General features: G+C 37.6%; 1 protein-coding gene across 5 annotated transcripts; it reads left to right on the top strand.

The window, feature by feature from the left end:
• Positions 1-12,065: 12,065 nt before the first annotated feature.
• Positions 12,066-53,979, top strand: arhgef28 (Rho guanine nucleotide exchange factor 28). 5 transcript variants are annotated; one of them, XM_015388387.1, is made up of 29 exons: positions 12,066-12,312; positions 13,910-13,982; positions 23,073-23,188; positions 23,280-23,545; positions 23,976-24,150; positions 24,244-24,349; positions 24,736-24,831; positions 25,179-25,221; positions 26,236-26,337; positions 26,923-27,055; positions 29,179-29,314; positions 29,385-29,440; positions 29,525-29,585; positions 29,677-29,812; positions 29,895-30,010; positions 31,461-31,607; positions 32,785-33,035; positions 33,115-33,240; positions 33,325-33,442; positions 33,538-33,792; positions 33,893-33,969; positions 34,055-34,233; positions 35,747-35,838; positions 35,924-36,109; positions 37,196-37,398; positions 38,056-38,103; positions 39,152-39,670; positions 42,346-42,589; positions 53,730-53,979. In XM_015388387.1, exons 1-29 carry the CDS (start codon positions 12,223-12,225, stop codon positions 53,885-53,887), a joined length of 4,308 nt encoding a protein of 1,435 aa, XP_015243873.1. In that variant the 5' UTR covers positions 12,066-12,222; the 3' UTR covers positions 53,888-53,979. The 5 variants fall into 5 exon arrangements, with proteins under 5 accessions (XP_015243873.1, XP_015243874.1, XP_015243875.1 ...); XM_015388388.1 differs by lacking the exon at positions 24,736-24,831 and having other exon boundaries at positions 53,730-53,887; XM_015388389.1 differs by lacking the exon at positions 26,236-26,337 and having other exon boundaries at positions 53,730-53,887.
• Positions 53,980-72,089: the final 18,110 nt, after the last annotated feature.

Genomic DNA, 72,089 nt, shown 5'->3' with positions numbered 1-72,089 from the left:
AGTTTCACAGAAATGCACAACATATACAAAATAAAACTCCATATGATTTTTTTTATTACTACAAGAGGAAAGAAAGCCCATTATTGTTTGAGGAAAGGATGTTTGCTGTCATCCTCAGAGATCCTGAAGTTTATTTCAGGTCAGGATGAATTCTCAGAATTATCACTGAGAGAAAGTTTATGCCCTTTAATTTGACAAAACAAAAAATAAAGAGGTCTTGGGTAATATCACCTAAATTTAAGTTGGTGATCTTGTAGTACAGTGTTTCAGAGCAAACTTAAAGCAGGGACAGAATGTTTTTTTCTTTAATTGTTATCTGTTTTGGTGTGATCATTTTATTTTGATTTTCCTCATTCTTCTTGATATTTAATAAGCAAGTTGTAAGAAACTCAGCCTTTCTCTATGAGACAAAACACCATTTGTGTCATTTTTCTGAGGTGTAATACTATACGAAGAAAAACTGACGTCTGGTTGCTTCCTACTAAGAAAAATTGCTTGTTATCTGAGCTGTTTTTGTTGTTGCGCCGCCACTGATCTCTCTCCCCTGACGTCACGTACGTGTTGCACTCAGGGGATCATAGCAAAGAGCTCTACTGAATAACTGCTGGTTTCCTGGAGACCAACAGATCTGATGTTTTTCTCTCCTGAATGGACAACAACACATCAAGATTCAAAGAACTTGTCATCAGCATGTGTGGATGCAGCGTTAGGATTAAAACAATGTAATTATTATTCGATTACAGCGAGGCTTTGGTCGTGTATCTTGCTCTGATGCTTTTATACTGAGCTTATGCTTATTATTATAAAATGATGCCTAACCTTAAAGCTAGAGCATATGGAGAGCTGTGGCTAAAGCCACAATGTGTTGAATAATTCACTGCTCCTGGATCAGGTTATGTCATGATAACAGAGTGGAGAAAACTCCATAGATCACATCAGTAGTCTGGAGTCTTATTAACACCTCCTGGGGCACACTGCTTTATTCTTCCTCAAGGCACAGGAGTTACAATCCAGATGCTGGATATTAGAAAAGTGCTCATGTTTCATTTCTGATCTTTTATGCATGGTTATTGCTGAAATAAGATTTATAGCACAAAAAAATATAAATTTTATTTTATGATAGGCATACAAACACACCACCAAAGAATATAAAACCATTAGGTTGGCATAAAAGAACAATTATAGCTTAAAGTTTAATAACCAAGCTACTATAGAATATGCTTTACACAGCCAGAGAAAAAAAATCCCAAAATATTTGTTGACTAGACTCAAGTAAAAACTCTTAAATGCAACTTTGTGTTGAAACTATTATTTGAAAGAATATAGTATAAATAGCACCTTATAGAGGCTCCAGGATCTCTTCACTGCTCAGACTCCTCAGGACTGTGGCAAATATTATCTTTTTTTGTGTTTTTTCCCTTATGGTCATCTTATCACAATGTCACGTTTCCTCTTAAGCCATGAGAGGCCTTGTCTACATGGAGACGAGATTGGATGTACCCACAGAGGTATTTTGGCGTTTACGCTGCGCGTCCTCATGGTTTTGGCCTTTTGGGAGAAGGGAAAGAGTGTTTAAATCAAAACGCTGTTTTTTCCATGTGTCCCTGTAAGCCACGTCTTCTGGTTTTATAAAGGCTTTTGTAGTGTCCTTAGATTCTTCTTTTCAAACAATCCGGCTCTACACCTGCTCTATGTTTGTGTCTGACAATCCCTCCCAGTGATCTTTGTCTTCTCCTGTGACAAAGTCAAAACAAATCCAATGGATCCAGCATGTCTACTACGGTTTTATTAGTATTGCTGCGTCCTCTCTTGTGAACACGTTTTTCTTAATTTTTTCTTAATTTCTACAATTATTTTTCTTTCCCAAAAAGCATATTTTAGGCTATTAAAAATGTTTCTTTCCAAGGCACAAATGAGGCAAAAAAAATAACCCTGAGAATTGATTCTTAAGAAACAATGATATGCTGTGACAGCTGCTGTATATTTGTATAAGTTGAGAGTTGTGCTCCCATTGGACATGTCCGTCAGGCTTTGGTTATATATGTCCATGAAAGTTACAGTTTTCTTATTCCTAAGGGAATTTTAATGCAGTTTTGCAGTATATATGTCAGTGTATATATCTTCTCTTACCCACCTAAAGCAACAGAGCCTGTGTCAGCAAAATTCCTGTGAGGTTCTTTATACTTTTTTGTGGAATATGTAGAGAACCAATCGTAGTTGTAAAATTGAGTTACAGAATCATAGTGAATATTTTATCTTTTTTTGAAAATCACAGCTTTTAAGTCTCTTCCAAGCTCAGAGGGAAACCTGCTGTTGTAGGAGGAGTTGCTGCTTTGTGTCGTCTGATGTTATGGCCCCACTATAAAATGTAAACTAAAAAAAATTCAAAAAACAGATGGGCTAAATTAAAGATGATTAATTTCTGGGTAAAAACTAGGTTCAGATGAGACATGTTTAAAAGGTATGTACATAAAAGCAAAGTTTTTGTATTTTTCACAGATAACTCTGAAGCTGTAGGTTTATTTTTTCTTTATGTCTTACTGAAACTGCTGATAAATTATACTATAAATCCCTTTTTTTTTTTTTTTTTTTATTTGGCCTGCTACTTGTGTATCTCCTAATAGGGTGCTGTTGCACTTTTATCACATTTGACACGAATACATTTTGCATTATTGATGCAACCTGATCAAAATACAACTTATATCTCCTAGCAAGCGAATGCACAACCTAGAGATGTGCATGTTTCTCCCTAGCTGACTTCTCTGTCTACAGTTATGCAGCGATTTTAGATGTCTATGTATAAAAGGATTTTGGTTTTTTATTGTTTAAAAAGAAAGACTGTTTGATAAGATTTTTTTTTTTTTTTTATGAATTCAGAGCAGTGGTCAAACCCTTTTTGTATAGCGGCTTTGATAACAATGTTTACAATAAAACAGTCCTGATGTGGTGGAGGCAGGCTGTTTTGATTTTAAAGTTTTAGGGAAGTTATATTTACTATGACTACTATATATTTAACATATCTACTCTTGATCAGACTATATTGTCCCAAAAGTTAGAAAATGTCTATTTAGAAAAAAAAATCCTGTCTTAAAATCTGTTTTTTTCTTTTTTTTTTCTGTCATCTGTCATATTTATCATATGTTGGCCAGTTAGTTATATGTCAGCCTGAACAGCTAAATCATATATCAACGATCATCTGTCAATCAAATTTTTTTGGGTCATTTGTCAATCAAATTTTTTCAGTCATAGCATCTTGAAATAAGAAAATAAGAATCATTTACTTTACCATTGAGTTCTGTCCCAGTGTGCGAGGCAAGGGCTCAAACATGTACGGCTGTAACCCTTATACACCAAACGGAGCTTCTGCTGTCCTGGCGTCCTCTTCTACAACATCTTCATCCCCAATTTCCTCCTCTAAATAAGCAATGTATGACGGAGGTACTCATCCACAACCTCCGACACAAAACTCTCCTCCTCTTGCATGTTTCTGCTGTCCATAGCGTTCCTTGACAGTGTCGTCTCTAAGTAACCAATCTAGTGCTACTTGGTTCCAATGTACTTTCCCATTGGGAACCTACTAGCACTAAGTTGCTACCTGGTTAGCAAGATGCTTCCGAGAAACCGTCCACAACCAACCTTGCTTGTGAACCTTCTGCCACAGCAATCATGCCCTCTTGATAAATGACCAATCACATTCACTTTATTCACTCATGTAAAGTCTTGCACAACTCTGGAGAAGTCGGAACTGCAAAGGTCCGAACAGCCGCTTCCCTACAACTTTAATGAAGTTCTGGCCTTGGCATATAGCCACCCTGATCAAAAAAATGTCTGACTTCTGCTACCAGGCTTCTTCGCACAACACAAGGGCTCTGATAATTATAGACAACTGTACAATAAGACTTAAGGATGATTCATTCTATAGCATCTCATTATAAAATGAGTTTAAAACCTGGTTGGTTCACATTGATGTAAGAAACACCCTTGGCTTGCCATTTTACGCACGTATTCCACATACTTCTAAATGTATTCTTTCAGCTGGATGCTATTTCTCTTTTTCTTAGGGGCAGGTTGATGGTTCAATATTGTTGCAAGAAACAGCCCCAGAAGATGGCGAGTTTTATGTTGTTGCTCAAGGCTCCAGACTTACCCACGTGACCACAGCTAAACGAGGCTGTGATGAGCACACTCTTAATTTCACCGTTCCAGGTAATTCCTGAAAGGTATTTGGATGACATCCATTGTTTCTTTGCTTCCCATCTTAGTGAACTGATATTGGATATTGGTTTTTCTTCTACAGGTCATGACCTTGTGGAAGTTGTCTCTGTAACAGCCTACATCTCCACCAATGATGGCTTTTATCCTTATGCTTGTAAATCATTTCTGGAGTACTCTAAGGATGTTGCTCAGGATGCAGCAGAGTACCTTAGTGGAAAATGGGACCGGTTTGGTCCTCACAGGTATCAGGAGGTCCTGAGGAGGTTTCCTGTGTTGGCGCAGACAGCTGATGAAGAGGACTGTGGAAGACTGTTACAGTGCAGGGAAGGAGAGACGCTTCTCGGAGGAAGTTCAGCTGATGACACTGACCTGAGGCATTTAGATGAGAACATCACTCTGGCCCTGGCTAACATGGATTACCCTCAGCAGTGGAAAAACACTGACACGGAGCCAGGAGAAGGTAATTTAACAGGGTGGCGGGGGTGAATATCATGAACTGAGGTCATATGTGTCCATAGACATCTCAGCAGAAACATATAGACTGTTAATGTTTTATTTCTTTGAAGCTTTGATAGATTTACAGTCTTTTTTGGTGAAGATCACTTTGACTTCTCTAAGTACAACCCTGTTCATTTCTTTGTGTGTCTGGTTTTCATATTTGTCAGCTATCAGTCATAAATAGCCTCATGTACCTAATGTCCTTTTCCATTCAAAAATCTTTTGTTTATAGGGAAATTCTTTGGTTTTAACGGAGGTTTGACAAAGATCTTTGTTTAAATTCCTCAGCAGTTGAAATTTCTAAATTCTGAGTTATGTCAAATAATTTCTTTATTTTTTTAATTACAGTCATAGAGAAGGATAACCAGGCTCTAAAAGACGTATTTCGACCAGTAGTTTACTAACATTAAGAAATACAAAATAACCGGTACGCCTATGTTGTTTAAAAAAAAATTAAGATTTAGGAAAGACATAAAATCCTTTTTTTAAATACTAATAAATGCTTTATGGCGATGAGGGTATTCATCCAGACATATATGTTTTAAGGAGTGGAGATTTTTGGCTAATTTTGAGAAAGAAAAAGCACACACCCTTTCATAGAAAACAGTTTGATTTCAAAAAAGCTTCTTATAGATTCTTTGAAAAATTGCTTTTTCTGTGTATTCATCTGCTAGTATAAGCTTCTTAAGATATGCTGCATTAAACAATGATTGCTTGCCCAGCCGGGGTCTTTAAGGTTAAAACTGATACATTGTCCATGCATCTCAAGTGTGATCTATTTACAGAAAAGTGGATATATGCACTGTATATCACATTCTATGTCCCAAACTATTGTCGATATGTCAGAATTTAGTGGTTGGAAGAAGGAAAAACTCTTACAGACAGACTACAGTCAACAGACTGAAAAGTAGGACACAAAGAGCCCTTGTGTTGCAGAGTGTAAATATAGTAATAACTTGTTTAGAGAAAAGCTAATGTCCATGCAAAACCCTTGCAAGCTGCAGATGCAAAGTAGATGTCTCTGCCCCTCCCATGTGTGTGCTGTTTGCAGAAACAACAGTTTGACAATGACTTTGTTGTTGATTGACCTTTGAATGAAATCCATGTGCAGCATATTTTCCCCAGTTTGGACAAAAATAGAACCAAATTAACAACAGTACTGAAGCTCTGATGCAGAACATTTGTTTATTTTTGGCACCTATATATTTCAACTGTAGTTAATATACTTTTTTGCACATTTCTGCATCTCAATTAAATTTCCAAATGCTGTTCAGGCCTTAAAAATAGACTTTTCTTTTTGAAATTGCAAATACAAATGTAAATATTTGGGAGACTGGATTTGGAGCTCTGATGGGCATAAAATGTACGAAGTTGCTGTTGCTCTTTGCCATTGAGAGCATGTTAATGCATCTCTGCAGGGATGAGGGGCCAGTATGCCCACTATTTACAGTCCCTTATACTCCAGTGAGCAGCAGCTCAGGCCTCACACAGCAGGTGTGTGTCTACTGAAACATCCAGTTTTTTTGGGTAGTAGTGTTGCCGATTTATTGTTTGAACCTGACATAGCAGGTTTTTCATTTCTTGTTTTTGCACATGATGCTACTAGACTTTTGGTACACTACTACACTTTTCACACACACTGCAAATTAAGTGTTGATTTGGTAATAACTTGCAAAAGTTCTTCATTTGTTTTCTTTAAAACTACATGCTTAAATGTATTTTCCAAAGTTTAATATAATTGATGTATATGAATTAGTGCAAAATTGTGAAGTGAAAGGAAAAGGTTAAGCAAAGGTTAAGCAGAAAATGTTAAACGAAAAAGTTTAAGAAGCAAGAATATTTGGGAAGGCTTCCTTTCATCAAGTCATTGTTTCTGTATGAAATTGTTTGCTGGAATTTCTCTCTCTTTTCTTTCAGTTTTTCATAATTTTCCTGATTGATTTACATTCCTTTGGTGTTTGGTCTCTGTAGGTGCTGAAGATCACCTCAAAGAAACCCTCCTTCACCTCGCTGTCCGCTTGCATTTGGTCCACCTCGCTCGTTTTCTAATTCACCAAACCAGAGGTCAAAGATTGTTGAGCTTACCCGATGAGGGAGGAGAAGCTCCAATCCAGCTGGCTCACAGCAACGCGCTTCATTCCACCTTGAGGGACCTGGCAGTGTAAGAACATGATTAGCTTGTTGAAATGTCCTAATTTGTTAGACTATTACTTCAGTTTGATTTCCTCGTTGGAGAAATAGACATTGTTAAAGTAAATACTCCATGATGTGGTCTAGTTTTTGGATCCTACTCTTGAATTGCAACCGCTTCTTTTACCAGCCGCATTCACACAAGACATGGTTTTCATTTTTTTTTTTATTTAATGGAGCCTTTTTATTTTATTGATGAAGCCAGTTAGAACATCCTTTGTAACATAAACAGTGGTAAGAGTCAAACTTTGTCCTGAAAGTAACTTGTTTATATGGAAATAAAAAACAAAATTTTCCACCACAAAAATCTTAAGATTTTTTATCCAACGAACTGCCTGCAGATCAACAAAAGAAATAATGAATTGATAACAACAGTGCTGAAAAAACAAAAAAAAAATTGAGGAAAAGCTAAAAATAAAAAAGACAACAGATCCCTGCAGAGATAAGAAATTTGTAGAAGAGTATGGGTGGATTGAAAATATCCAAAAGTACAAAGCAACAGTTTTAACCAAAGTATTAGCTTATTTTTAGATATATTATATTATTTTAAGGTCAGTGTATAACATTTGGTGTGTATCAAGGCTCTGTGCAGGCTGCCCATCTTAGAAATGTGCAACTTGAGAGTAGGGTTTGACATCGAAATGGATTAAAAAATTTTTTTTTTCTGGAATCTTTAAATTTTTTAATTTCTGATTCCTAATTTTGGCCTTGACTGCCAACCAGAAGAATAAGCCAATGACTAACTAAGAAGGATCCATAGTAGTGTGAGTCTACCCGAACACACTAGTGGCAGCCTAGTGTTTAGGGCATAGAGCTTGGAGTCCCGAGGTTCTGAGTTCGAGCTCCACTCCCACAGACTGCAACTCTGGGTCCCTGAGCAAAGACCCCACACTGCTCCCTGGGCACCGCACAGTTGCAGCCCACTGCTCCCCATGGGCATGGGTTAAATGCAGAGAGTTAATTTCGTTGCTCTGTACTTGTGACAGAGTAATGAGGAAAAAAAATCAATTTGTGTGGCGGAATTTGAAATATGGCTTAATATTAATGAAATTACCATTTGGTTGTCTTGGCAATCATGAGGTACATCAAACATGATTAAACATGGCGAAACTCATGATTAATATTCTATTTCCATCTGCCAAAGCTGACTAGGGTTTTAATGAGACAGAAGCAGACATACAAAAAGAAGCAAATCTACAAAGGATAACTTTTGGCAGCATTATCTCCACAGGTGGCCCTTTCCAGGAAAGAAACAGTCAAGCAGACAAGCTCTGACCCAGCTCCCATGTCATAAGATTAAACAGACCCCATACAGTTAGTAAGAGTGAAAGAAACAGGATCATCCTGATAGAACAGGCCTATTTCCAAAATCTGTAAACAAAGGTGTATAGGGCAGCAGTCCAGCTGATATTTCTATCTAGGATGGTGTCACAGCCAAGCAGGAACAGACAATATGGAGCTACTATGACCAGAAAAAGCCCTGGAAGAAAACGTTTGGGGTTAAACTAACAAAAACTGCAGAACGTCAACATAGACATATAATGAAACAGAATGATAAAAAGTGGTCCCTATGTCCTCCAGCAGTCTAAGCCTATAGCAGCAAAACTATAGAGATAGCTTGGCCACTCTAACTATAAGCTTAGCCAAAAAGGAAAGTTTTAAACCAAGCCTTAAAAGTAGCTTTATATGGGAGAAGAATTTTAAATTCTGCTCTGGCTTTAAAAGGAAGCCAAAGAAGGAAACCTAAGATTGGAAAAAATATGGGCTCTCTCATTTTGCATCAGCCAAAAGTTTAAACTACAGATTACTATTTTGTTACTATTTTGCTGCACTGGTTTTTACTAAGGTAGGTGCTCTGAGAGAATTTTCATTGATTTGTTAGTTTTAGTTCACAATATTAACCTTGGTTGCCAGTTGCATTCAGAGGCAGTAAACCTGGAAATTTTATCTGTCTAGAGCTCCAAGAGGCTAAAAGTTGCACAGTGTTGCTTTAAGGGTTTTAGAATTTTCTGCAAGCATCTCTATTATGTTTTTTTTTTTGTGTTTGTGTGTGTGTGTGTGTAAAGGGCAGGAGGGAGAAAGTCAGCGTCTTACTTATGAAATTAATTTATTTATTATTGTTAATTGCAATGTGACCAAAATTGAGTTGCTCCAAGATTTGAAAATTGTGTCTTTTTAAATTGCAGTTATATTGCAAATGCAATAACTTTCACTTTCTCAGTGACTTATGATTAGACATTAAAAAAAACAACTGAAGGATTTCAAGCTACTACACAGGTACAGATGTATACAGATTGCAGTAGAAACCTGAGGTGTAATGAGTCTTTCCATTTCTTCCCAAGGCTGTAGGGTCCTCAGCAGGGGCTTCTGTGGCAGGCAAAGTGTAAATAGAAAATTTAGCTCAACTTCATAAAAGAGCATAGAGACAATATTTCTTAGAACTAACCTGTAGAAGGTCTAAGCTGGAACACTAACTTCTGAAATCAATGAATGCAGAAGAATGAAAAGGAAATGTTCCATTTAGTCCATGCATCCCTACAGAGGTTTGGAGGTTCAGGGCAGGTAAAATTAATTCTGTAAAATGTATTTATTATGCAAAATTAATTAAACGAAGAATAATAATTATAAAAAGTAGAAATTTGGCAAGTTCCTCCATGTCAGAAGCAGGTGTCTTAAACATGTTAGATATAGGTTGTTTATAAGTATTCAGCACAATCTCACTGAAGAAGAATGAAACTTGTACTTTATGTTAATATCCCATCAACTGTTTTTTCTAAATATGTTTTGTCTGCTTTCTTCCTTTTCCCTTATCAGGCCTTCAGGAGCAGCCATCAACCCCCTTCCAGGTGTTTTCTGTCTGTGGGCTGACAGCTCCTGCATGTTGAGAGTTTGTCCAAGAACAGAGTCTGTTTTCCTCACTCAGCGGCAGTCTCCTGATATGCGCCACCAGGACTCCATCATGGTTCTAAGAGAAAGACTGGAAGACCCCAGAGTTTGCAGAGAGGTGAATCTTAAGTTTGATTTACTTTTTAGGCAGAAGTTTTTCCCAAATATTGAGCGGACATGTCTGAAACATATGCACATCTCCCTGGATGTTGCATTGTATTGCTACCATAGAGATATAACAGTTTATTTCTTAAGTATTTTGATTCTTTGAACTTTTTGTATCATTCTGACCATAGCTTTAAAACTATATATTTTTTTTTATATGTATGTAATATAGCAACACAAATTAGTTCATAGTCGTTAAGTAAAAAAAGGGATAACATTTTGATGAAATAAAGTAAAATGAACCTTTTTAATTAATTAATTCTTTTTTTAAAGTTTAATTTTACCTTGATACACCTAAATAAAATCTAATGCAATGTATCACGTTAACACCCCTTTCTCACTGGCCAAAAAATGGCCTGCCAGTGGGGGTCAGATCAACTTTTTTTGAAAATGGCAAGGGAGTAAAAAGCCGATTGCTGTGTTTGAGAAACAGTGTTAACCTGCTAATTACAGTGGGAAAGAGGCTTTAGAAGTCAACTTTTGATAATCCAACAACACAAAGCTTTCCTCCTAAGCATAAAGACAAAGAAAGGAGAGCAATGATAAGAGAAACTCCTGAAGAACAGCAGAGATCTGCTACTCAGATGGGAAGACCTGTCAACAGGTCAGCCCTTTAGTAAGGACCTTTATGAAACACTTGCAAGAAAAAAGCACTGCTGAAAGAAAACCACAAGTTTTTGGAAGAAGGTCCTCAAGTCAGATAAAACCCAAAAGCCACTTTTAATGCTTAAAATGCTTTGTGCGGTGAATCACTAACCCCTCACACCACATAGGACAAATCCTCACTACCTAAAAGCATGATAGTGGTGCCATAAGGCTGTGGGGGACTTACAAAATCATAGGATCTCAATTTTAATGGCTATTCTCTTACATGCATGGTAGTAGTCAAAGGAAAGAGGAATGTAGTTTGCAAATGAAACACATAAAAAGCTTGTTTTATACCTTATAATGATATATGTCTCTGTTCAAGATCAACATCCTGAGAGATGCTGCCGGGGAACACAAGCGTCGTAGAAATGAAGCTCATCTAATTAAACAAAGTAAGTGTTTTTTTTCCTTCTATTTCATATTTAAAGCACGGAGAATAAATAATAGTATTTTTGTTAGCTTTAGTTTGTTTTCAGCAGAAATGAAGCCATCACATTAATTGAATAAAGGACTTCATTCAAACCATTTGACATAGGATTACAAGCGTTTCAACATTGTGAGAGTCCTAACCTACACCCTATGAGAAAACACTTCTTATTCGTTGCACTGAAGTGTCTGTTTACCCATGCTCCAAGTATGAAGGAGATGATTGACCTCCACCCACCAGAATATAGTATGCGTCTGGAACAGAGCGACTCTAAACACCGGCTCATATTGACGTTCATTCATTTTTAAATTGGTTTATCAGCGCCACTCTGCTGTGTTTTGAGAATCTCTGTTTGTGTACATTTGGTGTCCTCTGATAAAACTGCAAAACCCGAGGAAACGGTGCAGAATGTTACCCGTCAATCTGACTAAATGAGTATTTGAGTTGTCAAACCTGATAATCAAAGGATTTTAGGATATAGCTTCAGAGCTTATATCGCGTAGCCCTGTCCTGTGTGGGCACAGACGGCTCAAATGTGAAGCCTCTGCGTCGGTTTGTGAGCACACAGTCTTCACTGTGAACATGCAGGAAATGAACAACCGCAGATTCATTTGTGCAAACACTGGGATCGTCTGACATCCATCACTTACAAATCCAAAGAGCCTAGAAAAAACACTTAACAAACTCCTTAAAAGGAGTAGTCCTCTGCACGTTTATTTGCACGTCCTTCGCGAGTAGACAGAAAACGAGTCGATTGTTTCTTTTATTTTCCACCCGCCGTCTGTTTGACATGCCCAGGCTGGTATGAAAACGCACGCAGTGAAAGATTTTGATCCGATTTTCTTTTTATACCCGTTTAAAAAGCACGTTCTGGATCTCTCTCTTTAACTTGGGCCCCCCTCCTCTTTCTGGTTTCCATAGAGATGGCAGATGGTGGTATCGACTCATGAAGGCAGGCAGGAAGTATACTTCAGTATTGACCTTAACTCTGTCCCGACTTCTGCAGCCTTCCATTAAGTCTCTTGAAATAACAACTTCTCAGCAGGGAGTGTGTGTTCTTTCTCAGGCCCAGCTGCGTCGGACGAACAAAACATCTCATTTGTTGCTTTTGGATTTGTGGATTGAGGAGTCAAGATAGATCTTGTCATTTCCTCACCACTGGTTTTGGGTTTTAAAGGAAAGGGAGATGTTTGATGTCACATCTTATATTTAATTTTTTTTTTCCATCTGGCACAGGGGACACCAAGGAGCTTAATGTAGACGGGAATGCACTGTTGGACAATGTGAGTATTTATAAACAATTTCTTAAACCACTAAGTACGGTAAAATAAGATAATTTTGTTTTTGTTTCAAATCATGTAAGCATGGGTTGCTTTTCACCCTTAGAGCTTTTACTCTTTACAACAATTAAACCTCAAAGTAGTTTTTGGGGTAGATCATTTATATTTTTAATTAATTAGAAATAAAAAAACTAATAAGGGCAACATGCATATGCAGTCATATATAACCGCCAAGTTTATCAGCTTAGGAGATTTAGGGAAGGTATTTATTTTTCCCTTTAACAATTGCTCAAACACAGTCATATTTTTTGAAAATATCAATATATATCAATTTTCCATCATACCAATAATTCCCTGTTGGCTTCTGTGGACTTTGACTAGGCCAATCTTACAAATGAACATGCCGTGATCTATTCCTTTCCATTGTACCATTAGCTAAATGTTTTGGGCTGTTGTCTTAAACAGATTTCTTCAATGATTAGCTCTATATTTACCTCCATCCATCTTAAGGGCAGGTTATACTTCAGCAACCGCACACATCAAATGTTTTTCTGCACCGTCGCTCTGGAATTTCTAGGGAGGCACAGCAGTTTCCCTCCAAAGCGCAAGGCGCAGCCTATTCGAGAACTCGTGAGAACTTCGGCGGATGGTCACGAGAACCGGCGCCGGCGGGAGTGTGTATATTCCAAAACAACAATGGTGGGCCTGGAAGATATCACGGTCACGGATATGGATCTAGTGTTGCTAGACATCGAAGAGGAACAGATTCTGTTAATGGAGTTGGCAAAAAGACAGATTAACCTTGTGTCGTAGTTGTCCACTGTAGTTGTTCCTCAGTTTTTAAAAATGGCGCACCCTGGGACTGAATCGAGAAGCATGACCACTCAGACAGCCAGAAAAGCATACCAAGGACCAATCACAGCTGCTTTTGTTCTGCACACTTCCGCTTGAGGTCTGCGCGGGTTTGTGACCGTCCGACACGTAGTCAGGATTTTTTTTTTAGGTACGCGACGACGATTGCAGTGATCACACACAGAGACAGATTTGACGGTTGCAGAGCCTGTGCGTCAGAAGCATAAATTGGCCTTTACCCATCTGTGGCTATTTACATCCCGGGGGATAGCTGATTAAAGCCAGCCTTTTGGCAAATCCAGGAATATTTATGTTTAACCTGTTGACCTAACTATAGATTAGCCCTCGCTCTTTAGAATTAAAAAGTATCATCTTCTATTATCTCCAGATCATGATACTGCTATGACTTTGCTTCACTATTGAAATGGTGTGTTAAGGGCTACAGTATGTGCAATGCTAGCCAAGAAATTTAGATCATGAATTCCCTACTGCTCTTCCATAAAGGCCAGAAATCTTAGCAGCACAGTGAGAGTCTCTTATCTGTCAAGGTGTCGTCTTAAGACATTTAATATATAGTACCGTAAGTGTGACACAGGATGGATTCAAATGCACTAAAGGTTGATGAGGTTGTAAGGTGACAAAATGAGTAAAGTAATGAACATTGCAAAGCACTTAAGAAATGATATGCATTCGTCCTCGAAAGTATGTTTGATTTTTGTGTTTTCTGTTTGCTGTTATTTAATTGAAGGTTTTTGAAGATCAGCCGACTTTGTTTTTAATTGACACTGATAGTGAAGAAGAAACCTCATCCTCACTGTCCGGTAAGTCTTCTCCTTCTGCTTCTGAATGATTTATATGTGTTTATCCGTCTCTGCCTCGGCACGCTCAGTACTATTCCCATTTCATTATGAAAGCCTAATATCTGTCTTAAATGACAAACGATTAGGACCTAAAAGAACACAACAACATTTTTGTGGCTGCAGAGAACAGTAGGGGTTTAGGAACAACCCACTAGCACCACTGGAATCCTTTTTGGGACTGGCACAATATGCAGGCCGACTGCTGTTTTGAATCACATCATTGGAAATCAATATTCACAGTGAAAAGGAGACATGCGCTGACTGGTCTGACTCACAGGGACAGTTTTCCTCCTGGATTTATGACTGATTTAGTTGTGTCCCACTCAGACGCAATAATGAGTCCGTTTGAGAGTTCAGGAATCTGCCCTGTCATCTGGACAAAGACGGGAATGGGGTCAGGCCTGTCCCACTCAGAATTTGTCCGACCTCTGGGATACACCCCCGTACCCCTGTCTCCCCCCGTCCCGCCGTTGTCCCCCAGTCATCCCCTCCCCCAGTTTCCCCAGTTAGACAGAAGAGCTGTGTGCATAAGGCAGGAGTTGGAATGTTAATAACTTCAAATGCTTACAAATGCTAGTAGTTTGGACAACATGCTTACTTTAAGATAATGTGTTAGAGTCATAACCATTGTAGACTGCTTTTCTCCTGCATTAGCTGAATGTTCTCAGTGTTTTGTTGAATACTTTAGTTGTTATTGCATCTACCAGGGGCAGCCGGAGTTATTGTTTTTTCCAAACCTGCTAGAATGATCATAATAGCTTCTCTGGTTTCACCGACATAACTCAGCGTGTGTCGGTTATTGTTGGAAGAAAGGCGCTGTGACGTTCCGTCTACGAGCAGAGACTAATCTGTCACCAGCCTTCTGGTTGGATGGACTTAAGATTTTCATGTCTGTGCATGTGGTTGGATTGAAACACAAAAGCAGGAATATGAAGACGCATACACTGCTCTTTGCAGAAGTATTCAGAACTTTTTCATAGTTTCCAATGCTATAATCACAGATGTCGACGTTTGGGTGTGATGTTAAAGGATGTGGGATTCTCAAATGTTAGGTTCAGAGGTCAAAATTTTATCTTTTCATGCTTAGGAAAACAGTATGCATTGTACAAACACCTCGAGTACTTAATAATAGAGCTGATAAACCTTTATAGATGAAAAACTGACCCATTATCTGAGCGCAGCTTTGTAACATTGAATAATCAAAGTTAGACTTCCAGATACTCAGAGAGGGTATATTGACACTCCAACTCCAAACTCCAATCACCTCTATTAGTCATAATATGTCTTCTGCATTTAATCCGCTCTTTTGAGCAGTAAACAGCTTGCAGCACCCGGAGCAGTGAAGGGTTAAGACATTATACATAAAACATTCTTTAATCTTGAGTACCTAGTTTCAGGATATTTAGAATTTCAAGAGATCAGTAGTAATTTGCCCAGCCTTAATGGGATCATGTCCTCCTTAGTAAAGCTCTTAAAGGACAAATCAAATATTTTTTTCTAATTAGCCGTATCCATAGATGTCTTATAGTGCTATCTAAAAATCCCTGGCATTATTTTAACTGTCTTTTACATTTGTTGCAATCCTGCAAACCCTCTGTTTGGTGCCCCCCTCATGTTAAATGGGTGTACTGCAACTGACTTTGAATTGGCATTGATGTTGCCTCTACATTTATTGGAATGTCACCAAGAACAGATACAGAAAGTATAACTATATAACCTTTCTTTGAAAAAAGAGAAGAGAAAAAAAAAAAAGAAAAACTCTTGTGACTCAAAAGTCACGCTTTAAGGATGGCAGATCCAAAACAGTTTTATGATTGTATTCCTCCTGGCCCAACAATCATGTTTAGAGCGATGGTTATTTAGTTCCATCTAGGCTTTCTCTGCTCTAACACAGTGTTAAGTCGGCTTTATCAAACAGGAATGCTCCTACAATACTCACACTTTAACACGCCTAACTTTAACATTCATCTCTAAAGAACTATCTGAGAAAAACAACAGGCCCATATCAGCTTGCTTCCTTTCTGTGATAACATGCTCTGGTTGATTATCCGGATCAGAACATGTTCTCCTTGCAGTTCCTGTTATACAGAACAAAAAGCTGCTTTCCTCCTATATACACTAATTTCTTTGTATCTGGTTCCTACGTCCAGATTATTTTCTGCTGTTCTGCAGTCGTCTCTCTCTCTCGTATATCTTCGGTTTAGCTGGTACCCGAACAAAGACAGACTGACAAAACATGTCTGTTAACTCCCTCAGGATGTTAAGATATGGAGACACTTCAATCACACTTAGATTGTTGGGAATCGGTTTTATCTAATACACAAACAACCAAAATCTACTACTATGTTTTTCAGTATTTTTATGTCTGATTTAGTAGTTTTTATACATTTTTTTTTACCAGTGGGTATATTTTAATTGACTTGTTGTTTGATCAAGATCTGGATCTTTTGAGACTTTGAGAAAGATTGTGTTAGAACACCACCGAGTATCCTGTAACTTCGGCTATGTTCACACTGCAGGCCTTTATGCTCATTTGCGATTTTTTTTTCTTTAATTCCAATTGCTTTGCGCAATGCGTGTCCTGCATGTGCAGTGGAGGAAGCTAAAGTAGTGAGTGTACCGTTTCTACTAAAGTAAACATGGATGGTAGTGCTGGAGCGCATCTAGTGATCTTTGTTTTCCAACTGGAGCCAGCGCATTAACAAAGCGTTCTTTTCGAGAATGTCAAAAAGAAAGACACTATCATTCACCATTGTTGTTTTTCTCCCTGATTCTGCATTGCAAGACGCAGAATAGTGACCTTTGTGGAGTATTAATGGCGTACAGGTCAGATGACTGCAACTTGGCTGTTTCAACGCAAGTTGCATTTAAAAATATCACAGGTATCCGATTAAGGTCCACATATCCAAGTGACCTGGGTCGCATTTGAAAAGATCAGATCTGTGTTGTTCAGACTGCCATGAAAAGATCAGATACAGGACAAATATGGGGGGAAAAGACATCAGATTTGGGTCACTTTAGGCTGCAGTGTGAACATAGCCTTTGATACTCATTAAAAACTAAAAATAAATCTGTTTTATATTTTAACTTGAGCACACCGCCTGTACTGTAAAGAATCATAGAATTAGCATCACGCTTAGATTATAACCTAAACTAATATCTGTCTCTGCTACACCCGGGTAGTTCCAGAAATTTTTAAACTCGTGGAAGTTGAAACATAGATACCAAACTTTTTAGATTTGTATTTATTAAAATCTGTTAGGAAAAAAATAACATATTTTCTTCCTCTTTTAAACACTCTGCCGCTTTGTGTTTGTCTTTACATAAACTGCTGCACTTTTCAATGTGTACTCATGTAGCTATAAGTGTTTTTATTGCTCATTGGAAGAAAAAAAAGAGAAATCAAGGATAAGACTGGATGTAAAACATCTGCCCTTGAGTGTTTAAACTCCAGTGTCTTCGTTCTGTGAGAGCAGCAGAGAGGAAATGCCTCTGAGATGCCCAGGATTTCCTTTACATTAGTGCAGCCTTGGCTGGTTGAAACATCAAAGGCAGGGGGGGGAGTGCACTCATCAAACAGAGCAATTTTCCACTCTGTTATTCTACCACTCCTGTCGATGTGCTCTGCCTGCACATATAGTTATGAACTGCAAAAATACCCGACTCTGTGGCTTTATACAGTTATCACATAAATAAACTGAGCCCTTTAACCTGACTTCTTGAGGGAATTTTTCCAAATTCATCTATGGGTTATACTGAAGGTTAGATTTTATGTGCAATGCATGTTGTAGCCTTGAAGCTACCCATGTTTGAGAGAAGATTTCAAGTTCAAATAAAAAAAAAGTGTGTTACTATTTAACTTTTTTAAATTGTTAAGTTAATTTTAGCATTTGGTAGTAAAACTTTGTGTCCACTTTCCGTTGTTTTTCCTACATGAGCCACAGGAAAGAAGCCGGAGTAGAGGAAGTCCATTTTTATCAGTTTGTGAAGCGGGTAGTTCCACTGGACATTAGGCAGGAAGTAATTTTTTTTTCAGCTACTTTAGATTTAGGCTGATCAAATTTAGACCAGCTCTAGGTGACTGATTTGACTTCTAAAATACAGTCAATATATAATTCAAACAAGAATAATCCTTTATATGTTTTTGTTGGTTGTACCATTTGGACTCTGCAAGGAATATAATGATTTCAAATCATTCTTACGTATTGAATTTAACCTTTGTTAAAAAATGCCGTCCCTAGATAAAACATTTTCTCACACCCTTGGAAAATTCTGATTTATTTAATTTAATATTTAAACAAAGTATTAATGTTTACTTAAATTAATAGTTATATCCAAACATATTTTTAAAGAATGGTTATTTATTCAATCTATTTTTCAAAGACGGAACATCTAGTCTTCACTTACTATATTGTTCTGATTATTAAAATCTTTAAAAATGTATATTTCCTGTTTTATTCCAATTTCTATTCTTTTAGCATGACATATGCATTGTTATTATTTAGAGATTTTTTTTTTAAGTTGAGTACTAAATGAGATCTGGTATTAATATGAATACATTTTAAATATTATTATGTATCTTACAATATCAATCATATGATTTACTGGGTATGATTGTTTAACCATAATACAGGTCCAGTTGGAACAGAGACAGTGCAAGCATCCTGTAAACTCCTGCCTTTTCTGTCTATGGTCTGTGCTCCATTACCTTTTGGCATGAAAACCATGTGAATCATAATGTGTTTGTTTTTCTACAAATGTGATCTCAATTAGGTATTCGCTGTGATGCTTATAACAGATAATACTTCATTTCCAGCATCCCTCCTGTATTCTGCTTTTGATATTATTTTGTTTATAAAAAGGACATTGCAGTAAAATGTTTGAAACTATACATTAAACAAAAAGGTTTAATTTATAAATGATTCAAACCAACTTAGTTCTATAGTTGAGGGAAAAGATGAGTGACTGTACTTAGGCATTGCAGCCTGATATCCCCCTAATGAACAGTTAACACTGTTTAAAACAGGAAAATAAGGAGATAAAACCAAAATGATGATCACAATATGGAGGGCGATATGTTGAGGGGAGTGTTGGCCCAGTGATTAGAACAGTGCGCTTGTGCTCTTAGAAGGGTTCAAGTACCTGGTTCGATCCCCACACACGGGGTCCCTGAGCAAGACCCTTAACCCCTCACTGCTCGCCGGGCGCTGCACAATGGCAGCCCACTTCTCCCCAAGGGGATGAGTATATGATATATATATATATATATATATATATATATATATATATATATATATATATAGATATATATATATATATATATACACACTAAAAAAACACTGACCAAAAAAAAAGCCTTATCTGTGGTTCTTAGCATATTTAGGGTGTTATATATATACGTTATTCTGCAAGCATCTATTATAATTTTTATCTATACAAACAATTACAAATGGATAATTATTAAAATAATTTTATGATTATGTAGGTTTAATGTTGTAAAGATTATTATGTTCATTTTGGCGTTTTATGAAAAAAACATAAAAACGTATGTGTAAAGTAAAAAAGTGGCAAAGGGTTAAATGTAATTCCTTTTACTAATTCATTGATAATAGATTAATGTGTGATTTTTCTGTTATGCTGATATTAGCATATATTAGCAAGCTATTGGTAAGGATTTTTTATGTCAAATATTGACTTTTATTAAGCTTAACAAAATGCATCAAAGCAGCAGCAATAAAAAAAATGCAAATCAAATGCAAATCAAACAAAACATTAAGAAAGCATACAGATAGCGGATGCAGCAATGTATATGCTTATTAGCTAATCGAATAAAATACAATTTTTTTAATTTTGGCTCAAAATATATCTGTCTATCTCTAGTCATTAGGAAGAAATGTTAAAACTGGGACATTTTACGGTTCATATTTCTACATATCTACTCATATTTAAACAATAAATAATGGAACAGCAGGAATGTATCTCTATTCACTGTTTTTAGCATTTCCAAAGTAGGCAACATTAAAAAAGGTGAAAGTCGTAAAAAATAGAGTTATTTCGGCTTAGCCATCCTCTTTCCTCCTCCTTTTAAAACTCTTCTGTTCCTTCCTTGTTTTTTGCTTCACCTTTTTAACAATCTTTTTTTTCCCCCTGACCCACCATATTTCTTCTCTTTTCAACCCATCTGTCACTCTTCCTTCTTTTCCTAATCTCTCCTCAGTCACTTTTTTCAATGTTCTAAAACAGAGCTCTAATATAAAAACAAATCATTTTAAAACATATTGGAGCTTTGGCCTATACCATACTGAAAATATTCACTACCAAGTAAAATACCCTTTTTGTTTCACATACCCTAAGTTGTTTTTTTCATCGAGAACTTGGCGTCAACCTGGTATAATATTATTATAGGTCACTAAGCCGACCTAATGCCAAAATGATATATTTAGCACAAAACTGTAAAAATATTTTCAGTTTTCAAGCTCGTAGAGTAGATAAAATGGAAAATTAAACAGGTGATTCTTTTTCTTGTAACTTTTCTCTGTCTGTGGGTTATTGGCTCTTTTTTTTAACCTTGTCTCTGACTCTTTTATTTTTTTTTTCATAAGTAGCCTTTTTTTTGTCCAAAAAAATGTCAAATATGCACAATAATGCACATTTGATGTTAAAACCATGGTTTATGTAATGTTTACTAAAAAAGATGCACAGTGCAAGGGAAAAGCAGCAAGGCAAAACATCTTCAGAAATACTTGTTTTATTTTCTAAACATAGGATGCTAACTTTGTCACAATATGCTCAATTGGCAGAAATTCAGTGTTCGAACAGAAGAAATTACATATATTTTGTTCCTTAATGGAGTAATTCAGGTGTTCATTATGTGAACGGGGGGATTTACCATTAGGCAATACTTTGGCAGTTTCTGTGGGCCCCATAAAACTCTGTTTACATGTATGGTTAATACAACTATTCCTAATTTGTGCACATTAATTATGTTTATAAAAATCCTGTCGTTAAAATGCCATCAGAATGCTTATAATATTAAGTGTGTCTCAGCACCCCCCCTCTGTGTCCCCCACATTGAATCAGTCCATTTGCTGCACATGTTCAGAAAGGTCCAAACAGACAGTCGCATCCATTTGAAAACAAATAGTGCGAAGCACAGTGTTGCCAATTTAGCACTTTTGTCACTATATTTAGTGACTTTTCAGACCCGTCTAGCACATTTATTTAAAAAAAAACTCCTAGCGCCACATTTAGTGACTTTTTTCTGCTACTGGAGACTTTGGCGACAGCATATAAAAGCTCAGAATTCTGCTCTCCAGAGCAAGAAGATTAGTAACCCCGCCTCCTGCTCTCCTCTATCTTGTCTGCTGTCATGATTCATGCAGCTATTATTTCATCCAAATGAAAAATGGAGAACAGATAAGCAGATCATGGCTTGTCTACCGTGAAAAGAAGGACTAGGGTATTTACTTTTGGAAACTCAAGATGGAGCAATCAGCTAAGTGAGCTCAGGGCTTGGAAAAAAATCTTTCTTTCCTTTTGAGACAGCATGAAAAGTCAGCTGAGTACAAAACATAGAGAGGAAAGCAACAAGAAAAGGGACAAGAAAAGAGGGACAAACTGTAGAACAAATAATTTATGTCTATTCTATTAGAATTTCTGTATCTGTATAATTGGTCTGTTTTATGTGTTGTCTTATCAATTGAGAGGGCCCCTGCTTGTCTTTGCCTAGGGCCCCAAATTTCCTAAATCCGTCCCTGTATGAAACCATACAAAACAGTATAGCAAAATTAAGGAAGGCTTTACAGACTGTATAGTATGGGCAAAAAAAAAATAAAAATCTGTAGAGCTACTGAAAATAAAAATTGTAAGTTAACTATCCGTTATGCTGATCTTTTAAAACTCAGCTGCCTGATAACTAATGCGGATAGTTTTTCTCCCTGTTTTGTCCCTCCTGTCCTGTGCAGTCTGTGCAAATAGAGGTCCTGGTATTTGTTTCTGAAACTCTAAAAAAACATCGAAGCCACCAACATTTTCACTTCAGCATCTCTTCTGCAACAGACTCATGCATCAGCTTGGTGCATGTAACCTGCTGGCGTAATTCTTATCTGTTTCTCACAAACACGCTGCCTTATATATCAGTGATTTGAGTTGTTGAGTGATGTGGGATATTTTTTATTAAAGCTAATATAAGCCGATACTGATAGCATGTTGATACTATCATGCATCCTTTAAAAAACAGCATATTTGCATAGAAATATAAAACAAGTGAGGTAAGTTTAAAAAATATTATTTTGTGCTTATAATATGGAAAAGTTTATTTTCTTTATCACTGTTTTTGTACAATTTGTAACAAGACAGGCCAGTCATCGAATTTTCAAGATTTAAGACCTGATCAGTTTGTCTTATAAGAGCATCAACATTAGGCAGATGTAGCAGAACAAAGGGCTATGACTCATAGAGAGTCAATATAATCCACCTTATTTTTCATGAACCACACAGCCTGTCGCCGAGGATAATGTGTGGAGGTTTTTATGAAAACAATCCTTTAAAGGTCAAACAGGAGTAGGTATGCAGCAGCTCATCACTTTTCCCTTTCTTCTCTTTAAGCCTTGACATTTGTGTAAAGAAAGACAAATGCTTTGCAGTTTAAAAACATAAAAAAATAAAAGAAATTCAAAGAAAATCCTGAACCAGAATAAAGACACGAAACAGGCCTGAAGCATCCAATAAGTCTTAATAGCTGAGTATTGTGACATGTTTGATAATTGGTTCTCTAAGTCTGGCTTGTGAAGAATACGTGTTTGTTACTTAACCTTATCCTTTGATAATTTGTCATATTATTTTAAGTTGCTCTGAAAGCTGCAGTCCTTTAACACCCATCCATATATCTGGCTTAAGTTTTGATGAATTGTTATATATAAATGTATTTTCTCAGCAGGGACTCTAGTAATAAATCTTTAAGCTTCTAAAAACAAGAAGCTTGCATAGCTGGAAAAGAAAACAGTGAGCCAATTGAAGACGTAATGAGATTTTGCTGTGTGTTTATCTTAGTAAACGTGCACCTGAAGCAGAGCACTGAAGTTCAGAACCAGTTCAGCCAGCGTGCTTCAGACCCGTCACTCTCCATGATCAATGGCAATGATCAGACCTTTGCACAGCACACTCAGGTTGTACATTTTCCTTTTTTAAATGATTCTGTTTTACTCATAATTTTTTCCACTTGCAACTCAGTGTTTAATTTTTTTTTTTTGACACCAGGCTTGTGAAGAGGACATTAAGTTCAGAGTAGATGATGTGACAAGTGACAGCACCAACACTGATGGCAGTTTATGGGACCCTGAGGATCTTCTCCTTGCAACTGACACCCCTCCACCCCATTCTCACTTAAGAGAGCTCCCTGCCTCTCTGCCTAGCTCCCTCTCTCTCTCACCAGTTGATCAGGCCCTCACCAGGCTGATCCGTCGGCCCTCCACTGAGCCGAACAGTCACAGAGACAGTCCAACAATGGAAACCTGCGACATCAGGTGTTAGATCTTCCCTCACTGTAGTCTCTACATGTCTGTGTTCCTATATGGAGCTGGTTGACAAGTTCCTTTTGTATCTCTGCTTATTTCTGTATGTCTACTTTTGTTTCCTTGAACCCCAGTCGGCCGCTCACACTAAGCCAGGTTCTGCTGGAGGTTTCTTTCTGTTAAAAGGGAGTTTTTCCTCTCCACTGTCGCTACAAGCATGCTTGGTGTTAGGGATTGCCTTCGAGGCAAAGATATGATGCAATCACCTGGTTTTCCTTAGATAGAAAACTTTAAATCAATTTGACTGTATGATCTGGTTGACTTGTACCTGTAAAGTGCCTTGACATGTGTTGTGAATTGGCGCTATATAAATAAACTGAATGGAATTGAATTATATGCATGAACGACTCATAATTTTTTTTTATGTTTTTTCTTCTCCCAGTCTGGTGGCCCTGGAAGTGGACAGTGAGGAAGAACCTCCTGAGCCTAAGTCTCTGCTTTCCCGCCTATTTTCAGACGTTGGCAAAAGCGAAGAAAAGAAAGAAACCCGGCGTCCCAATCCTGATCTCACCTGCACTCGTAGCCAGTCGGCTTCAGCATGCGAACCCAACTCCAAAGTAAGATTACATTCAGAGATGTTTTATCACGCCTGACGATGGGATTGTTGTTTTGTTTTTTTATCTCAAGATTTTTTATTTATTTTTTCACAGGACTTAAGCGAGGAAGGTGTTCGACTGCGCTCCTATTCCTACTCGCACTCCAAGTTCTGTCCTAGTCGCAGCAACCGGGACAACCACACATCGGAAGGTAGCCCTGGTCGGTAAAACGCAGTCCACATAAAATCCAAAGAATTTGAATCTAACACATAACTAATAATTTCTTTCTCATAATTTTCCTATTTTCGTACACTAATGGAATAACCTTACATGTTCTGTTAGTTTAGTCTAATTTAAAGTATAGTCATGTTCAAGTGTCAGTTCCTCACATTGAGATTAAACTTTTAAAATAAAAGCAGAATCACTTCTGTTAACACACCTTTACAGTGTGCATGTTACATTTTTCCATGTGATACAAACACAGCTGCTTGATGTCTAACTGAGTAGCTCCTTGCTTGAACTTGACTACACTGCACACACTGTAGGTTTTGCACCTTCTTCTTGTAGTTGATGTGTTAGCAGCGCTCTGTCCACTGTGCCCTGTAGATGGCGTTCTCCACAGTGTCAGCCACAGCCGATCTCTTCTTCAGGCGCTCTCTCTGTCTAAATCCACCCTGTCTCTGTCTCTGCTACACCCGGGTAGTAAGTACTGGACGCCTGCAGTCACCGCACCACACCCAGCCCTCACTGACAGCACTTGTACATGTTTGTGGTTGTGTAAATGTGTGTTAGCGATAGAGACAAACATTGTGCAAAGTGAAGCTGTCATAATTACATTCCTGCTTTCCACAGCACTTTCCACATCCATTAGGATAGGCTTTTTATTAATAAATACTTCGACTTAGATTAAAGACTAGAAGTTGCTAAGGCATAAATTGTTTATTCTTTGCAAAATTTGTCTTTTTTTAATTTTAGATTCTTTGCTAATTTTCTTTGTTTTTATTTCAATCAGTGACTAACAACTAATTTTCTGCTGTTTTTTTCCACAGAGCAGAGAACCTCCAGCATATCTGAGCCGTCCCATGACAAAAGGTGTTTATCATATATCATTAGATACTGAAATCCTATTTCTTCTGTAGTTTTTTTTTTTTTTTTACACAATAATCTAAAATCTAATTCTTTGTATATTTGGAACTTAAATGTATTTTATTTGGATTTAATGTAAAGGACGACAGAGAAAAGGATGACTGTCAAGTTGAAGGAAAATTATTCAGTTTGAAGAAGCTTTTCTTACAAATCTAAGAGATTAAATGGAAAGCATAATTTCTTTTAATCTTTAAATGTACTTTTTGGTAGCTGGCTGTACGTTTGGGGCGATTGCTCTGATGGAAGTTGAACCTCCACCTCAGGACTGATAAAGCGTCATGTTTTCTTCCTTTCTGAAAAAAATATGAACTTCCCCACAGGATGATGCCCCCATCAACGGGCTTAACGGAGAGGATGGTTGCTATAGGATTATGTGCAGCGTTAATTTTCCACCATGTCAAAAATTCAGTTTTAATCTTGTCTGACCAAAACATTCACTTCCTCTTGTTTCCAGTGTACTAGTACTGAACTGTAAACATCTTTTCCTGTGGCTACAAATCTTTTTGCAAGGCACAATCATTGAAAATGAACCAGAAAATCTAATGTATAATCTTTAAAGTCTGCTACAGTTTTTGTTGAGGCTATTTAATTTTTCTTGTAATTTTAGCTCAATAGATGTAAAAAAATATGCTTACTTTTTGCCCCCAGCTGAAATGAAAACTATTACTTGAATACTTTCTATTTGCTTTATCCTTTCATTTCAGTTCTATAATACTTAAAATCAAACCTCATGTATATCCATCTACTTGTTCTTAAGGCAGATACCAGACTGGCTTTAAAAGATAATATTGTGACTCCAGATCTGGATCTCTAATTCTGCTCTTAATTGTTTTTGTTTTGTTTTTTAGCAGTCAGACTTCCAGTTAAGGTTGTCTACAGTCTAAGATCATGCCCTTTATTTCTATGGCTTCTCATGAGCAGTTATAAAAGCTTCATTGTGTGTTTCCACATGTTTTGCAGAGAGGTTAGGTTCCGTAAACGGGCCCAGTCTGCTGATGATGAGGGCAGCGTTGAGCTGGCAGAGTCCCTGCACCATCTCACCCTGTCTGAGTTTCTCAAAGAGTATGTGTAGAGGATTTACCCTGTCGCCCTCTCCGTGTCTGTCCCACAACAACAAAAAAACCTAACCCCAAACAAGGCATTGTTTGCATCCGCCCAATATGGCCTCAAACAGTAATAGATCAGTTTGAAAACACCTCCTGTCTGTAATATGCACAAGAAGTCTTTCTGTTTGTCTCTAGCCTTTAACCCTTCGACTAATGCCTTCTTGCTTTCACATCACAGCAATGCAGAGAAGTGTCACCATTTTCTTACATTATACTTACTAACAGAAGGATACTTGTGAAGCTTAATGTTGTTGCTTTGACTTCGGCTGTTTCTCTTGGAATGCTCTACTCCAAAAATTTTCCAATTTTTTTTGGGGAAGAACCTTTGCAGCTTGAGCTAACCTGATACATTTCATATGCTTAGGAATTTATCCCAACACCCTCCTGTTTTGCCTGATCTTTATTGTTTCCTTTACTTTCCAGGTGATAAAAACTAAATATCTGAAAGTTTTAAGTCTACATTTTTAAAAATCCTGCACATAGGGGGTTAGAAATCTCAGGAATTTTATCGTTTTTTTGTTGTTGTTTTTTGTCCTTGCAGGATTGAAGAAGAGGAGTTGGAAAAGTGCAATATTCCAAACAAGGCAGAATCCGAGAAGTATAAAGTCATTCGTACCTTCAGCTTCCTTAAGAACAGGATGTCCAGCACACGTAACAAGAGCAAGGTCAACAAGGTAATGATCATATTTAGAGGGATAGATAGGTTGTATTGACTGCATTGGCTCCCTGTATATCTGGGTAATGTGAACTGAAAGCAGCTGAATCATTGGCCATTAAGATTAAGGATGTTGAAAACCAAAGTTATGATGCAGTGGAGCATTTATTTTCTGAAAGTTCTCTCTGCATCTAATTAGCTAAAAACTGACAGCAATCATTGTATAGTTAGCTTTGCATTTAGCAAAATTCACAGGAAAAAGTTAACAGAAGATGATTTTTACTGAAGTCTGTCATTGCATTTGTGTGTGCAATGACAGACTTCAGATCGCACATGATTAAGGCAGCAGAAACAGCTGGTTTACATGTAAAGTCTATGGTTGAGGCGCATCAAGGTGCGTCAAAAGGTCCTGCGGTGCATTTCGAGCAGGAGGAGCAGTGCATCTGAGCAGCTGAAGCAGCTCCTCATGAGCTTCTGAGCATCTGACGTGTGGGACGCGCTGCACAAGCAGCAGCTGCTCGAGTTGGAAAACTTTAACTTTTGCTGCTAAGTACAATGCAGTTTGCAAAACGGACATGAAAAACATATTTCAGTCGCCGCAAACAGTAGTAGAAAACCCAGAAGAGGCGACTGGGCCAGAGGCTGCTGTTAGAAGGGGATTTCCAGTTACAAAGCACGGGCGGTGTACGGGGATCTGAGTGGTTCCAAGTCTGACAGCGAAATAATATTTGAAGGCAGGTTCGTAATCTTGATGAACTGACTGCACAGTTCAAGTTTTCAGGTGGACTTTCTCACTTAAAAACATAATGAAACTACTTTTTACCCACTTATCACAGCAGATATAGCAAAGCCAACCCCTGTTATCGAACGCAGAAGCAGCAGAAGCATTAGAAGCATCTGGACACATTTTACTGGATTTGCTTCAGGAGCCTCAAAGATACACTTGAGGTGCATCTGACCTTATTGTGTACAAGCATCAAAAATTTATCTGTAGAAGCTTTTTTGTTGCTTCCAGTGCCTGCAGTCTGAACTGAGCATAAGTGATTAAGTGTTCTGGGCGTGATTTCAGCTTTGACTGACACGGCAGCTGCATTGACACTTGCAGTGACAGCGACACAAACATGGGTATTGATATCAGTGCTGCTAGTGGTGCAACGAAAAGGTGGAATGAGGTGCAGGATTTCTCTCCACCGTCTTCACCAGAGAAAGAAAATTTGGGGCTGTGCTGTTCTAGAGAGGTGCAGCCAGGTGTTCTCTAGCTAACTTTGTGCGTTGTAAGTGAATGGTTATAGGTAGATCAGAATTATTCATAAAAGCTATGGTCTCTATCTGTAAGGCTTTTATAACCCACAGCGGCAGAGTTAGTGTTTCTGGGGGACCTTATAATACTTTTAGAACCAATACCAAAACTAATTGAAAATAAAAATATTAAACATGAGGAGGGCACCACATTAGCATCAAATGGGAAGAGAATTTTTGTGAAATAATGCCCAGGACTTGTAGAGGTGATGTATACAGTTAATTGGCAAAACAAGTTGATTTGTGGATAAGACATCCTTTAACTTCAACAAAGTTTCAATTTAAGACTTGATATCTGTAAAATTCTAATCATAAAGTTTAAAACAATTCCTTACAAATCTCTCGAATTACTGACACTGCCCAAAAGCCCTGCATTCTCAAAAAAACAAACCAAAATGATGTTCTATTTAGTGTTAGTTTTGTTTTCTAGTTTTTAAGCTGCTGGGATTCTTACTCCAGTCACCGGTATGAACTATGAACTTCTCTATTTGCTCTCGGGAAGACACAACCAGGAAACAGTTCTGGGAATAACTGAAGGTCAGAGCGACAGACCAAACATGGTGTCCAGCCTCTTTCCTATCAATGATTAATCCATGTTGTTGAGTCAGCACAGAGACTGGAAACAGTTATTTACACTTTCCTCCATTTTGGACTTTCTTATGCCTCGGAAAGAGGCGGGGATTGGATCCATGCTTCTTTTGTCTTCAGACAAGAGGAATATTTAACTTACCAAACCAAAACAAGACACCAAATCTTTCATTTAAAACCTGCTGAGATATTATAGGGATACCTGTATGGTTCCACTGTTGATACTTACGTATGTCTATGGCATTGTTTTCAAAGGGAAAAGGGAAGGACAGAGAAGCCAAGGATAGACAACTAAATGGGCATCGGTTTGGAGCGGGCCCATGTTTAGGGCCCACAGTGTGTGTGGTTTGTGACAAACCAGCTTCTGGAAAGGATCTTCTGCACTGCTCAGGTGGGTGAAAGGTCAATTCAGACACAGGATTTATCCAGCAGAAATCATCAAATATATGGTCTTTCCTCAGGTTGCACTGCTATCGTCCACAAGAGCTGTAAGGAATCTGTCCCACCATGCTTGAAGGTTAGTCCGCTCTTGATTGTTTGGCTCTTTCTCTATTGAAAAAAATCCATCTGATTAGATCTTTAATCCAATTTACATTCTTAGAAACTTCAGGATAGGCATGCCACGACTGGAATAAAAAGCAAGACAGCCTCCCTGCCACAGAGTGAGCTTTATTAAAACTTAATTAAAGCAGACAATTTATTTCTTCATTTTGTTGTGATATAACCACACGCTGCTGTCTGTTTTTCCCTCAGACTTCATAGTGAGAGAGAGCCCCCCCCATTCTGTGATCCCCATTTCTGTTTCCCAACCTGTCCTTACCCCGAAGGAGAGGAAAGACACTGTAACCCATTCAGGCTCTCTGCCTGGAAGTTTACCAAACAGTGACAGGTCAGTGAGCAATCAGACTTTAAAATGAATTATTGTGATGATAATAGCTATAATACATTACTGTGTTCTTCTTCCTGTACAGTCTGCTCAGCGAGAGTTCAGAGACAGAATCTGAAGCCCTAAAGCCAAACAGCCTTTCAGAGGAGCTCCTGCCAACTCCAGGCTCCTCTGCCTCCAATGAGTCATCCTTCGGAGAAGGTAAAGGAGATCAGTAAGGCTTGTTGTTGAAAAAGCCTTAAAAGCAAATCAAGAATTAGAGTTGCATCATTTCAGGTTGGCACATACCCAACCTCCGGCTTTTGTTAACCACTACATGTATTAGTGGTTTCAGATTTCTTAGGGAAAAAAAAAAATACACTAGTTGAGATATTTTGTTCTTTCTTCCTTTCTATCTGAAGCTGTCAACAACAGCATCTATTAGGAGCAGAAGCAATGTTTGAATGCTGGCAAAATTTGAAAAGATTTTAAACAAGAACTGATTGACATTCTAATCCACCTTAGCATCTCGAATTAGCAGTAAACATTAGCATGGGTAATTGTAGTAAAAGATTTCTGTGATTAAATTGTATAGAGATATTAACACATTCCCTGACTAAAATCAGCAAAAAGCCACTTTGAATGAAGAAACAGCTGAAAATAGTTAGTTAGAAAAAAGAAAATAGTCAGACGAGATTAAAACTGCTTAAGAAATTGTTCCATAATAGATTGTTTTTTTTGCAAGCATAGTCTGTTACTGTTCAGCGTTGGTTTGTGCAATCACAGAAAACTTACTGCTTATTTATTTCAGTACCTGTTTTAAGAAACAGTTCATTTTTAAAAGGCCTCTTAGTGTGAGCATGTGACAAAGTAAAAAGTTCAACATTGTTTCCCTTACTGTGGAAAATGATGACAAATGAAAGCCAATTGATCACAAAAACAAATATAGGTGGGAAAAAAATCAATTCAGGCATTGAAAAAGTAATGCATACTTTAATTATATTGTATATTTATTTTCCCTTTGATATTATTAAAGTATTTTTGAATTGTATGGGGAAAAAAAGCTAAGAAGGCTTGAAAACTAAATCAACACAAAAAATGTATGATTGGATCAAAAAAAATTGTTGACTCTTTAAAATTCTTTTTAATATTTCTTTTTCTGTCAGTTGTGGTGTTTCTCTTAAGGTTCACTTCTGGTTCATCTCTTTTTTTATTTCTTCTTATCCTTTTCTGAACTTGAGGATAAATTTTGTTTTTTTTTCACTCATTTATTGATAAAGTCAAAAATCTGTTAAACTCTGAGTCTTTTTATGTATAAAATCTTAAGAGAGCTTAAACTTTAATCAATTCAAATCCTTAGAAAAATGAAATTATGTTATTTGAAATTTAAAAAAAGTGTTGACTACCAACACTCTTGCCTTTCAGTTCAGTTCGACATTGCTATTAAACTGAAGTCAGCAATATTCACTAGTTGCTACGCTGGCCTTCCCTTAAACTTTGTCAAGGTTTTGTGTAAGTTAAAGAAATTGATATTATCTGTGTCTGTAAATGCAGCTTTTTTCTGATAGGAAAGAACAGACAGGAAAATTGAAAACTCTGTATTAAGGAGATTGTGAAAACTGATAATTTTAAAGTTGATTAAAAGTCCTTTTTTACTTTTCCCTCTCTCCAGACTGTGTGGACTCATATATTCACACATACAGTGACATATTAGCTGATTCTGCTGATTATGAAGCTGAGTCATGGAGTCTGACGGTAGAACACAAGTTCTGCAAGAGGCAAGACAAACGAGCTGTCAAGAGGCAGGATGTAATCTATGGTAAGCCAATGATAGGAATGTTTGTTTTCACATTTGTTGCAATAATACCATGTTTTAAAAACGCTGAAATTGAGAAACATCTTTGAATTTGTGTTTTTCTTGACACCTACAGTTTGTTGCGAAAGTCCTCATTCCATTTGAGTTGTATTATGTGTTATTTTTACAAAGCAATCATTTTGATTTTTTTTTTGTGATTTTATATAGCAGACCTAATGTGCAAAATTGTGAAGTAGGAGTAAAAGGGAGAGAAAGGAAAATATATATATATAAATGGCCTGCATCTGTGTTCACCCTCCTGCAATCCAATCTCCCCAAATAAAATGAGAAAATAATCCATACACTTGACATTTATGGGAGTTGGGTAAAATTAAATCCATTGTTAAACAAAATAAACAAATGCTGTTTGTGGTTTGACATATATCATATATGTAAATTCCGAGGCCAGAAAACCTTTTCCACATCCACTAGAACAAAGGCTCCACATTGTGGAGCACGTTGGTGGCAGCATCATGGTGAGGAATTCTTCTCCCTGCAGGGTGAGATAACCTAGTTAAAACTGATGTGAAGATCGATGAAGCTAAATGCTAAATCTTCTGGAAAAAAACTAAGTTTTGAATGCTGCAGAATCTGATATAATGAATTTTGGATTAATGTTTGATTTGTTGGTTTTGAATGCAAATGCATTTCAATTAGGGCTAAAACAGCTAATTGGATTAACCACGATTAATCAGTTATTGAAATATTCATAAACTAATTTAGTAATGAATAAATCATTAACTGGAGTATAGAGACTCTAAAACATGCCTTTAGCTGACAGATCAACCCACTTAGAGCAGTACCTATATCAAAATTATAAAAAATATATAAACATTTTAGTATTTAACAGAATAAGAATTTTCGTCTGTCAAAATGCTCTATCCAGAACTCCTCAAGTGGAAAAGTTTAGTTTCAACTGGTCTAAATGCGTAAAAAGTCTTCTTTAAAAAATCTTTTGCTATACGATTATTAATTGATTAATCGAAAAAATAATCAACAGATTTATCAGTTTGCTAAAGAATCGTTAGTTGCAGCCCTAATTCTAGTTCTTGTTTAGATTTTTACTTTAAAGCGATGTTTGTATCGGGTTTAGTTTTTGTGTGTGCTAATCAAGAGTTGCATTGTTGACCCTTCAACACAGAGCTGATGCAGACTGAGCTCCACCACCTGCAGACGCTGCACATCATGGCTGAGGTTTTCCGGCGTGGTATGAAGGAAGAAGTACAGCTCGACACGGAATCTGTGGAGCGAGTGTTTCCCTGCCTGGACCAGCTGCTTGTTCTCCACCACGCTTTCTTCACTGCCATGAAGGAGCGGCGTCAGACCTCTGGGCAGCCCCAGGGTCATAGGAACTACCTGATACAGCAAATTGGAGACATCTTGCTTCATCAGGTTAGACTAAGTTTTTTGTACCAACTCTTAAACTTATCAAATTAGGAGATTCCGGTGTGATAATAAAACCTTTATGTAGTTTTCAGAAGAGAATGGAGAAAAAATGAAGCAGGTTTACGGAGAGTTCTGCAGTCATCACAATGAAGCAGTCAGTTTTTTCAAAGATCTCTTGCTTCATAACAAGAGATTTCAAAGTTTTGTTAAGGTATCATTGCCTCAATTCTCACTTAAAAACACTACCATTCAGAGGAGGGAAATAAAGTGTAACAATATCTACTTCCTTCCATAGCAACAAGGTCATAACTCTTTGGTGCGCCGGAGAGAGATCCCTGAGTGCATTTTACTGGTAACCCAAAGAATCACAAAGTACCCAGTCCTGCTGGAGAGGATACTACATTATACTCAAGGTTAGATATCTCCTGCCCTCTAATGATAAGTCAGGGTAACTGCAGTTAATATCATCATTCAGCAGGATTTAAATCTTCCCTTCTTGATCTTCCAGAGGAAACAGATGAGCATGGTAACATTTCCAAAGCTCTGGCGCACATCCGAGAAGTGATAGCAGCTGTAGACTCAAGAGTCAGCGAATATGAGCGCCACCAGAGATTGCAGGAAGTGTGTAACCGCATGGAGAACCGCAGCACCGCCAAGCTGAAGAGTGGACGCACGTTCCGTAAGCAGGACATGATGGGGCCGGGTCAAACCCTCAGATACCAGGGTGTGCTACTGTGGAAGACCGCCACTGGCCGACTTAAGGGTAAGAATATCCAACACAGGGTTAACATGTTTGTTTTATTCAGATAGAAAAAATCTTCCACTCAGGTAACAGTGAGTTCTGCTTCTGTTCACTGTTCCAGATGTCCTGGCACTGCTCCTCACCGACAGCCTCATCTTCCTTCAGGAAAAAGACCAGAAATATGCATTTGCTGCTGTGGTGAGCCTACATTTTACACAATAACCTATTTGGTAACATATTTTCTGTTAGTGCGGTCATTTATTTTTCTACTTTTTACCCACAGGACCAGAAGCCTCCTGTGATTGCACTGCAGAAATTAATAGTTCGGGAAGTTGCAAATGAAGAAAAAGGGATGTTTTTGATCAGTGCCTCTTCCGCCGGCCCGGAAATGTACGAGGTCCACACTTCATCCAAAGAGGAACGAAACACCTGGATGAGGCTTATTAGAGAGGCTGTAGAAAGGTTTGTTCATGTTCTTGCAAGGTATTTGTATGCCTTTGTCGTTTTCATATTGTGTCACGTTCCAACCATTCCAACCATTTAATAAAATACAATAACATTTATTGTATTTTATAAGGGTTTTCTGGAAATCAGAAAGGTAGTTTTTGTGTAACTGAGAGGTGGAAGAAAAGGGATATGTCATTTTGTAGTGAAAATTAATGAGGGTGGGTTGTATTCAGCTCCCTTTGAGTCAATGCTCTGTTAAACCAGCACAAAACATCTGGGATATGTTGCAATCACATTAAAATTCAGGAATTTTTTTCTACATCAGCGTTTTGCCAGATAGAGTTCAGCATGAAGGCAAAACATTTAGTTTAGTTTAGCCTCTTCACTGATTTTCTTTATTTTTATTATATATATATATATATATATATATATATAATATGTCTTCTATTTTGCATAATAATAATAGTTTTGATGCAAATAAGGCTCACAACTAAAATAAACGTGCTACTAGAGGTCTGAGGAGATTGTTTTTCAGATATTTAATATATTTCTACATTTATTGTGAGATTCAGTTCCAAACAAAAACAATAAATGTACTAAATAAAAATAATTATTAGTATAGTACAGTTATTGGTGCTGGATTTTATTTGGAGGCTTTCAACATAAATAGCCTTGACATAAATGGTTAAAAAGTAATACCCCAAATATTATATTGCACCTGTGTTACCATGTGTTGCTTTCTTAAAAACAAATCCATCCGTTCATTCTTTATAGCTGTTTTCTTTCAGAGAGGCAGCTAGTGCCTGTCTTCTGGGTTGTACAGGTGGCACTATGAACAGGTTCATCACAGGGAAGAAACACAAGACAGACAACAATGCACACACCCACATATACCTATAAAACTGTTAAAAGGAAGTCAGAGTACCTGGAGAGAACCTGCACATGCACTGGAAGAACATGAAAACACTGCAAAAATGATCTAGAAATAAATAGAAAATTAAGTGTTTTTACCCTTACTTTGAGTAGGTAAATTAACTGATTTCCCAATGAAGTGAGTATTTATAATCATAAAATAAGATAATTTGATAACATGCACTTAAAATAAGACAATGCAATAGTTTTTTTTTTTGTTATTTTAAATGTAAATGGCTTTATTCCATATGCAAAGTGTCCCACTTACCTCCTCAATTCAAAAAAGGTGGCATTCTTTAGGAAAAGTTACTTATTTAGATTTAAATTTTTGCATTGAAGTCATTGCAGAAAGCCCAAAGGTCAGTATTCAAAACCTGGACCTTCTTTCTGCAACTACTTGTGCCGCATTACAGTCCATAAAAAAATCCAAAGATTGAAATAGTAATGTATGGTTGTAACATGACAACATGTGAACATTGTTTAACACATCTATATATAGATACTTTTGCATAGTTCTGTATATGTAGTACATAGTTTCCAAGAAGCATGGATTTGGTATCGTTAGCTAAAAACATAAAGTCTTTTCTTCCTGTGGGGTTTTGCTGCTGTTGCTCAGCTGTCCAGAGGAGACTGAGGGATCTGCAAGCGAATCTGAAGAGGAGAAACGAGCTGCTGAGGTTCGTTTCCAGAAGATCCTCAAACTTCAAGGTAAAACCGTGCCAAGCAGATGTTCTGTATGTTCTTATAACTGAAGTTGCACACTTTCTAATTCCTGTCCGCAATGATCTATCAGAGAGTTTGACGAGTCAGGATCAGCAGATCTGCTCCAGCCTGGAGGAGAAGCTGCAAATCTACACGGAACTGTCTGCTCTGAGCGGGAGAATGGAGGCCGTTTCAGCAGAACCGCGTCTGCTGGTCCAGATGCAATCAGAGGAGCTGCCGCAGGCGGCTGGACTGCTGGCTGCTGCCCTACAAGAAGGTGGGACACAAAACTGGAAACAATGTCGACTCAGAAGCAGTTTTACATACCATTTTATTCATTAACACATTTACACTAGGTATTCCTAGAATGTTTGCAAAAAAAATATCAAAATTATTTTATATTACATTCTGTTTCAAATCATTATTTCAAATAAAGTAGTAGTAGTACTAGTAGTACTAGTAGTAGGGTAGTAGTTTTATATAAACCTTAAAACAAAGTATAAGATTAGTCCCCTGCATGACATCAGAGCATGTCTTTAATATTGATCAGCTTTTGTGCATCATAGTAAATGTTATTTCTTTGAAATGTTAAAACTTGGGTCACTTTTGGCGTTCAAGTATTTAATGCACAAATAAAATGTTTCTGATGTTTGTGTTTTTGACTTCCACAGGGTTAATAATGGAACAATTAACTAATTTTGAACTCTGGATGAATCTTACGTACAGATTTGATCAGTCTGTTTTAAATTTTGAAATGTCTCTGATCTAATCAGTCCTTCTGTCTTTAACAACCATATTTAAGTGCAATCCACTATGTTGTTTCATGTTTTAATATAAACGATTTATCCATTTTCTCCTGCTTAGTCCATGTCAGGGTCTCGTGGGGCCGGTGCTTAACTCCGGCAGTCTATGGGTGTGAGGCAGGGCAACACAGAGACGCACAACCATGCACACACCTAAGGAGAATATAGAGAAGCCAATTAACCCAACAGTCATGTTTTTGGACTGTGGAAGGAAGCCGGAGTACCCAGAGAGAACCCACGCGTGCACAGGGAGAACATGCAAACTCCATGCAGAAATACCCAGAACCTTCTTGCTGCAAGGCAAGAATGTAGCGTAGCATTACTACCCACTCTACCACAGTGCAGCTCTATAATGAATTCCATTCAGATAAATGTTTTGTACTGAGATTATCATAAAAGAAAACTGCTGTAAAGTTTGAGTGTAGAAGAGTCTGGAACTTTATTAAAACGACATCTGTAAGAACTGTAAATGAACAGGAAGTAGCAGTTGCTACTCTTGCGGCACAGATGCTTTATGTCAGCTGCATGTTTAGTCTGTTTTCCATTCTGTTTTTTTGCAGCTGAGAACCTCAAAGCTGCACTGTCATCCAAGGCCCGTTCTCTGTCAAGTCACAGCCAGGACTCGGACTCCATGTTCCCTGTCAGTCCCGACGCTCTCGCCGATCCCACATTCGAGGAAAACGGGGGAAGCCTGACTGATGCTTTTGAGTCTCAGTCTGCAGCTGACTTACAAAAAAGAGATGGGAGCTGTATTGATTTTAAGGTGAAAATGTTTTTGATGTTGCTTTTCTAGTTTGTATATAATGAATACTAAATGTATTTCAAGTCAGGTTTCATCATAGCTTCATGGTTTACTGTCTATCCATTCCTGCTGTATAGAAGTCAGAGGTAATAAAGTCTCTCCTAGGTAGTTTTTTTACCATCCTATTTACAGATATCAGCCAAGGCTCCCTTCAATAATTAATCACTGTCAGAATAACATTACAATCTCAATGTTTTGAATAATTGATAAACTTGTAATAAAGGGAAGTCCATTTCACTCTTTAAAATCCTACAGCATTAAAAATAGATATGGAGGCTTATTCCAAAGCCTTTAGCGCTGTGCTCTCTGCAGCCTCTGTGACCTGTGAGGTAAATTACTCCGATAAGAATGAATCGTTTTCTTATCAGCTCCTGCCAGGTAATGTGCTATTAAATAGAGCTGTAGAGATTAGTTTAGCCTGAAGGGGGCACAATTGCTGCATAGATGTATTAGATTTGTTCTTGTGGGTTTTTTTTTTATTCATACAATAAATGAAATGTATCTCAAACTCCCAGTTCATCTTTTTATTTAGGAATGTGTTAAAAATAGCTAACATTTATGAGCACAGCTGATCTAATGACCTGCATCATTATTTATTTATTTATTTTTCATCTACAGGCTGCAGAGAGTGTCCAAACCCTGACTCAGCTGCTCTACAGTTTACAGGTAAGGGCAGTCGTAGAAATGCAGCAGTGCCTTGCAGAACTTTTCATAATCCAGAGGGATTTTCTAACCTTTCATTAACTTAGATGTGAATTTACCTGGATTATAAATATTTGGCTGTATGTCTCAATTCAGCATAAATTATATAAATCAAGCTTTATATTGAACCTTGAAAGCAGAATGTTTTTAGCGATCAGCATGAAGACCAAGTAGTCCAGTTTTGGTCTCTTCTGCCTATAAAGTTTGTGGGAATAAGATTTCTAGTAACTTTCCTACAGCAATGTCTTTCCTTGCTTTCTTTTTATCGTGGTAATATTTAAGTATTAAACTACCAATCTCTAGCCTGTTCTAGCCTGTAAATATAGGTATTGGTTGGCTCTCAAATTGAGCAGAAAAACAACGGGACCTTTCACTTTTATTTAACTAGAAAAAAAAACTAAATCATATAGGGGCTCCTTCAACATATCTTCCAGGCACTGTGAAGCCTATACCTTTTTTATTCTTTGTTTACCTACCAAACAGGTATATTTGCTAGTTAGTCACACGGGGATCCAGCCTGAAGCTCCAGGTTCAGCAAACAGAGCAACATCTCTGTTTGATGGTTTGAAGCAAAAGTAAGCAAGCAACCAGAACACTTCCCCAATGATCCTTTTTTCTGCTCAGGGATACAGGGGGGTCTTTTGTTTTTTGCGATGCACACAGCCCTATCTTGATATAAAATGTAAATTCATGTAGCGAGGGTGTGGATTTGCATTCGGCGTATGTGTGAGTTTGTGTGTTCTCTTTCCTGTTCAGGTTTGGGGTTTTTATCACTATTTGATTTTCATATTCAAAGTTTTTGTATTCCCTTGTATGTTTGAAACCAAAACCCACAATTCTGTCAGTAAGGGGATATGAGGAAAATGAAAAAAACTAGGGCACCAGCTGAACCTGACCATAATTTCCATGATCATTTGCCTTTCAAATTACCAGCTGCCAGATGCACATATGCTGCAAACAGTGAGGTGAACCTTTTTTTTTTTAAATATCTTTTCCTACTTCTTTGTGTTAGGCTGCCGTAACCATTCAGGACACTTGCTATGAGGTCCAGAGACTTCTACTCCAAGCGAGTGAGCACACCTCGCCCCGCAGCCACTGCTTGCCCCTCCACGGCCTTCGCAGCAACACCCTGCAGGAGCAGGAGAAGCAGCGCAACCTGGAGAAACGCAAGGAAGAAGTGGCGGCAGCCCAGCGGCTCCGGGAACGGCTGCGCCAGGAAAAGGAGCGCTGGGAGCGAGAGTGCCAGGCAAGAGAGAGCCAGCAGGTGGAGCAAGAGAGCAAGCTGGAGGAAAGGGAGAAAAAGTGCCAGCTGGCTGCAGAGAAACTGAGGCGGGAAAGACAGGAGCTGGAGGAACAACTTGAGGAGTACCAGCAGAGCCTGGAGCGGCTCAGAGAGGGTCAGAGGAGCGTGGAAAGGGAGCGGGAGCGTCTGGAGGATCAGCACAAGCTGCTCCAGGCCTGGAAGCACGGTCGGCAGAGCAGCCTGCCCGCTGTTATACCTCACATGGTCATCCCTCTAGATGTGCAGCAGGTAGGGCCAAGCAGCTGATGTTAAACGAACCAGCCTTCCTCCTAACAGAAACTCTTGACCCTTTATGAGGTGTTTCACAAAGCATGGTTTATCCAGTATTCCTTCCATGAACCCACTAATGAGATTCTCCTTCTTTAAAGAGCTATCAGCTTTCACCAGTTCACTCGTTCCTCCACAGCAGCTCAGCCAGCCTTGATATACAAGCTGTGATAACAAGAGCAATTTCAGCACCATTTGTCTTCATGCTCTAGCAGCTCAGCTCACCAGTAAACATCTTAATGATTAATGATAATTAAACTGCTGCAAATAAAAGCCTGAACAAAATAATTAAACCTGAGGCACGCAGCCCAGGGAACCAATCAGTTGTGTCCTGAAGGCCTTGAATTATTGACACTGTTTGAAAAGCCCTTTATTAATATTCACCCTGACGCTTTAAGGCCTAAAGGGTAAAAGGTCACCGTTCTCTGAGGTTGTTTGCCCCCAACAAACTGATATATCTCAGCAGTTTGAATGATGGAGCTAATCTACCACATAAAGCGCATACAGTACCTTCCAAACTGTATTCACTCAAAGGTATCTAATGGTCAGATTGCAAGGAGACCATGTGCAAATGTTAAGTCTCATGTTTAATAACAGTTTGATGATTAAATTCAAGTTCAGTTTCTATTCAAGCACCAATATAACCCCTTTCCTTAGTTGTCTGACTGATCCATCTGTCCCTCCAACCAGTCTTAAAGGTATAGTGGAGGATTTTTGTGAATTTTTTTAAAGACCCGCCCTCTCCACTTTAAAAAAAAAAATGCACAGGCACAACCCTGTACCCGTTCCTGAGAGGGAATGCCTATTAAACGCTATTGATAACATGCACAACCCCTTTTTTCCTCCTGCACGCTCTGTTTAAAAGTTGCTATTCTCATAGCTCATACAGGCTTACTGTGTCTGAACGCTCACCCTAACCCCTCGGCCATTTTCAAAGAACCACAGTGAGAAAGGTGAGCTTCAATGACTATCTGAAACCTTAGCTCACCCCACATATATACCTGAAAGTGTGCATGCGCAGAAAAAGATAGCTAACGGGACGAGCACATAGGATGGCCTTCGATAAAAGATCGTCCTCTATACCCTGAAGTTAGTATTTTGCACTGACTAATCTTGTGTTTAATTGCATACATCCTACAATAGAGTCCAAACAGTAAAAAAAATTCACAGGTTAATGCTGCCACGGCCTTGTTTCACTCTGAGAATGGTTTCTTTATTTTGCATGAAGGCCCAACGCTTTGGTTTTAGCCTCAGCCGACCACAGCACCTGGTGTCACGTGTTTAAATTGATTTGGTTCTGTGGTTTTCTTTTGGTAAAGGCTTTCTTCTTGAAATGTCTTGTTGAGTGAATGTCTGACTAGCTGTCTTCAACACAGTAAAAGAAGTTTCAGAGATGCAGACACACTTTTCTCAAATCCCAGTGTAGAAATCCTTAGCAAATCACATCTCTTTTTCCTCTATAAATATACATTTTGTGCGTGTGTGTGTCTGTCTTTGAATCCAGGTTGCTTCTGAAAAGGGCATCCTGAGGAATAACTTTGCTAATCAGCTCTTATTAAATGCCAAATTAAAAAAAGACGTAAAAGTCGCAACTGTAAGATGACACATTCTAAAAGCGTTCAGTAGAAATGAATACTTTTTCAGTGCATCTCTGCTGGCCGGTGACTCTGCGCCAGAACAGACAGATAAATGAGCACACTCGGGTTACAATATTCCCCTTCTCCCTCATTAATTTACACACAACCACCATGGGCTTTTTTTTTTCTTTTCTTTTTTTCGGCTAGATATCATAAGGCTCTCCATGCTTTGAGCAGACTTACTGTATGTATTTCCATTCATCTATTTTAGTCTCCACAAAGGCCGCATTAAAAAAGCGGTGCACGCACAAAAGCCGGCGTTGGCAGTGGAGGTTCTAATGTTTCCTTGGTAATGTTTTAGCCTCAGGCAGTAGTTCAGAGGGTCAGAGACAGATCGAATGACACACACACACACACACACACCCCTATACACACACACACATATATATCAGCTCTCAGGTCGTATCTAATTAGCTGTGCTGCCTCAACAGTGGAAAAGCTCTGTTGATGTGATCAGTGGACAGAAGAGAGAGCCCATGATGGTACAGTAGGAGAAGACTAGAGGCCCACAAGAATGGTATATTGCAAATTTAATGCAATATCAATCAGTCGTCATATTATACAGAACTACCTGAGCTGTAACAAGTGTTAGCTTATTACTTAAGGGCTGAGCATTTCTCTGTCTGTTATATGTTTGATGACGCCTGCTGTTTGATGTGGGATTAAAAGCTTTATGAGGCTCAGAGGTGGTGAGATTGTAAAACCATTCAGGGAGCAAGAAGCAATTATTTTTTTTAGAGAAAGAGAATTAAAAAACAGTAATGTAAAGAAATAAAAGCATCTTTTTAGATGAACATCACCGCTAGCAACAGCTCTCTGAAAATAAAATGCAGCTCCAACTTGATTGAATTGCTTCAATTGGTAACAAGTAATTGAATCAACCTTTTCACCAATCTGTCTGTTTGATTTGATTGAAAAGACTCTGTAACGTGCCTTGACTTGACATCTGTTGTGAATAAGTGAAGTAAACGGTGGGACTTTTTTTTCTCTGTCTGACAGGCCTCTCCGCCATATAACTCCAGACGGCACGCCGGTAACGGCTCCGTGTTTGTGAACGAGGCGGCGTACGCTGGTGACAGCTTTAACAACCGCCATGTCCACCACAAACGGAATGACCCGAACGCACACAATAGTTTCAACAGCCTGCTGGACAGATCTAACAGACAGTACCCTGTTGTATCCAACCCTCTTGGATCAGGATACATCTACAGTCCCATAGGAAGGCTACAGCACTCGACCAGCGGTAAGACAAACCTGAAAGCTTATTGATAGAAGGGTGGTTTATTATTGATACTGGCTGGACAGTTGGTCTTATTCAGTATCTTTTGTATAATAGGCTTAGATTCAGATAGTTGTTCCCTTAAGTTTCCTTCACCTAGTAAAACAACTAATGCAATGATGATTATTGTTTTCAAGATTGTCTGTACATTTTAAAAACACCATAATAATTTCTATGTATAGACAAATATGGAAATGTTGTGACTCCCCCTCTTTTTTCTGTGCGTCTTCTATTCTCCCTCTCCTCAAATATTTCTTTAATGAAGCTCTTTTGTCTTGTTTGCTTTTGTTTCTTCTTTCCTGCATAGTTGCCTATATCCAAACCCTCCTTATTTTTAATGTCTGTGCTATGCTCCTTCCCAGTGTTCTCCCTTTTGTCTTTCTTGTTTATCTTGTTTCTTCCTTACTTAGGAAGTCGTCCTTCCTTTCTCGTGTTTTCTCCTCATTCTTTCCTCTTTGTTGTCCTACCTCCCTTTCCATCTCTCCTTCCTTCTGACTTCCCTTTTTAACTTTTATCTTTGATTCATTTCTTTATTCCTTACATATTTTATTCCCTTCATTTTACATCCCTTCCATCTTTAATTATGTCTTCCCTTAAGTTACTTTTGTTCTACTGTCTTCTTAAATCTTTCTCTTTTCATGTTTATGATGAAAATTCTGCTCTTAGCAAAAGATGAGTAGCATTTTAAAATCTATGCAAAGGACCGGGGCCCTCTGGAAAGTGGGTTCTGGTATATCATATTGTTTCTTTATACATTTGGAGTGCACCATATCGCATCTAACAATGTTTGATTGAGTTGTATTGTAAAGGTTACCACAAAATACTGTTTCATATTGCACAGAAAAATCTTTTCCTTTGTTGCTTTAAAGTATTATTAGGGATGTCCCAATACGATATTAAAAACTAATATCAGATTTTATTGTCCAGCATCTAAAATCTCCGATATTTTCATGCTGATGACTATGAAAACTGCTTTTGTTAAAGTTTTTGTAACTTACTGGTTAATTTTATATGGGTCATTTGTTTCATACCATTTGCTGTTGAATTTTTATCCCTGTTTTAGTAATATAACTTGATCAAGCATCTTCTAATATTCTACATATTCTGTATAATCGTATCTGCTCAATATCGGTATTGGCCATTTCTCAAAGCCGCAATATTGGTATCATATCGGAAATGAAAAAGTTGCATCAGGAGACCTGTAATTATTTTATTTTATCGATTCATATAGTAGGTATTGTTGATTACATCATGTTTGTTTTTTTATTTGTTATTTAATTTATAATTTACATCTGCTCATTGTGTTAGGTGACCAAAACCATTAGGGAAGAATCTAAATGAACCCTTCAACCATTTCTAACATTAATGCTCTATTTGAAGATTAACCATAGTAGGCGGCTTTAATGGACACAGAAAAATAGCACCTAAGATCTTCTCAAAAAGTTTGTGCTTTAAAATATTCTCTTTATTTTCTGTAGCGCATGAAAAAGAGGGGTTAAGTAAAAATCATCAGTGAGCCAGAGCATATTTTCTGTTTGCGGCAGTTTGTGTGTCCTTTAGTCTGTCCTTAGGTTGAGTCCAAATCTCGAAGTGGGAAATGAGAGGTTGATGAAATACAGATATTTTAAATATTTAACTCCACCACGGTTATTAGTACCGGATAAGGATTGAAAATTGAGTCAGCGGACACAAGTAAAGGACATTGGCTTAGGGGAGACTTGGAATAGAACTGCTGCCTCTTCTCACTGAAAGGCGTCCACTGAGGCGGTTCAGATATTTGACCTGTAGGAGACTTTTGTGACTTACTGTGGAGAATTTCTAGGCTTGTTCTAATGTAGGAAAACCTAGAGACAGACCAAGAGGACTGAGACACTACATCTCTTGTCTGGAAGTTGTTTTTGGATTATCTCTCGACCTCTTTTCATAACCACCAGATCACAGACACAAAAGGATTCATGTATATTTTGATAGTCACCTAATTCTAAGGAGATGCACAACTATTAAATCATGGAGTTGATGTCAACTCTAGCAAGCTAGCATTAGGTAGCCGTAGCGTACCCTCACATGTCCTGTTGTTCTCTCCAGTGTGTTTCATCTTGTCCCCCCGCAGACCTATCTGGCTCTCGTCTTTCACTCGGACTCTGACAGCTGCCTCAGACTGAGCAGCAGTCTATAGCTCTTGTGTTTGTGTCACTACAAATCACATCACCGTACTGTTTTCAGACTGTGGAGACGCCTTGCTATTCACAATCTCACCCTCAATATGAAGGTACTTAGTTGTCATAGGAAATAGAACCAAACTGTGTAGAAAAGCGCAATTTGAAATGAGTTATACAAGGTATTAACAGCTAAGGGCATTTTTCCTTTGTTAGTTTCAGTATTTTATGAATTTAGGAGCTGGTTGCCAAGAAACAGGCTGATAAAAGATTTTTAAGGAACAATAAAAGGTAGGAATAAAGGCTGTAAATTACAGGATCCGGCTGCATTTTCAAGCTTAAATTTTGTGCAATCGTACCTAACAGGATTATGTATGTTGATGCTACTGACACAACAAGGGGCTCTGTTGTCAGAGAAACGTTCTGCCTGTGAGAATCTAAACAAAGGCAGAGCTTCACTGGTTTCACCCACGTATGCGCACTGAGCTTCAAGGTTGTATCCCTGGTGAGGCCTAGCCCCCCCCCACATCCACCTCTACCTGCTCCGGCCCCCATCCCACCCTCACCCCTCAGCACCCTGCCGAAGGAGGAGAAAATCAATGCTTTCTGTATCTATCGCCTGTCAGGGGATACAACAGTACGTGAATCACAGTTCACAAGCGAGGGGTGACTGATTAGGACATTGATCTAAAAAAAATCTTTACAAAACTCATTACTGCATGACTTGTCATCACACCAGGTGAACAGAGGAGGGGGGTGGAGGTGTGAGCTGTGAGAGGGCAAGGAATGAGAGATCCAGACATAAATTAATCTATGTTTCTCTCAGGGGGTGTCAGCAACACTCTCGTGTTTCCCGTCTTTCATTCTAATATCAAGCTTGGCAGATGAGGAAAATAACAGATTGCGTTCAGCGTGAGTGTCAGCTCTGCGCAGAAATGGGGTCGGCGCTAGCTGCGTCCTCCCCAAGTTCCTGGAATTGTTTACCCGCCGCGGCGGGCGGCACAGTCTCTCTTTAATTGATTAGCTTATTAACCTTTCCCCATAATCGAGCGCACACAGGCCCTGATGAAACCTAAGTTACTTGTTAACAAGCCAGGGGATATATGGCTGCAGTTTACATGGCAGGGGTTGCTTAAGATCATATTTATCTATAATGGCTTGCTCAGCAAGGGGCCTGAGATGAACTAATCCAGACAGAGAATATAATTACTGACCTTCTCTTAATTTCCTGCTTGATTAAACATCCCTATTAAGAGCTGTCCTCTTATTTTATGTCGATCCAAGGTGTCTCTGCGTGACTTTTCACCTAAGTTAAAGTACAAAGACGAACGAGATACTTTATTTTTAGTGAGGAAAAATGTATTCCCTTTCAAATGCAAATTCTCCACTGTGCCGCCACGTGGATCACAATATAATCTTATCCCGCGCCGTTCCTTAATATGAAACTAGCTCTCTCTAATTCAGTAAATTTCCATAATTTGATCCAGGACAATGCAGTCTTGAAGGGCCAGTTGGATGAATTTTACAGAGACGATGCCGATAAGCAAACCAGGTATTAGTTCCTCTCAAGTAAGGGAAAGGAGAGATGAGTGAAAGGAGCAGAGCAAGATGAAACCACTGCACCTTAATGGCGCTATGTAGATGAATCAGAGCCTCGTGGAAAGAGCTAAATGACTCACAAAGCTTCTCTGTCGCTTCAGCTTCTCAGACACTGTAGATTTTCTTTGTTTCTCAAGAGGGAGGATAAAAATATGTGTTACATTTCAGAATACAGTTAATCTTCAGTTATTTTTTCCTGTTACTCATTTTAAATAGTGCCACGCTTATTTGCTTTTGTTGGATTATGCTACCTTTACCTGGATTTAGATGTGACTGGTTTTCTTCAAGAAAAGAGACCACAAGATTAAATGCGTTTCATGGGGATTTTATATTACACACACACACTAAAAATGAGTGGGTCATAAATAACTGAAACCTGATTATTTCCTGCCAAGCTGCTGAGCTATTATTGCACTGGACCAGCAGTAGTTGATTTGACCCAGCAAGATGGGTTTGTCTGTTATAATCCAACAAAGGGGTTCTAATATTCTACCCAAATTATGGGTTAAATGTTTTCAAACATCCATGCAAATTATGAATTAGTTCAATTAGATCACTCACTAAATCCCAAATGATAAAACAGAAAAGCTGTATTGATGTGTGCTTCCTTGATAAAAGCTACATGGCTATCTTTAGCGAAACCAACCAATTATCCTTGACAATAAAACACAATACTTTAATATGTTACACCACACAAACAATGTGAATTAATTATGTTCTTTGCACAAACCTTTTATTTATGTTTTTCTACAAAGACAGTCTGTCAGGTGCTCTGAATGTGTGAGCTAATGGTGAATAGAGCAGGCAGCTTGTCACAGTCATTGGCTTGGTGAGTTCCCCAGGTGGAGCATGTATTTCCAGGTGAATTCAAATCAAAACCAGGTGCTGGGTCAACCGATGCATGTTTGGTTATTGGATTTGGAAAAACATTTTGACCTAAAGCATGGGTTGCACAAATAAAGAACCCAAGACCCAACTATCTTAAATATATCTCATAATAGGGAAAGAATTTCATAACCCGGCATTTGGATAGATAATATAACCCAGCACTTTTAAGAGTGCAGGAAAATAACATAGTAGGCAACTGTAATCATGGATAACGTTTTCATTTCACATTTTTTGATATAATTAACTTCAGGATGTTTGAACATCCAATCACAGACCCGATTCAGTGGCGCATCAGATGCGTATAAAGTGAGCTTCTCAGGAGTGACAGCGGTGACAGCCAATCACTAGAGAAAAGATGGAGGGCAAATCAGGGGCTTGTGGGGGGTCTAAACTCAGGGAAGCAGGTTCCCTCTTGAGCTGCGGTCCTCATCTTGGCCCTAGTGCTCGACGAATGTCTGTGTACAGTAGCATAACATTGTTTTTGGACTGCAAAAAGTGCAGGGGACATGTCCTCCCCCAAAAATTACATCCATGACTGTAGTATATGTAATAAGTTACATAGTCTATTGCATTTTTGTCTAATCGTTTTGCCCCTGTTTGTTAGTTTTTGTTATGTTGTTTGTCAAATAATATATAAAGCTATCAAAAAAAGCTTATACACTACTTTGTGATAGTCTACAGTATAACACTATACTGTTTGAGCATGTGCTTTAGCTGGACTGGTTATGGTACTTCACCATTTCATCGTTAAAATTTAAGGTTCAATTTCTCACCATTGCGCTGCAGAAGATTGGGTAATAAAATTATACATTCTTTTCTTTTCCTGAAGTCCCTCTGGCACAAAAAAAACCCAAAACAAATAAAAAGCACTGCAGCAGAAATATGAGGTTTGATGGAATAAACAGAGCACATATTGGTTTGTCCTTGTATGTGGTGCGTATCCAGTTAGTGTCTCAGCCTTTGTGGTATTGCTTGTATTATATGGGTTCCACTGAGTTTCTGTGAATTATGGACAGACACACTTAAATTAAGCTGGTCTCCTTCACAAATATATGTAATGCAGGTTTAATTTTATTGTGAAGTGTATTGTATAGTTTAAATTTATTATTATGTGTAATTTCTCATTCATCCGGATCATGTTAACTTTAACACAGGCTTCATTTGGAAGGCAACCGCACATTCCCTCACTTTCTTTTGAACACGTTTCAACACCTATCCAGGAGTCTTTGTAGATTCTGTCAGCTGGCATCAGAATCTGATTTAGGAATGCGCTTGGGGGGATGGACCTCCATACTGCTTAAGTATATCAGCTTTCCAACTACGGATTGCTCTGGTGTAAGCCGACAGAATTGACAAAGACTCCTGGTGGTAGGTGTTGAAACATCTTAAAAAAAAAAAACGAAACGCGAAAGTCCAGTTGCCCTCCAATTTAACCATTTTCGGGTTTATATTTCAAACATTTGCAGCGCATTTGTCATAAATCTATGGTGGCCGGGAGGTGCATTTCAAAATCTAAAAAACAAATTATCATTTGAGAAAGCAAATTTACGTTTTAAAAAAACTTTTACAAGTTCCAAAACAAATGATTCTTTCAGGAAACAAATTTACATTAAAAAATAAAAATAAACAAAACACTTTTAAAAATTCAAAACAAATAGCATTTTAAGAAAACAAATAAAAAACATTTGAAACACTTATAAGTCCCAAAACGAATTATTTCAGGAATTCTCCTGGAAAGGGTGGGTACTAACTCCGAGGCTGAACCGGTCTTGTGCTAAATTCTGTTTCTGTTCCCCCTGTGTCGGGAGCGCGCTTTGCAGCCAGAGAGGCCGATCTGACCATTTTCAAGGTCGTAATGTCCCAATTATGTCATTTAATCAGGGCTGAAACAATTAAGCAGATTAATCGCGATTAATCGATTACCGTATTTAAATAATCATCAAATTATTCAATAATCGATTAATCGTTAACTGGTGTGTAGAGACTGTAAAACTTAGCTGACAGAGCGACCAATTTAGAGCAGTAGTTGTACCAAAATTATAAAAAAAAAAAATGTAAATATTTAGCATTTAAGATAAATAAAACTTTTTCATTTGTCAATATGGTCAATCCAGAACTCCTCAAGGGGGAACATTTTAGTTTTTCCTGGTTTAATTTAGTAAAATTCTTCTTTGAGGAACCTTTGGTAATCTGATTATTAATCGTTTAATCATAAAAATAATCAACAGATTAATCGATTTGCTAAATAATCGTAAATTGCAGCCCTACATTCAAATGATGCTAAGACACATTAATTCAGCAGTTGTAGCGTAGCAAGACCTCCTTCAGAATTATATATCAGTGCTGCATATTGTATTTATAAACACTTAACGTTGAAAGATTTCATCTTAGGACTGATTCGTGATTTTATCGCATGTACCTGATATGAATCGGACATGTTTTAATTTAGCCTTTTTAAAAGCTATTTTTTCCCCGCTTTTATTGATTGTTTATTTCACTTTGATTTCTCACTATTATAAAAGGTAAGTTTCCAATTTATCCAAATATAGCCACTAGGGGTGCTAGACCAGTAGCATCCAGGTTTAGCGCACCTGCAAATAACTGGCAACAATGCAACGTCACCAAATTAAACAGCCTCCCTCTCTTATTTTGGATTCTGATAGCAAACCACTTTGGACCAGCAGATTGAGAAGTTTTAAATCAAGCTAATACTTGGGAAAAAACTTACACAGTGTAGCTGAACAGAGGCTTTTTGACTGTTATCACCATCCTGACTTTAGCCTGGGCTAATCCACCTGAAGTGTATGTATAACTCCAGCTGCTTAAATGTGTGCTCTTAGCTTTTTGGAGGGCTCTTCACAGAAGAGCTGATAAGTGCATCTCTTTTATGCAGTGACTTTAATTTACTTGTTGATTGTGCATGTGGAGCTGAAGCGGCACATACAGAAACATGCTCTTACAAGAGTTCTTACTCTGCAATGCTGTTTCCAGTGTTGATGAATGAGTCATATGTCCTTCAGTGGGGAAAAAAAAAGTCAGCAGAATGACAAATTAATCTAAAAATGCAACAAAAGGCCACCACTTTATTTTCATTGTCTAATGTTTCCATGGAAATAAAAAAAGTTACATTGTTTCTATGGGATAAAAAGAAAAAGAAAAAATGTTGCTGTGGAAATTAAGCACATTCTTTGTTTAGAAATTGATTGTCTCTTTGATCAAGAATGTGTTTTTCAGTTAACATTACTGAGACCAAAAGGCTCAGTTTGAAACGTTTTGAATCTTAAAAAATTAAAGCGATTTGGATTTAGAGCTTTCTTCCTCTTTGTAGCCCCATCCATTTGCTTTAGGTTTGCCTTTTCCTAAACTGAAGAGCCCCTTTGAAAGCAAAAGAAAATAAAAATTTGATTTCCAAAGTAATTATATAAAATAAATTTAAGAGAAGTAGAAAGCTAGAAACGCATTAGAGTTGTCAAATATTCAATGTACCGGTAATGTAAAATTGGCATTAATTTAATTAATTTGTGTTAGCTTTGTGCAGCATTTCTTTTGTTGGTAGAGAAATGTTACAGTTTTTTTTTTTATAATAGACTAAAAGAAATGTTGTACATTATCAAGAAGTGAAGAAAAATATAGTTTATTTTGTTTTTAAAAATATGCATGTGTTTCTCTGTATTTATCAACCTTAACAATCTAACTCTACTGTGGAAATAAAAGCCCACAGCATGATGTAGTGTTTTCATTGCTTTCCACATAGACCGTCTTCACATTTGCCAGTAATTTGAATTTTAGTTCATCTTATCCAATCACCAACTTCCAAATATCTGCAAGGTTTCTTTTATGACTTGCAACAAACTTTAAAACTGGATGTCTAAAGGCCTTTCTAAAAAAGGATCTTTTTCATAAAGGCTAGATTTGTTAAGTGTCAGCAAAATGTCAAGATGATAAATGATCCTCCTGAGCTGAAGTTTCCCTCATAAACATACATGAACACTTCATACTGAAGTCCCCATCTTTATTAACATAAAGTCTTAAACCTTTATTCCGGTACTTTATTGGTCGGCTTCTGGATCCTTAAATTATAAACCTGCGGCTGATGTGACTCACAACTAAAGCAGCCATGCACTCCCATTAGAAGCTGAATTAACCCGAATTTGTTACACCTAAATTTTGCAAAACCTTTTACCAAGTAGGAAAGCATTTCTCTATTTTTTTAATGTAATTTATTTTAGACAAGTTGCTAGCTGTGTTATAATATATTAATATTGCTTAAATGGGATTCCTCGATGACAGAGATGGAGTGTTTTTGTCATCTGGCTGCACGTTAATATCTCATCTATCAGCAGCCATGTGGTGTCCGTGATGGCTGAGAGGGCTACTCCAACAGACTCTTATATGATTAATCAAACAGAGACTCTTTCCTGCAGGGAACACAGTGAGGCAATTTATAGTTCATGCCATCTGTTACCATGACAGCACACCTGCCCTAATGCTAGACAGACCTACAGTGAAGACAAACATAAAGATGCAAATCTACCCCAAATGCACAGCTACATGCAGCCTGCATATAGGCTTTGTTCGATTTTGTTTATTTTAGAAAATGTATCCATATATGCCTAAATCAGTTGGCATCTAATACCTTCTTTTATATTAACAGAGCTGCAAGCTGCTCCAAAACATTTTAAACAAAAAAAAAATGATTTTCTTCCCTTTTTTTCTTTGTTTTTGTTTGATTTGCATGTCTTCCAGTTTGCCAAACATTAAGAGCGAGCTGGAAGCTCTGCTCGAATCCAGCCATCTGATTATGTTTGAGAAGATGATGAATAGATAATAAATTTGGCTGTTCTGAGTCAAAAAGCAATGATTTATAGGATCTATTTTAGCCATCTTGTACTTTGATCATGGAAACCCAAAGCCCGGCTGCTGTGGTCGATCTGTGGGCTGTGTTTAAAAAAACATCGGTCAACCAATCAGGCAGAGATCATTAAATGATTTATCACTTCTTTTGCTGTTTCCAGTTATCTGAACAGAAAAAAAAGCACAAGTTTTTTTTCTTTTTTTGGGTTTTTACAGCACTAGTGGCTCATTTTTTGGACAGTAGGCTAACAGGAAAGGGGGATAGACGTGCAGCAAAGGACCATAGGTTGGAATTAAACCCAGGTCGTCCGTGTCAAAGACTAAGGCCTCCAAACATGGGTTATGTGCGCTAACCACCGCGCCACCAAAGCACGCTCTAACATGTAGTTTTTAACCTGTGTTACAGATGAAACCAGATATGAACTAAAACTGTATAAATAAACTGTTTTAATTACTCCGTCCCTCTAAGTGAGTTCCCTCAGAAAGAAACATTTGCACTCAAAAAACATCATAAAATGATAAGATTGCAGTTTTGCGATGGTAGCATGACCTCGGGGAGTGTTTTAGTCCAGGAGGGACTGTTGCACATCACAAAATTGATATCATTAAAGCACGGTTTCAATATATCAGTCAGGAAAATAAAAGCTTGGACACAAGTAAATCCTTCAAATGATTCTAATCCTAATGAGTTAAGTGGTGAAAACAAAGACCATTTTAGAAGTGACACCACTTCCTTATCTTAATCAGATTGAGAATCTGCAGGCAGAGCTATAAAGAGTTGTGAAAGCAAGATGGTCTATAAATCTGACTAGAAGGAATGTGTAACATTCCAGCTGTTTGTTTTGAGAAGCTTTTAAGCAGACCACAGTCATGGCCATTGATAGTCAATTATATCTAATACTAAGGATACTTATATGAAATTCTGACTCCTAAAAAACTGAATGAATCTGTGAAAGGTTTAACTTTTTAATTATTCTGGCCGTTAAATTAATATTTAACCAAAACCAACATTTGTTTTATTTAATGTCATCTAGTAAGAAAAAAAGGATTGTATCTTTTTATAGAGTTTACATATTTGGTTTCAGTTGTATTTTACGGAGAAATAAATAGTAGTAGATTTGTAGAAACACTCAAAATTCTTTAAAAATATTTCCTGTATTCTGCACCTTATCGTGGCCACAATTGTTACTCTTTTCTTCTCCTTTTAGTTTCTGAAGGCACAGATAAATACTTAAAAGTTAACAGTTATTTTAGTCTTTCTTTTTACAAATAAAAAATATAACATTAACAAATGTTAAAAAATTATTTATCTTTAAAGTATATTGATATATTGTTGCAGAACTAATGCATATTTTGAAGTTGAGTTCATTTCTGGCTGTCTGACATGTCTTCAGGTTATTTTATGCACTTTGCTGGTTGATTGTTAGATTTCAATGCACTTAGTGACACATTCAAATCCAGCATTTTGGGTCCTTTCTACCTGTCTACCTTCAGCACCCAAATGTGCACTAAAGTAGCTTTTAAATAGGCTTGTTTATTGTCTATTAGTGTTCTGTTTTCGGTGTGGAATTGAAATCTGTTTTTTTTTTTCTTTTGTGGTCATTCAGATCATAGCTATAATGGGGAGACCTGGATGTCGACGGCTGACCTCAATCCACAGCTCACACATCCCAGTGAGCATCAGCTGGAGCTGAACACGCTGGTTTCCTTGGAGACAGACAGCGATCAGGAGGACGGACGGGAGGAAACAATTGTGTTCCTCTGAATAGAAGGCCAACACGGACAGCACCCAGAAACATTTCACTCGTCTCCAATTCGAAAAATGAAATATCTCTTTGCTCTTTTATTTCTTTCTCTTTTATTATAAAGAGCCAGACATTGTCTCACATGTGTCATGCACCTTATGTTGTGTATATACATATATATGTCTCTCTGTGTCTTGCTCCCGTCCCACACACCTCATCTATTGAGCACCATATTTAATACATTCAAACCTGGAGAAAATAAAAAATGCTGCACCCTATATAGATGAAAACACCAGCTGCATTTCTACAAGTGCTTTTTCTTAACACTGCATTAAATTGCAGTTTTTGCAGATCCACTGCTATTTATATATTTTTTATTTGTTTCAGTAGAAATTTCCCAGTTGCATTACTGTTTGTGTTTTACCAGGGATTAACACGAAAGAGTGGAAGGCAAACATGAGAAGTACTGCTTGGAGTTTTTTTAAGCAAGTGTAGGAAGCTGGTGTTTTTGTTTGGTGTGAAAGGAATTTAATATTTGTTGTCTTAAACGAGTCAAATTAAAGGTGTCATAGAGGTTTTTTTAAGAAGGATATTTTGTGAAAGTTAGGTCATGTTTGTGTTGGATAGTTACTTAGTCGGGGGGTATTTGTACAGGAAATGTAGGTAGGTAGCCTAGGATTTTTTATGTATGAAACAAACTGAGAACATAGTTTACGTTCAGACTGATGATAAAATAATGTAAAGCAGTTTATAAACAGTTATCTGGATTTACATTAGTATTTTTAGTTTGGTGGCTGTGTCGGCCAAAACAGGCTAAAATGAGGATAACTGTCCGGTTAGCGTTTAGCCTTCCAATACTGAGGAATTCTTCACCGTAAAAAACAAATCTAAAAATAAGCACAAATTTTTGTTTAAATAGGTGTATTTGCACTTTATCTGAGCAGTTGAATAACATGATCTATGAGGGGAATGAGTATTTTTGTCGTTTAACTAAAATAGTTAGATATTATGCACTTAAAATAAGATGACTTTATTTTTATTATGTCATTCCACTTGCAAATAGTCTTGCTTATCTGCTGAAAAAAATGCAAAATACACATATTTATAACATACACACATATTTCTATTTTTACAGTGCGTCCATATGGTAGGGAAACAATAACTGATAAATACTTACATTTTCAATATTTCTAACTTGATTGTGAAGCTGTCTCTAAATTCTTCCTGGCCAAAACCCCCATGCCCTCCACTGAAATAGCAAGGTTACCATCCAGGTTTCTGAATCGTTCGAATCGTCTGAGCCAAAACAGCTGAGGCAAAAAAAAATACCAAATGTTCTCTAAACGTTGTGATCCTCTCAGAAATGCCCTTTAAAATTACTATGGTCTCTTAATTTTTCATCTGGAGTAAATATTTGGCAAAATATTTAAGAAAAACAGGAAATTTGATTTGTAAATATGCAGATTTACCTTATCTTTGCCCTAAATGCTAAAGTAATTTTGTGACATTTGAGCTTTTTTAGCATGAATTTTTTTTTTAGCATGAAACAGAATTCTGTTCGAGAAACACAGCCTGACCCTGCATTCCTGGACATTTTTTTTTCTGATGAAAATATAACATTTTATGAAATTTTACATGTGGGAAATCAGACTTATTAGATTATTTCAAGTGTCCAGAACCATACAAAGCTGCGTTCCTGATGCCGATTTGCTTTCTTTATCAGAGTTTTCACTGAACAGTGATTTCGCATATTTGTGTACTGTTTTTTCAGTTTTTTTTTGTGTTGTTTCTCTAAAAGATCTGTGCCAATGCTTTGGATGTGTCCTGTTGTTTTTACACACATTATAAGACAGACAAATATGTTTTTCTGTAGTTTGCTGCAGCAGCAGTACAGCAGTGGCAGTATTTAGTTTGGTATAAGTTGAAATGTACAGAAAATATCTTCATTGTTCTTATTTATTTATTGCATAACTGCTAAAGTTTTACTTTGTTTTCTTAAAATGCAGAATTGTACATAGATGTGTAACTTTGTGAAGGTGTTTTTGTCTTGAGCTTTTGTCTTACAAAGATGACATATTGATAAAATGCCAGGTGTGAACTCTTAATGTGTGTGTGTGTTTTTTTTTGTTGTTGTTTTTTTCCTTTCTCTTGCTAAATACAGTTTTGTTTCACTTTCACTAAACTGCTTGAGGCTTCACTTTGTGGCGCAGCTTAGCCACAAATATCAAACCATGTTTCATGTAGTGAAGAGGTCATTTATTTCACGGTGTAGTCGTGTCTCCATGGGTGCGAACAGATGTGAGCAGCCGTCGTTCAGCTGCCTGAAGTGGCAGGTGGTGGACCAGGTGCAGGAGTGGCAGTGATCTGGTGTCTAACGGCACCTATGAGTTGCAGTCAACAGCGGCACTAAAAGAGTTTTCTTTGTTTTTGGGGCACTAAGGCTTTGTAAGCATACTGCTCATATTATTTTTGGCTTAAGTAGCTGTACATTTTATGCCTTGTTTGGCTCAGCTAGTGCTTTCCCCTATTTATTATTAACTGTCTCTGTCACTATTGGCGTCAGGGAAGTGAAGAAATCTACAATATTACATTAGTATATAAATGCCCATGTCCTTTCTCATCAACCATCCTTTTTTTTTTTTTTTTGGTTTGCCTTAACAATGTTTTTTGTATCCAATTCAAATTTATTCTGATTTCATGTGATGGAGCAACGGTATCTATAATTGTGATGTAGAAGAAAAATTTATTTTGTGGAAAAAAAGTCTGAAAAGTGTGTCATACTGTATGTAACTAATTGAAATTAATTTTATTCTTATTAAACATGTAGGTCAGTGGTAAAGGCATCAATGGAGAAACAGCCCCATAGAAACTCTTGGAGAGCTTTTACAGGGAGATCCTCTGGCAGAAGGACAACTATTTTAAAAAGAAGAAAAATATTGCAGAATAAAAACAAGAACTATTTGCATGCACTAAGTGTGAAAAAATCGTTCTGCTCAGATAAAAACAAAATTTAAAGGTATAGCGGTGGATTTTCACAAATTTTTGAAAAGATCCGCCCTCTCTACTTTAAAAAAATGCACATACACAACCCTGTTTCCACTGGCGAGTGGGAACACCTATTAAACATGTGTGAGTGCATGCACAAGCCAATTTCTACTCGTGCACGCTCGGTTAAAAAGTTGCTGTTTGCATCGCTCATACAAGCTTACTTTCCAAAAGAAGATTTACAATTTTTCCACTATGTCAGACTCACCACCCATAAGTGAAAATGGGGATGAGCACACAGGATGGCCTTATGTAAACATATCACCAGAATGATGGACAATTAGAAGGACAACTTATTTTGATGATGCACCTGGAAAAAGAGCATCCTCTACTATACCTTTAACTTTTGTAATGAAAAGCTATGTGTTTATATCTTTAAGCTCTCCCTGATTCTTTTGAGAAGAGATGTCTCAGAACAAATACGTTAAATAAGATTTTATGATTTATATGTTTTAATTGACTATAACATGTGACTGCAGGTTTAACAGAATTTATCTTACTCAAAGCAGAGAAATGGCAGCACTTACCATCGGGCTCCCTTCATTGGAATACGGCCCAGAATAATAATTAAGGAAGCATTTGATAGATTTCAAGAGTCCCAACCTACCACATAATCACATCTCACCATCATTATATATACACATGTTTGTAAATGGGGAGACATCACTGGCTCCAGTGATATCAAGAAAACAAACACATTATTCAAGATCAAGGACAATCCCAATTCTCAGTGACAGAGATCTCTGTTAAAGGTTTAGAGGATGATCTTTTATTTCCGAGTGGATCATCTAAATAAGTGGTCCTCCTAACTATCTGTCTGTCTGTCTGTCTTTTTCTGCTCACCTTTCTCACCACGGATCTTTGAAAATGGACAAGGGTCATAAGAGAAAAAGTGTTTACAAAGTGCATTAGAAGAAAAGAAAGGCCTCAGAAGAGGCAGATATATCCCAGGCTGCCTTGCGCAGAGTTCTCCTCTCAAAGCATTATGGGATTTCCTGTCACAGCAGCCCGCTGTCGCCATTAGCTGTTGCTTCCCGACAGCGACTACTAATAGCAAAGATGGCACAGGCATTGCACAGAGGAGGAGGAGTTACGTGAGTTAGGAGGAGCAAAAAATTATGATCCTCTTTCCCAATGGTAGGTTAGCTGAGTTCACTATAAAGTCCACTATATATTCCCTGCTTTATATAGTAATTGAGAGATTTAGGGTTTAGGGCGGACATTTAGGCACAGTAAGCTTGTCTGAACTATGAGAACAGCAACTTTTAAACAGAGCATGCACAAGGAGAGGTGGGCTCGTGCATGCTCTCTCATGCGTTTAATGGGTGTTCCCTCTTGGGAGCGGGTACAGGGTTGTGCATGCAGAGGAGAGGGCAGGTCTTTTAAAAAATTGCGAAAATACTTCACAATACCTTCAAATATAATCCACTCTGTCTTTATGCTCCCTCATTATATTTCCAAATATTTTTCCCCTCTTTCCCTTCCTGACAGAAGAACGGTCCTAGTTAGATAGACTTATTGGAAATGTTAACACTTAACAGACAGGTATTATTAAGACTAGAGAAGCACGAGCATGAATAATGAAAATTATCCTATGACTTCTTAAGTTCCATCCAAAACTTCACCTGTGGAGATAAGTAATGTTCCACCAACACGCTCTATTCCCTCACTGAAACACAGTGGTGGCACCTTCATGCTAGGGGGATCCATTTCTATTGCAAGAAGAGGAAGCTGGGAAGTGTTTTTGGAAAGATGAATAAATAAAAACAGATGCAACCTTCTTTTTAGATTCAACAAGTGTTTTGCAATATTAAAGAAAAGTTGACCCCACTGGGTTCTCTGTTCTGTTGAAAAAGATCATTACATCTTAGCAATAAAGAACGAAGATTTTCATCCCTTTGCATTAAGCTATGTTTGTCTCTGTTGATACACTCTTTTTCATAATAGCAGATGTTCATTATGTTTAAGGATGTGAAATTCCTCTGAAGCTTCTGGAAAGTACCATGAAACCATTGTCTCTCTCTCTTTCATTATTAATGTTCCATAATAGAATTGCAATTAATGTTCATTAATATATGACAGCCCTAAGTTATAAGTGAAAGGAATCAGGAAGAATTAGTAATAAAGATATTTATGGTTAAGTTATAATTTATCAGATAAGGGAAATCAAACAAGCTGATTTTCTTATATTTACTATCTAATTAGCAATTTAGCACAAGTGTAAATTGGTTTTATTAACTACATTTCAGCTCTGATTATTGCTGCTCCATCTGTAAAGTTTAATTTCAATGAAGTAACTGAGGTAGATATTTCTATATCCATAAGGAGAGTCACTGCTGTTTAAAATTACATTACAGCCACTAACCTCCACAGAGTCTATCCAGCTTTTTTTGATCAAATACTGATTGATTAAAAATTACTTTATTGATCCCAAAGGGAAATTAAATTACTATCTTGAAATTCCGAACTAAGGTTATTATGTTAATATGTAAAGTCATGATGATGTCATGATTTTTTAAAAGTTTATTTCACAAAATCTATCGTAGGCCCACCTGTGGTTGCTGCTAAAAACATCACAAACACTGTTTCCTTTTAATGCCGTTTGAGAAAAATAAAGAAAAAATCATCCTAGATGTTGGGAGGACAATTATGGACCTTCAAAAATGTGGCGGATCATTGGGTACAATTACCACATGCATGAAGGTGCCTCTTTAATCAAACAATCATGTGCGTAAATAAACACCATGAGACATTCCAGTCATAATACTGGTTGTGAAAGAGGTGGCTTCTACGTCCTTGAGATGTAAATGTTTTAGAGCAGGATGTGTGTGCCAAATCCACAACAAAAGAAAAAGCTCTTGTGAAGACTGGCTCAAGCTGGAAAGAAAGTCAGTAAAAAAAGGATCTGCTCCAAAATGGGAAGAGGCCTGTTCTCCAAAGTTAACATCAAAGGATGAAGATTTCAGTTTGCAAATGCTCTTAGTGACAATAACCAGACTTTTTTGGAGAAATGCCCTGTGGTCCGATAAAAATACAACTGTTGTGTTTTGGGGGAAAAGAGAGAAGCTTGCAAGCTTAAAAACACCATACCAGCCGTGAGACTACATGGGTGCTCATCAGTAGGAGGGACTGGTGCAGTTTGCAAATACAAAGATGCATGGTGAATCAAAGCATACCTCATAATTAGTAATGATCTACTAAAGGACAACAAGGTCGGTGATTTGGAGTGTTCATCACATAATCCCTGATTTGTTTCTCAACGGAAAATATGTGTGTGAAAGATGAAAAGGTGTCCACAAATACATGCCTGTCTCTGTTACACTAGTTCTATTAAGGGGGATAAAAACTACTCTAAAAACCTCGTGGAAGCCAAACTGAAATATGTAAAGCTTTAAAATCTGACATATCAGAAAACACATATTCTGATTTTAAATAAGGGATGTAGAATAATACACATTATAGCTTCAGTTCTTGTATTACTTTGTAGTTACCCTTGCGTTTGATTTTTTTTTTTTTTTTTTTTTTACATCTAAAAGACCATTAGAGATCCATCAACTTTATTACATCTTCTGTTAAAATGAAGCTTACTGTCAGCCCCATCAGCTGAAATCGAACTTGGCGTAAACACAAAGCCCTAATCTACTTTGAAATAATTAGGTAATGTTACCTGCATGTTAAAGGTTCCAGTTCTGCACGCAGGAAACCTGAACAGCTGCATGAATGGGAACCATTAGAGATAAGAGATAGAATCTGAGTGGTTTTGCTTGCATTTACCATAGAGCTTGTCTATGCATTTTAATATACTTTTTAATGGCTGGTTTCTTTTCTTAACTTAAATGCCTTACTGTATTCTTAAAAGCCCTTGAACCATACTATAGGATTAGAACGGCAAACTTTATTTTCCATGGCAGACCAGTAAATAGTTGTGACAAGGATAAAAAAAACATTGTTTTAAAAAATTTGGATTCTGAAACATTTATTTATTAGTCATTTGCATTTATCAGATTTTTTCCTAATTCTTCATACAAGGTTGCATTTTAGAATAACATTCCGAGCTTTTAAAAATCTTACAAAACACTGCTCAATGTAACATCTGATTAATAAAAATGTTTACTTTAATGGATGCATTTGACAAAGAAAATAAAAGCCATTTACCATTTACCAAACTGTAAAAAGGGGATCTGGTTAGATGACATCAAATTTAAACCTACAAAATATACTTGTGGATTGAAAGTATCATAAAAGTGAACACGTCACCCACATTGTTAAGCATGCTGGTGGTGGTCATGCTCAGGATGCACTTGAAGGCAAGAGCAAGTGGATACGTAGCCATAAAGCTATTGCCTGTGTAAATTCTTAGTCACCCGGGTCATGGCAACCACAAACAGGCTTAAATTGGAATGAAACCAGACTTTCACTCAGTTTTTTTCAAGATGATTTGACACCTGTGCAGGAATCTTTGTCATTTTGTCAATTCTGTTGGAATTGACAAAATCCGCACCAGAGCAATCTCTAGTTTCTTTTGCCTTTTGTACACACAGTTTGTGAATAAAAAGAAGTGCTTATCCATCACAGAGGAGCACTGATGCATTGAGGCAGCATAGATGTCCATCTTTCTGTTCACATTCCAAGTCAGATGCAAATCAAATAGTTGGGTATTTGTGCTTTTTGATTTGCATCTGACTTGTGTGCAATCAGATGCAATGTGTGGAGGAGGCTTGACCTCGATTCTGCTTAAAAACATCAGTGCTCCAACCAGAGTTCGCTCTGATGCGAACCACAGAATTGACAATTGACTCCTGGATAGGATTTGAGACATCTTCAAAGAAACTGAGCAAAATTCCGGTTGCCTTCCAATTAAAGACTGTTTGTGGTTCATAAAGCCTTATATTAAGGTCTACAAAGCTGGGAGTGAAATAGAAAAAAATAAATAAATACAACTGAATAAATAAATCTATCTCCGAAATTGTAGAGAAAGGAATTGTAGTCCCACAAAATGCTCACCTGAAGCAGAAGCTGTAATTGTCATGTAAAAGCAGTTTGTTTCAAGATTATAATCTTTCAAAGAGAAAACAAAAATACAAAATTTCACTTAATTAGAACTTTCTCCTTAGAGATAAACCCTCAAATATGTTGACTCAGTTCTGATTAAATTCTGCAACCGTGTCATCAAAAAACCCTTGAGGCTAATCATGTTAACTTCTCTTTCTTTCTGTATGTCTACTTTGCAAATTATAAAAAGCATAATTTCTTTATCCTGCTATACTCTCCAGTAAACATTAACATTGTAAAGACCATTGTTGCAAAAAAATAAAACAAATAAAAGGAAAACATTGTGTTTGTTTAATAGAAAAATATCACTTCTGAATCAATGTACTCATCCTATAAACTGATTTTTTTATCCATTTATATCTGCTCTTCTTGTCATGATCACTGCCCCGGTAGCGTCTCTGATTACTGGCTTCATTCACCTGCCGTTCCCTCTCCGCTCTCTAATGATCATTTATCTTATCCACCTGCTTTTATAGGGATCAGCCCATCTATTGAGGCCAGATCATTATTTCTTAGTTTATTTATTCCTATTTCTTACTTCATTTGTGTAATTGTTTGTGTTATGTTGTCTTGTCAGTTATTCATGCTTGTCATGAGTTTTATTTCATTTCCTGGTTCATGTTCCCATCCCCAGAGGACAGATGGTTTATTGTTTGTCTCCTGTCTCCTTATGGTGTGCCGGCTCTTCTCCGCTGAGCCCTTGTTGGTTTTGGCTTGGAGGTCGGTTTTAGTCCGGTATGCCTGGCTCCTAGGAGGAGCCCAGTTTAAAGTTCTGCATTTATCCTGGTACCATATCTTGTCTATGTTCCTCCACTGAGCCTGCCTGTTTGCATCTGAGCATGTCTCTCTGAGCTTGCTGCTGGACTTATAGAATTCTGAACCTGCCATCATGCTTTTAGGATTTCTGTAACCCTGGAACTGTCTGTTCCTGTTCAGATCGGAACCCCTAATCGGGCTACACACTGCTGGATCTTAGAACTGTCCGGTTCTGAACTGTTTCTCTGACCTGGTTCGATCTCCTGCCTGCTCACAGGGGTTGCTGCATTGGTGACACTTTGAACGGCTCTGAACCACATCTTGTTTTATCAGTCCATTGGCCGGATCTTGCCCTCCAGTGTCAGTGATTGGGCGGTGCCCCGTCTCCCTGCTACAGCCGCTGCGGTCCGCTTATCCTCAGCAGCCTCTGTTTCTGTTCTGTTTTATCTTTTCTGTCATTAAACGTTCTGAAACTTGAGACTCATTGTCTGACTTGCCTTGAATACTGGCTCCATCTGTCCGATTTATGACACTTCTTCTGACAGTTTATGTTATTATTGTCTGAAATAAATGATACACATCGTCTTATCTCAAGATACTGATATAACAGCACCACAGAGAGTTTGATCCGGACATTTTTGATCTTTACAATTAATAAAAATCTTAAGTTGCGGCCCTCAGCTGCTCACAAAAAAAGTTAAAAAGTTCATTTCTCCTCAGTGTTTCCCTCTCGACTGTGTTGTGCGTGAGTACAATAATCAAAAGCGTTTCTCTCCACATTACCTTTCAGAAATCTCAGTGTCCTCCCTCTAACTTCTAGTTGATTTTTAATGACCTCAGCGGAGGGTAACTAATAACACCAGAGGCAAAGTCGCTAAAGGAGAGCCGTATTACCGCTGAGTCATCTGCTCGGGTAAAACGTGCATCTCTACATTCATCCCCTAAGGGGGGATGTAATGATTGCTGTTGGTGCACAGAATAAAGATACCTAGCCCAAGTATAAATAACAGCCATTAAAATGTATCCCAGTGAGGTATACTTTTATGAGAAACCTGAACAATATACTAAAAATATACAAGTTTTTAGATTTCTCTAAGGGTGAAAAATGGTGACAGATGAGGTTCAGTAAAAGTGTGAACTGTTCGGAAGAACACCCATAGGGGAAAAAATCTACAAGCTAATCTATATTTTTTTTGAACTTCAATGGTTTTAGGGTTTGATGTATTCGCCTGTGAATGAACTCATGTAAAGAAATAACTCACTAAAGTTTATTCAAGGCAAGAGCTCTACCTATTTGTGCAAAAATCTACTTACATCTAACTACAGCTTTTTATAGAGATGCTTTAGTTCTTGTTCTGCAGCTTCAAAGCCGAAACAGGTCAGATATGGTATGCACATCTAACATCACCTTGGGCTCAAGTAGAAAACCTTCCTCTGTATTTATATATTCATTTTCTAAAATGAACGTTTTCTAAAGCTATGTCGGTACAGCTTTGCAATAATTGCTGGCTAAAAAGTTGTAATGCAAAGTTTGCTTTGTGTTAAAGAGTATATTGTTGGTTTTAGGACATAGTGTACAAAAGAATGAAAATTGTAATAGCTTTGACTTTAATAAGTTCTTTTCATAAATGAGTAAGAACTGATCAGATGGTTATTGTGTTTTTTGATATGAAAGGGCAAATATAAACATGTTTTAGGACTTTCCAATGAGTAATATTGAAAGAGATGACTCTAAAATGAAAAAAAAGGAGATAGATTTCTCACTGCCCATCACCATTAGGCCTAAAAGACACATCTTTAAGTTCCTAATAATAATAAAACTGGGGAGACATCAACCAGAGACACAGGCGTGGATGAGGGCCAAGGCATAGCAGGGTCCAAAAGGGCCGGTCCCATGACACCATCTCCACCCACATCAATCACATTCTTAAACTGCAAATACGTCAAATGGCCAAAGTAAGCTGAATAACCCCACTATATAATTGCAACCCATATTTGATAACACTACCACAGAGCTTGGCTGCGCTGATTGGATTGGAGATAAGCATAGCCAGAGCAGCTCACCCGGCAGCCTGTGAATCTGGCAGCAGACCTTAGCTCCACCACTGTTCCTGCTGGAGCAACAACCTTGAAGTGAGTTTTCTGGACCAAATATTTCTTTACTGTGAGAAAAATAACAGTAGACACACTTTAAGAGTGGAATAGGTGTGACAGATGGTGTTATTAAAGAAACATCTTTACAGCTACATTAAAGGAGTGCAGTTAACCCCATGAGTGTAATGCTGCAAATGAAACGGGCTCATTGATGGGAATTCACTGGACTCACTAAATCATTCCTTAGGTTAAGAGTGACTAAAATTAACTTATTTTAAAAAAATGTCAAAAATATGATTGCATTTATTTATTTTGGTTTTATACTCCAGCTCATAAGAAAAAAAAAACTTCTAACATGCTTGCGCGGCTTGTTTTTAAAAGCTTGCTGGATCAGAACCTCTAAACTTGGATAACCTTTCTGCCTTTAGATTAATAGAAATTATTTCAAGTTTTATTGCCTTTCGTCATTAAAGTCTGGTTTCTGGCTTGGAGCCTTTTTCTGAAGTGAACTGCTTTGACCATCTGCTTCATTTGATCTACATGAAAGGTCAAGTTCTGGTCTGATTTGCTAACATAGAGACTGAGATATTTTTGGCCACATTTAAAGTGGAATTAATGAAATGTCATGTGTCTGAGATAGAAGGTGTCAAAAAAAGAAAAAAAAAACTCATAAAGAATATAACATACTGCAGTGGAGAAAAGTATAAATCACACACTATGCTTTTGATTTTTTGTTGTTGTTTCAAAACCCTCCTCTGTTAACTTTAGCCTCTGATACTTTGTGTGTTAGTCATATACAGCTTAGAATGCGAATACATCCCATTTCACTGCTTTTTGTGCAACACTACACTGATTCCACACTTAGGATGAAAGGTTTTCCTGGTAAGTAAAAAATCATTTTGTCAGTCTGAGAAGACATTTGGTGAAGTTATAAAAATTTGGCTGTATGACTTCCAAGCCATGTAGAAGTTTGGTGATTAATGCAGGATAACACAAATTATATAACACTACTGGAGCTTATTTAGAGAGAAAAGTAGAGCAGGATAATTTTGCAAAACAACCAACAAAACCACAAAAACAGTTTTAATAAATGACTAAAAGTCTCAGAATGATTGCCATGAATTCCCCCCCCCCCCGGATATTGATGACCTATCAGTCTCCAGACCGGAACACAGTTGAAAGGTTGTATTGCTCAGCAACAACCTTGAAATCTGTAGGATCTAGAGAAGATCTGGATGGAGCAGTGGCCTAAAATCCCCTGGCAGTGTTTGAAAATCTCATCAACACCTAGAGGAAATATCTGATGTCTATAAATGACTTTCAAAGTGTTTGTACCTGATATTAAGTTGTTTTTTTTTTTTTGCTGATGCATCAATTACTGATAGAATGCAATGAAAAGCAAAATTATTACTTGAAAACAAGATCTGCTGGATAGTTGTTTTAGAACCATATCTCATAGCTGTCAAAATGTGTTAAAAACCTTTCAAAATAAGCAGGGTATAAAACATTTTTACACCCAATCTAAATAAAAAAATATGATCTATACTGAAATGTGATTTGATCAAGAACATATGTTTAAAGCCTGCCTACATTTAGTCATTTTCAAAAGGAACTGAATCTGACAAGCAACCCTCATAATAAGGAATATTTCTAGTTTATTCCATGAGTAGTTGAATTAGAAAGCAACCTGACTTTCACTCAGTTTTTTTCAAGATGTTTCAACACATATCCAGGAGTCTATGTTAATTTGTCAATTCTTTCGGGCCGCACCAGAACAATTACTAGTCGGAGCGCTGATGCATTTAAGCGGCATGAAGGTCCATCCTGCTGCTCACACTCCAAGTCAGATGCAAATCAAAAAGATGGATATTTGTGGCTATTTGATTTGCATCTGACTTGTGTGCAGTCAGATGCAATGTGTGGAGGAGGATGGACCTCCATGCTACTTAAAAACATTGGTGCTCCAACAAGTGTTTGCTCTGGTGCGAGCCACAGAATTGACTAAGACTCTTGGATAGGAGCCGAGACATCTTCAAAACAACTGAGCAAAATTCCGGTTGCCTTCCAATTTAAACCTCCATTTAGGTCTACAGTACATAACACATAATAAGGAATGTTCTATCTAGCTTATTCCATACTGTATGTAGTAAAGACGTCCTGGTCCAAATTCACATCTTTGAAGAGTCTCTGCTGGTATAGAGTCTAAATCTGACACATCGCAGCACACAAGTGCCAACTGAACAACAAGGTCAATAAAATCGAGTTGGTATATAAGCTTGATGACATTAATGACATGATGAATAAATCTTCAGTGGTTTAGAAATAGCTTTGGTGATTTCTATATCAAAATGCTAATGAGCCATCTGTTGCACAGAACGCTGCTGTCATAGCTGACAGTAGAATAGGACAGAGATCAGGAGATGAACTGTCCTCAGTGACCCTAACAGAGCAGGCATAATGTTAAATCCAGCAGGAACACACTGATTGGTTTGCTTTGATACTTCCTTATACACAATAAACCACACTGACACTTTTCTATCAGAATGATGATGAGCTTCTTTAGTAATGTGAGCTACAGTAGCCAGTCTCTTGGACTGGGCCTCACAGGGAGATCTTTATAAGGTGAATCAATGTGCACCTAATGGCTGCCAGTATGTGGTTTAAATTAAGTTTTTCTCACCATCATCACTTGTAAATCCCCAGAAGGTAATAAAGTAACTTGATAGGATCAGCTGTTTTAAGATGGGCAACACCTTATCGTAACAGATGATAGAAGACAAAGAACATGATATGAGCAAGATGCAAAAGAAGGAAAATAAAGTCTGAATTCCCAGATCTCGGTGTGAGGCGCTTCTTCAAATTAGATTAATAGAGGCCCCCCGACCACAATACAAAGGTTTTCTTGTAAATTCACTTCAGAAACATGACAAGTCATACGATTATTAACAGAGTAAAGGCCATAAGTCTAATGGTTTTATTTTTTAAGTATTCCAATGATATAGAAATCCCAACACCAAGCTGATCCTCTATCTTTGCACACCTCTGTCATTCCAGGTTTGTTAAAAAAAAAAAAGGTAATGTGTTGACTGCTTTGCTTTGATTTTAAGAAATATGTAGATTACTTGGGTTGTTGTCAACGTCAGCTCTCTGAAACATGTGATGATTGTGCCAACAGAAATAATGAAGGTGGGAAATTGCATTTATCGGTACTTTCTTAAAGGATCTTTTTTGCAGTGATTATAGAGTCAAGTCTTTTGAGGTATATTTATTTCAACTTTTCATTCTTTGAATAAAAATGTACAGCAATTACAAAAATAGCTCAAGATTAGTCAGATTGGATGAATAGCTGGTTTGAAAACCATTTTGTGCATATATTACTAATTGGATTTAGGTCTAAAGCTTTCAGTTGAATATATTTTGATCTAAACTGTTCTACTGCAGCTCTGGATGTTTGCTTCTATCAGGTTTTCATGTGGGAACCCATTCCCTCAGCACTATGCTGCCACCAACATGCCACCCTAAGGATTGCCATAATCAGAGAGACATGGAGGGTTGTTTTTCTGCTACAAAGTGCATTCTGCATGTAAACCAAATAGGCTAGCAAAAGCACTACCTGCCTTTGTTTTTTTGCTTTGAATATTAAGCGATTTACTTCATAAATTACTTCCTAAAGGTTTATTTGAGCAGACTTTTTCCTTAGATAAATGGCAGGGAACAACTTATCATTGCCTCAAAAATTTGAATGCATATGCACGAACTATTATCTAGAGGAGGTTGAGTTCATCTGGGGGTGAGGAGTGGCATCCTATTCAAAGCAACTCCATAGCATAACACTGTCACCTCCTTGTTTTAAAACTGGGCTGCTGTTTTTGCATTGGTGTAAATTGTTAGTTCCCACCATAAATTGTTTTGTATGTAGACCAAAATCTCATCCAAACCTAACTTAGCATATTAAATAAATTGTTGGGGAATTTGTGTATATAGCTGTCCAAACTGGGCTGTAAACCTCTACAACTTCTCCTGAGTTTCTATGACGTCTTTGATGCTTTTCTAATTAAGTGTTCTTGCACATCTCTGGTTTGCTCCCCCGTCTCCACGATGCCCTTTGTACCCTAAGATGTTTCTTTTAGTGCACAGTTATAAGCCACTTTTTATTAATCTGGAATATAACCTTTTTACCTAAAATTATCAAGCTTTGTAGCTTAAATATGGCAACATCTAAAAAAAAATGTATTTACCCTAAATGATAGATGGGTTTTAGCCATGAATAGTGTATCATTATTCTTTGTGTTGATTCTCTTGAGCGCATTGACCGCCTGCCATCCTGTCAGCACTGCTCCATTCCTTCTGTCATCAGTATCATCACATCAGCCTCTGATGTTCTTTGCATGTTAAGAAAACATTTGTCTGCATTTGCGGCTTAGGTTGTATGCAAAGAAACACTTTTTTTTCTCATTTGATCATCACCACATGGCTTGCTCAAAGAGCCTCAGCTGTTTGTGGTTTGGAGTTTAAACACCAACAAAAGAGGGAATACTTTTGCAACGGTGACTTCACAGGGAGCGGTCATTGTTCAGTGTCTATTTTAATTGCGGTCTTGGTGGTTTCGCACAAGGAGGAGGTGAGAGGTGTCCCGGGCATACTTATACAGAGTCATAGGCACTTATCTGTCAACACTAGAGGAGTGGAGGACACGCATATGTGACGGTGTTCGTGAGAGCCTATGGATGAGCTGTTCACTGTGCTCCAGCACCGTGACAGCACCGTAATCCTCAACAATAGAATCCACCTGCTCTATAAAGAACCCTAATTTTCTTTTATTGTCCTTCAAATTATAGAGGACTGTCAAGTACTAATTTGTTGTTACAGTTTGCTGTGTGATACTTACTGAGTCATATAGGTAAGAAACGCTGTGTGCTGTCTTCAGCCTAATTAGGAGAAGTTTACCACCGTCTTCAGTCAGTGGCAATGCAACAGTGCACAATGTTCTCTTTCTCAGTGTGTCTGCACTTCATGTTTGTTCTTAAATATATGCTTACAAGAAGTAAAGTTTGCGAACTATCATATTATCAAAACATTACTTCTAATAGTAGAATGTAATAAAATGAGCATGGCTACAAGCGATTGAATGAATAGGGTGTAGTTTTAAACAAAACAAAAAAATTGCATAAACTGTGGACTTAAAATCAAAATCATATGATAAATGCAAACAACATAACTGCATTGACCAATTTCCCTTTTTTAGCCCCTGGTTGCTTAACTCCAAAGCAATCCTTTCTTCGTTTTTGATTTCAGTCTTGCATAAAAGAAATAGAATGTGCTTTGTGTATACCTTCATTGTTGTATGTAAATAATACTTCACAAAAAAGTTTAAGTATTGGCCCAGAGAAGCCAAAGATACTGTAGTTTCTTCAGTTGCATTAGTACTTAGCATTTCCTTATGCTTCTAGAAGCATCAGCACAACATGCTCACCACTTGGAAAAGGTGAGAATGAGGTCAGAGCGTATCTCTGTCCATGCATACGCTAAGTGGACCTGACAATTACAGCTTTGGAGGGTAATTTGCTCTTAGTTACGGGTATGCTCTCTCTGTGATCGATGAAGAGAGCTAATGACCCTTTATACCAACTCAGCCCTGGTGGTTTGCCTTTAAATGACTGCAAGAGTTCAGCTTTTGATACACAAAATGTTATCTGTGAACGTAGTAAGGGTCTGTATATATATAAAAAAAAAGTGTAGTAAAGTTAAAACCACATAGATGCTTGAAAGCTTCAGCCTATGGTTTGTTGAATCAAAGACTAGATATTTGTCTTTAGGATTAAAGACAGAAAATGAATATATGTTTGCTCTGTTTTGGTTGTTAACAATTCTGTGCAATCACACAGGCTTTGTAGGCCAATGCCAAGCAGACAACTTGCATATTGTTTGTATTGCAAAGCAGGTGGAGTGATCTAATTTCCTGGTATACCAGCAGGTTGACATCTCATCCAGCCTTTCTCATGTTCTAATTAAATAGAAGAAAGGTTAGATGTTTTAGCAGCCGCATTTATTAGCCTTCTTTAATGCAGATTTATAACTTGGACCATTTTATGAAATCATTGAAACCGTTTCCATAACTGCTGTAAACGTTTTGTTTCAGGAGATTTGTTTGTTTTATTTAGCAGCAATGGAGGAATATAAACCTCATGGGTGCTTTTATGACTTGAATCTTCCTCAACTTCTTGGTTAGATCTGTTGCACTGAACTTAGTTGAGTAAACTGATTGGATTTAATTGCAGACTATCATGCCTGTGTCGTTCACTGTCTGCAAAGAGGTCACCCTTTTATAGTCTATGAAAACAACCCATTCCATGTTTTTGTTGCCCTATAATCACCACCCTTACTCAGCTATTCTTTCTCAGAGAAATTCCAATCAATTCCCAGACATGGGGAAGGTAAAGCATTCCTTACTGATCTGTTCATATCACCTAAGTGCCTACCAGAGCTGATAGTATTCACATTTCCTTGACCTCAAGGTCAGTTCATGCCTGCTTAAAGACAATACCTCTTTCAGATACTTTTATACTCTTTAAATTCATATTGTTGAATAAAAACTTCTTTTTAAGGGACGCCATATAGGCCTCATTCCGGTTCTGTTATCCTATCTGTTGTGTTTAAACCCTCTTAACCCTTTCAAATGCCACCCTGGGAAAATACCCATCTATTTTACATAAAAAACAAAAACAAAAAAATCCCAAATATATTCTTTGTTCAGGAATGCTCAGTGATTCTGACTATGGGGAACATCAATATTTACAATGTTCATTGACCATATTTGAAAAATATGGTAACAAAACAAAAATACAAATTTTAAAGACCGTTTTTCTGGAAAAAGAGAAAAAGTGTTAAAATGTAACATAGTAGCTCTAGGACCAACTATATAAGTAGCTCCTAGAGACGTAATTTAAAGAAGGAGCTTAGGTTTTTATTTGATAAATGTTATTCACAGGGGCGTGTTTTGGTGGCACAGGGATCAGTGCACACAACCCATGAACGGTGGACGACCCGGTTTTGAATCTGGCCTGTGGTCCTTTATTGCATGTCTCTACCCCTCTCTCATACCCCCCCCGAGCTACCCCTAGGGTGGCTCAGGAGGAGCTGAGAGGAGCTGAGAAGGCAAAAAGCATGTTTTGGCGAATACAGCAAAGGGAGAGTGCTGCCACCCCTTAAGGTACATATAACAAAACTTGCAGGAGTTGAAAAACAGGAACTTTTGTTTATTTTCACGTCAGGAAA

This window comes from Cyprinodon variegatus, unplaced genomic scaffold (genome assembly GCF_000732505.1).
Source record: "Cyprinodon variegatus isolate N-32 unplaced genomic scaffold, C_variegatus-1.0 Scaffold421, whole genome shotgun sequence".
NCBI lineage: Eukaryota > Metazoa > Chordata > Actinopteri > Cyprinodontiformes > Cyprinodontidae > Cyprinodon > Cyprinodon variegatus.
Note: the sequence above shows the minus strand (reverse complement) of the source record. Positions and strands in the feature narration are given on the sequence as shown.

Bases quoted from the DNA above. Each gene is read 5' to 3' on its own strand.
- arhgef28 (XM_015388387.1), top strand. From the start codon at position 12,223: ATGTCACATCTTATATTTAATTTTTTTTTTCCATCTGGCACAGGGGAC. The intron at 13,983-23,072 runs GTAAGTCTTCTC...TGTTTATCTTAG, and splicing joins AACCTCATCCTCACTGTCCG to TAAACGTGCACCTGAAGCAG. The intron at 33,793-33,892 runs GTAAGAATATCC...TCACTGTTCCAG, and splicing joins CGCCACTGGCCGACTTAAGG to ATGTCCTGGCACTGCTCCTC.